Source organism: Lolium rigidum, chromosome 2 (genome assembly GCF_022539505.1).
Source record: "Lolium rigidum isolate FL_2022 chromosome 2, APGP_CSIRO_Lrig_0.1, whole genome shotgun sequence".
Classification (NCBI taxonomy): domain Eukaryota; kingdom Viridiplantae; phylum Streptophyta; class Magnoliopsida; order Poales; family Poaceae; genus Lolium; species Lolium rigidum.
In genome coordinates, this window is record NC_061509.1 from 47,299,251 (window position 1) to 47,369,002 (window position 69,752).

General features: G+C 45.0%; 6 protein-coding genes across 7 annotated transcripts; 4 read left to right on the forward strand and 2 right to left on the reverse strand.

The window, feature by feature from the left end:
• Positions 1-27,972: 27,972 nt before the first annotated feature.
• On the reverse strand, positions 27,973-32,179 carry LOC124686366. The gene is made up of 6 exons (XM_047220326.1): positions 31,845-32,179; positions 31,686-31,736; positions 31,491-31,542; positions 31,326-31,384; positions 30,537-30,582; positions 27,973-28,317 (listed from the first exon to the last, which is right to left on the reverse strand). Exons 1-6 carry the CDS (start codon positions 32,025-32,027, stop codon positions 28,178-28,180), a joined length of 531 nt encoding a protein of 176 aa, XP_047076282.1. The 5' UTR covers positions 32,028-32,179; the 3' UTR covers positions 27,973-28,177.
• A 1,143-nt stretch (positions 32,180-33,322) lies between these two features.
• LOC124691704 (pre-rRNA-processing protein ESF1-like) lies at positions 33,323-38,186 on the forward strand. Its single transcript, XM_047224978.1, has 7 exons — positions 33,323-33,940; positions 34,668-34,784; positions 35,442-35,755; positions 36,069-36,231; positions 36,449-36,577; positions 36,934-37,637; positions 37,746-38,186. The coding sequence occupies exons 1-7, from the start codon at positions 33,323-33,325 to the stop codon at positions 37,978-37,980; spliced, it is 2,280 nt and encodes a 759-aa protein (XP_047080934.1). The 3' UTR covers positions 37,981-38,186.
• Positions 38,187-39,236: 1,050 nt separating this feature from the next.
• Positions 39,237-43,077, forward strand: LOC124691705 (probable LRR receptor-like serine/threonine-protein kinase At3g47570). 2 transcript variants are annotated; one of them, XM_047224980.1, is made up of 3 exons: positions 39,237-39,537; positions 39,682-42,162; positions 42,269-43,077. In XM_047224980.1, exons 1-3 carry the CDS (start codon positions 39,237-39,239, stop codon positions 42,691-42,693), a joined length of 3,207 nt encoding a protein of 1,068 aa, XP_047080936.1. In that variant the 3' UTR covers positions 42,694-43,077. The 2 variants fall into 2 exon arrangements, with proteins under 2 accessions (XP_047080936.1, XP_047080935.1); XM_047224979.1 differs by having other exon boundaries at positions 39,237-42,162.
• A 3,702-nt stretch (positions 43,078-46,779) lies between these two features.
• LOC124689673 (probable LRR receptor-like serine/threonine-protein kinase At3g47570) lies at positions 46,780-50,609 on the forward strand. Its single transcript, XM_047223161.1, has 4 exons — positions 46,780-46,879; positions 46,954-49,716; positions 49,819-50,247; positions 50,465-50,609. Exons 1-3 carry the CDS (start codon positions 46,780-46,782, stop codon positions 50,241-50,243), a joined length of 3,288 nt encoding a protein of 1,095 aa, XP_047079117.1. The 3' UTR covers positions 50,244-50,247; positions 50,465-50,609.
• A 3,199-nt stretch (positions 50,610-53,808) lies between these two features.
• LOC124689674 (BRCT domain-containing protein At4g02110-like) lies at positions 53,809-60,330 on the forward strand. Its single transcript, XM_047223162.1, is given in 11 exon segments — positions 53,809-53,895; positions 53,981-54,070; positions 54,164-54,268; positions 54,439-54,540; positions 55,022-55,106; positions 56,076-56,142; positions 56,236-56,280; positions 56,417-59,170; positions 59,382-59,598; positions 59,762-59,975; positions 59,978-60,330. Coding segments are annotated over 11 exon segments (4,119 nt in total).
• A 5,048-nt stretch (positions 60,331-65,378) lies between these two features.
• On the reverse strand, positions 65,379-66,336 carry LOC124686367 (probable methyltransferase At1g27930). The gene has a single exon (XM_047220327.1). The coding sequence runs from the start codon at positions 66,268-66,270 to the stop codon at positions 65,410-65,412; it is 861 nt and encodes a 286-aa protein (XP_047076283.1). The 5' UTR covers positions 66,271-66,336; the 3' UTR covers positions 65,379-65,409.
• Positions 66,337-69,752: the final 3,416 nt, after the last annotated feature.

The following is a 69,752-nucleotide window of genomic DNA, read 5'->3' on the forward strand; positions in this document are numbered from 1 at the left end:
GAAAGCAAGTGTTGGTTTTATGTTTTCCGGCTTGCCCACTTGACCTTCCACGAGCCGGAGGACCATTAGCCGGAAACGCTCGCCAGCGGCGACGAAGCCCAATGGCGTCCGTCAATAACCGCGGAAACAAGCCCCCAGCGTAGGTGCCGGAAATCGCTACCAGGAATCCGTGAGTTTGCAACGGAAAGATTTCCACCAGAAAACTTAAGCTTACGTCCAGAAAAGGATGATTTTGAAAATCACAACTTTCATACACGCCTAGGCGGAAATATCCAGCTCTGCGGTTTTAGTTGGAAAACATACACGATCTAAAAATGAACACGTAAAGGAGGTAAAAGACTCAAAGAGTGAACCAAATTCTTTATTTCATTGATCATGTATAACTATTACAGAGTATGTAACTCGGAAAATTTGTACTAAGTGTGGAAAGGACGTAGCTGTGCAATGTTCCAGGGGCGATCTGTTTCGTCGTATATGTCATCCGGATCCTCTCTCTTGCGTTTCCGGTGCCAGTTAGCAGGTCTGTCTTTTAACTCCCGGAAATCAACAAGGTAGTATGATCCATTGTGAAGTGCTTTCCTAACGACAAAGGGTCCTTCCCATGGAGATTGCAGCTTATGGTCTTTCACCTGACGAAGGCGGAGGACCAAGTCTCCAGCCATGAATGAGCGATTCCGGACTCGACGGCTATGATAGCGTCAGAGCTTCTGCTGGTATATGGTGGAGCGTTGGTCAGCTAAATTCCGAGCTTCTTCTATCAGGTCCACAGATAGCTGTCTGGCCTCGTCAGCAGTTTCTTCATTATAGGCGGAAACTCGTGGGGAGTTGTGGATGATGTCGGAGGGGAGGACGACTTCGGATCCGTATACCAGGAAGAACGGAGTGAATCAGGTTGACCTGTTAGGGGTAGTTCGTAAACTCCACAAGATAGAATCTAACTCATCAGCCAAAGCTCCAGCTGCGCGTCGCAGCGGTTCTTCAAGGCGTGGTTTAATTCCTGATAATATGAGGCCGTTAGCCCTTTCGACCTGACCATTGGATTGTGGACGGGCCACAGAGGCAAGGTCAAGCCTAATCCCTACGTCATCGCAATAATCCTTCAATTCTCCCTGTGCGAAATTTGTGCCGTTATCAGTGATTATGCCGTGTGGGATGCCGTATCTCACAACGAGGCTGCAGACGAATTTTAGTGCCGTAGCACCGTCGGCTTTTCTCACTGGCTTTGCCTCGATCCATTCTATCGAACTTGTCAACGGCGACCGAGAGGTACTCAAAACCGCCAGGAGATGATTTCTTTAGTTTACCAACAATATCGAGCCCCCAGACCGCAAAAGGCCAGGTGATAGGGATGGTCTTCAGCTCTTGGGCTGGAGCGTTTGGTTGAGTAGCGTAGTACTGACAACCTCGACAGGTCTTCACTAGCTTGTCAGCATCTTCTTTAGTTGTGAGCCAGTAAAATCCAAGCCGAAAAGCTTTTGCAACGAGTGACCTGGGGGCGGCATGATACCCGCAATCCCCTGTGTGGATCTCTCTGAGGATTTCAATGCCATCTTGATTGGAGACACACTTGAGAAATACTCTTGTTGCGCTTCGTTTGTAGAGCTATCCATTAACAATTGTGTAGGATCTTGCTCGTCTGATGATCTGTCGTGCGAGGACCTCGTCCTCTGGCAACTTCTGATCAATGAGGTAGTCCAGGAAAGGCTGTGTCCAGGCCGGAGTGATGACCATCACTTCCCTAGCCGGAGATACTGCCACCTCTGGGTTTTCTGGGTTAGCGCCCTTTATCGAGGGTATCCGTAAATGCTCCAAGAAAATACCAGGCGGAATTGGTTTCCTGCCGGATCCGACCTTGGACAGCATATCTGCCGCTGCGTTGTCGTCTCTCCTGACGTACTTGACTTCGTATCCGAGGAAGCATTTTGCGATCTCGTCAACTTCGTCTCTGTAAGCCGCCATGACGGAATTTCTGGCATTCCAGGTTCCGGCTACTTGCTGTGCCACCAGGTCGGAATCTCCGCAGCAAATAATGTGCTTGATCCCTATCTCCTTGATGTCTACGGGTGCTTCTATTCTTGTAGACAGTGTTGGGCCTCCAAGAGCAGAGGTTTGTAGAACAGCAGCAAGTTTCCCTTAAGTGGATCACCCAAGGTTTATCGAACTCGGGGAGGAAGAGGTCAAAGATATCCCTCTCAAGCAACCCCGCAATCATGATACAAGAAGTCTCTTGTGTCCCCAACACACCTAATACACTTGTCGGATGTATAGGTGCACTAGTTCGGCGAAGAGATAGTGAGATGCAAATGATATGGATGAATATGAGTGGCAATAGCAATCTGAATAAATTATGGCAGCGAGTAAACATGCAACGGAACAGTAAACAAATGGAGATTCGATGTTTGGAAACAAGGCCTAGGGATCCTACTTTCACTAGTGGACACTCTCAACATTGATCACATAATAAAACCACTCTACACTCTTTTGTTGGATGATGAACACCACTAATTGTGTAGGGCTACAAGAGCACATCAATGCCGGAGTTAACAAGCTCCACAACATTCAATGTTCATATTTAAATAACCTTAGAGTGCATGATAGATCATTGCAATTACACCAAGTACTAACATAGCATGCACACTATCACCATCACACTATGAAGGAGGAATAGATCACATCAATACTATCATAGCAATAATTAACTTCATAATCTACAAGAGATTACAATCATAACCTACGCCAAGTACTACACGATGCACACACTTGTCACCATTACACCGTGGAGGAGGAATAGAGTACTTTAATAACATCACTAGAGTAACACATAGATGAATAGTGATACAAAACTCATATGAATCTCAATCATGTAAGGCAGCTCATGAGATCATTGTATTGAAGTACATAGGAGAGAGATTAACCACATAGCTACCGGTACAGCCCTTAGCCTCAATGGAGAACTACTCCCTCCTCATGGGAGACAGCAGCGTTGATGGAGATGGCGGTGGTGTCGATGGAGATGCCTTCCGGGGGCACTTCCACGTCCCGGCGGCGTGCCGGAACAGAGACTCCTGTCCCCCAGATCTTGGCTTCGCGATGGCGGCGGCTCGCGGAAGGTTTCTCGTACCGTGGCTTTTCCGTATCGAGGTTTTAGGTCGGGGACCTTTAAATAGGCGAAGAGGTGGAGTCGGAGGGCCGACGAGGCGACGACACGGTAGGGGGCGCGGCCCACCCCTCGGCCGCGCCAGCCTATCATCCGGGGCCCACGGGGCCCTCCTCCGGTGGCTCTCGGGTGTTCCGGAAGCTTCGTGTGATTCTAAGATGCTGGACGTTGATTTCGTCCAATTCCGAGAATAGTTCCTTACTAGGATTTCTGAAACCAAAACAGCAGAAAACAGGAACTGGCCCTTCGGCATCTCGTCAATAGGTTAGTTCCGGAAAACGCATAAATATGACATATAATGTGTATAAAACATGTGAGTATCATCATAAAAGTAGCATGGAACATAAGAAATTATAGATACGTTTGAGACGTATCAAGCATCCCCAAGCTTAGTTCCTACTCGCCCTCGAGTAGGTAAACGATAACAAAGATAATTTCTGAAGTGACATGCTATCATAATCTTGATCATACTATTGTAAAGCATATGAGATGAATGCAGCGATTGAAAGCAATGGTAAAGACAATGAGTAAACAACTGAATCATATAGCAAAGACTTTTCATGAATAGTACTTTCAAGACAAGCATCAATAAGACTTGCATAAGAGTTAACTCATAAAGCAATAGATTCTTAATAAAAAGCTTTGAAACAACACAAAGGAAGATATAAGTTTCAGCGGTTGCTTTCAACTTCAACATGTTTATTTCATGGATAATTGTCAACACAAAGTAATATAACAAGTGCAATAGGTAAACATGTAAGAATCAATGCACACAGTTGTTACAAGTGTTTGCTTCTGGGATAGAAAGAATAGGTAAACTGACTCAACAATAAAGTAGAAGATAGGCCCTTCGCGAGAGGAAGCATGGATTACTGTTTTTGTGCTAGAGCTTTTCATTTTGAAAACAAGAAACAATTTTGTCAACGGTAGTAATAAAGCATATGTGTTATGTATAAGATGTCCTATAAGTTGCAAGCCTCATGCATAGTGTACCAATAGTGCTAGCACCTTGTCCTAATTAGCTTGGATTAACATGGATTATCATTGCATAGCATATGTTTCAACCAAGTGTCACAAAGGGGTACCTCTATGCCGCCTGTACAAAGGTCTAAGGAGAAAGCTCGCATTGGATTTCTCGCTTTTGATTATTCTCAACTTAGACATCCATACCGAGACAACATAGACAACAGATAATGGACTCCTCTTTAATGCATAAGCATTCAACAACAGTTAATATTCTCATGAGAGATTGAGGATTATTGTCCAAACTGAAACTTCCACCATGAATCATGGCTTTAGTTAGCGGCCCAATGTTCTTCTCTAACATTATGCATACTCAAACCATATGATCATGAAAATCGCCCTTACTTCAGACAAGACGAACATGCATAGCAACTCACATGATATTCAACAAAGGTAAAAGAGTTGGTGGCGTCCCCAGAAACATGGTTACCGCTCAACAAGCAACTTATTAAGAAATAAGACACATAAGTACATATTCTTCACCACAATAGTTTTTAAGCTATTTTTCCCATGAGCTATATATTGCAAAGATAAAGGAATAGAAATTTTAAAGGTAGCACTCAAGTAATGTACTTTGGAATGGTGGAGAAATACCATGTAGTAGGTAGGTATGGTGGACACAAATGACATAGTTTTTGGCTCAAGGATTTGGATGCACGAGAAGAATTCCTCTCAATACAAGGCTAGGCTAGCAAGGTTGTTTGAAGCAAACTCAAGTATAAAAGGTGCAGCAAAGCTCACATATGAACATATTGTAACTATTATAAGACTTTACATTGTCTCCTTGTTGTTCAAACACCTCAACCAGAAAATATCTAGACTCTAGAGAAACTAATCATGCAAACCAGATTTTAACAAGCTCTATGTAGTTCTTCATTAATAGGTGCAAAGTACATGATGCAAGAGCTTAAACATGATCTATTTGAGCACAATAATTGCCAAGTATCAAATTATTCAAGACATTATACCATTTACCACATGCAGCATTTTCTGTTTCCAACCATATAACAATTAACGAAGCGGTTTCAACCTTCGCCATGAACATTAAGAGTAAAGCTAAGAACACATGTGTTCATACAAAACAGCGGAGCGTGTCTCTCTCCCACACAAACATTTATTCAGAGAATGAGAATAACAAAACGAAAATAAAAGCACACAGACGCTCCAAGTAAAGTACATAAGATGTGACGGAATAAAAATATAGTTTCACTAGAGGTGACCTGATAAGTTGTCGATGAAGAAGGGGATGCCTTGGGCATCCCCAAGCTTAGATGCTTGAGTATTCTTGAAATATGCAGGGATGAACTACGGGGGCATCCCCAAGCTTAGACTTTTCACTCTTCTTGATCATATTGTATCATCCTCCTCTCTTGACCCTTGAAAACTTCCTCCACACCAAACTCAAAACAAACTCATTAGAGGGTTAGTGCATAATCAAAAATTCACATGTTCAGAGGTGACACAATCATTCTTAACACTTCTGGACATTGCTCAAAGCTATTGGAAGTTAATGGAACAAAGAAATCCATCCAACACAGCAAAAGAGGCAATGCGAAATAAAAGGCAGAATCTGTCAAAACGAACAGATCCAGTAAAGACGAATTTTAAAGAGGAACCGGACTTGCTCGGATGAAAATGCCCAAATTGAATGAAAGTTGTGTACATATCCGAGGATCATGCACGTAAATTGGCAGATTTTTCCGAGTTACCTACGAGAGAATCATACCCAAATTCGTGACAGACAAGAAATCATGTTTCTGCGCCAGTAATCCAAATCTAGTATCAACCTTACTATCAAAGACTTTACTTGGCACAACAAATGCAATAAAATAAGATAAGGAGAGGTTGCTACAGTAGTAACAACTTCCAAGACTCAAATATAAAACAAAAGTACTGTATTAAAATAAATACATGGGTTATCTCCCAAGAAGTGCTTTCTTTATAGCCATTAAGATGAGCTCAGCAGTTTTAATGATGCGCTCGCAAGAAATAAGAGTTGAAGCAAAAGGGAGCATCAAGAGGCAAATTCAAAACAAATTTAAGCCTAACATGCTTCCTATGCATAGGAATCTTGTAAATAAACAAATTCATGAAGCATGATGCAACAAGCATAGAAAGATAAAACAAGTGTAACTTCAAAAATTTCAGCATATAGAGAGGTGTTTTAGTAACATGAAAATTTCTACAACCATATTTTCCTCTCTCATAATAACTTTCAGTAGCATCATGAGCAAACTCAACAATATAACTATCACATAAAGCATTCTTATCATGAGTCTCATGCATAAAATTATTACTACTCCCAACATAAGCATAATCAGTTTTATTAGTTATAGTGGGAGCAAATTCAACAAAGTAACTATCATTATTATTCTCATCAAGTGTAGGAGGCATAGTATAATCATAATAAAATTTACTCTCCATAGTAGGCGGCACCAAAAGACCACTATCATTATAATCATCATAAATAGGAGGCAAAGTATCATCAAAGAAAATTTTCTCCTCAATGCTTGGGGGACTAAAAAGATCATGAAAACCAGCTTCCCCAAGCTTAGAACTTTCTATATTATTATCAACAATGGTGTTCAAAGCGTTCATACTAATATTACTACCAGCATGCAAATAAGGTTCCATAGGTTTTTTAATTTTCGCATCAAACAATCCATGTTTTAACTCGGGAAATAGAATAAGAAGCTCATTGTTGTCCATTATGCCTTACAAGTGTAAACAAGAAACAAAAAGATGCAATTGCAGGATCTAAAGGAAATAGCTTCGAACACTCACACAATGGAAACAGAAAAGTACTTAGTTACCTGGGACCGGAGTATGAGTGCCTTTTACCTTTCCTCCCCGGCAACGGCGCCAGAAAAGTGCTTGATGTCTACGGGTGCTTCTATTCTTGTAGACAGGTGTTGGGCCTCCAAGAGCGGAGGTTTGTAGAACAGCAGCAAGTTTCCCTTAAGTGGATCACCCAAGGTTTATCGAACTCGGGGAGGAAGAGGTCAAAGATATCCCTCTCAAGCAACCCTGCAATCACGATACAAGAAGTCTCTTGTGTCCCCAACACACCTAATACACTTGTCAGATGTATAGGTGCACTAGTTCGGCGAATAGATAGTGAGATGCAAATGATATGGATGAATATGAGTGGCAATAGCAATCTGAATAAATTATGGCAGCGAGTAAACATGCAACGGAACAGTAAACAAACGCAGATTCGATGTTTGGAAACAAGGCCTAGGGATCCTACTTTCACTAGTGGACACTCTCAACATTGATCACATAATAAAACCACTCTACACTCTTTTGTTGGATGATGAACACCACTAATTGTGTAGGGCTACAAGAGCACCTCAATGCCGGAGTTAACAAGCTCCACAACGTTCAATGTTCATATTTAAATAACCTTAGAGTGCATGATAGATCATTGCAATTACACCAAGTACTAACATAGCATGCACACTTTGTCACCATCACACTATGAAGGAGGAATAGATCACATCAATACTATCATAGCAATAATTAACTTCATAATCTACAAGAGATTACAATCATAACCTACGCCAAGTACTACACGATGCACACACTTGTCACCATTACACCGTGGAGGAGGAATAGAGTACTTTAATAACATCACTAGAGTAACACATAGATGAATAGTGATACAAAACTCATATGAATCTCAATCATGTAAGGCAGCTCATGAGATCATTGTATTGAAGTACATAGGAGAGAGATTAACCACATAGCTACCGGTACAGCCCTTAGCCTCGATGGAGAACTACTCCCTCCTCATGGGAGACGAGCAGCGTTGATGGAGATGGCGGTGGTGTCGATGGAGATGCCTTCCGGGGCACTTCCCCATCCCGGCGGCGTGCGGGAACAGAGACTCCTGTCCCCCGGATCTTGGCTTCGCGATGGCGGCGGCTCTGGAAGGTTTCTCGTACCGTGGCTTTTCCGTATCGAGGTTTTAGGTCAGGGACCTTTAAATAGGCGAAGAGGCGGAGTCGGAGGGCTGACGAGGCAACGACACAGTAGGGGGGCACGGCCCACCCCCTGGCCGCGCCAGCCTATCATCTGGGGCCCACAGGGCCCTCCTTTGGTGGCTCTCGGGTGTTCTGGAAGCTTCGTGTGATTCTAAGATGTTGGGCGTTGATTTCGTCCAATTCCGAGAATATTTCCTTACTAGGATTTACGAAACCAAAAACGGCGGAAAACGAGAACTGGCCCTTCGGCATCTCGTCAATAGGTTAGTTCAGGAAAACGCATAAATATGACATATAATGTGTATAAAACATGTGAGTATCATCATAAAAGTAGCATGGAACATAAGAAATTATAGATACGTTTGAGACGTATCACTCCTTAGCGATGCGCAGTCCGTGTAGTAGAGCCTCGTATTCCGCCATGTTGTTTGTAGCTTCGAAGTGGATCTGCAGAACGTACTGCAGTTCTTCTCCGGTAGGGGACTTCAGGGTGACTCCGGCTCCCGAGCCTTGATGCTGCTTGGATCCATCGAAGTGCATAACCCATGTCTCTGGTTCCGGCTCCAGATTTGTGTCCAGAGCTTCTGTCCAATCTACGACAAAATCTGCCAAGATCTGGGACTTGATCGCAGTCCTGGCTTTGTAGTTGATGTCGAAGGCGGATAATTCAATGCCCCATTTTGTTGTGTGTCCTGTTGCGTCAGCGTTATTGAGAATTGTTGACAGCGGAGCTTTGCTCACGACTGTTACTGGATGCTCCTGGAAGTAGTGTCTCAGCTTCCTGCTACCTAGGAACACTCCATAGGCTAGCTTTTGAAAGTGAGGATATCTTTGTTTGGATTCCGTAAGCACTTCGCTAATGTAGTAGACTGGCCTTTGGACTCCATACTCGTATCCTTCTTCCTGTCGCTCTACCACAATGACGAGGCTGATGACTCTGTTAGTAGCTGCCAGGTAAAGGAGCATAGGCTCTGACTCTTCTGGCGCTGCTAGGATAGGTGGGGAGGTGAGTATTTCCTTCAACCCTTGAAGTGCTGCATCCGCTGCGTCGTCCCAGAAAAATTTGTCTGTCTTCTTCAATAGCTTGTACAAGGGTAGCGCCTTCTCGCCAAGATGGCTAACAAACCTGCTGATTGCTGCAACACAACCAGTTAGTCGTTGCACATCTTTGAGACAAGTTGGCCTTTTGATGCACAGGATTTCCTTGATTTTCTCCGGGTTAACTTCAATGCCCCTGTTAGAGATAATGAAGCCAAGGAGTTTTCCAGCTGGAACGCCAAAGACGCATTTCAGCGGATTCAACATCATCTTGTACCGACGGAGATTCTCAAAGGTTTCTGTGAGGTCGCTGATCAGGTCGGATCCTTTCCGGGTCATGACCGCGATGTCGTCGACGTAGGCGTGTACGTTCCGGCCAATTTGGTCCGTCAGGCACCGCTGCATCGTACGTTGGTAGGTGGCACCTGCGTTTTTCAAACCAAAAGGCATGGTAACATAGCAGTATGTGCCAAACGGGGTGATGAACGAGGTCGCATTTTGGTCGGACTTCTTCATCCGGATCTGGTGATACCCGGAATATGCGTCAAGAAAACACAGAAGCTCCGCCCCCTGCCATCGAATCAATGACTTGGTCAATGCGCGGCAGGGGAAACGGATCCTTCGGACAATGCTTATTCAAGCCGGAGTAATCGATGCACATTCTTAGTATTTCAGAATTCTTTTTGGGTACAAGGACGGGATTTGCGACCCAATCAGTATGGATAACTTCTACTACAAAACCTGCCTCTAGTAACTTTGCTAATTCCATTCCTATGGTGCGGCGCTTCTTATCTCCAAAGCGTCGCATAGCTTGCTTCACCGGTTTAGCCCCCAGATTTATGTTGAGGTAGTGCTCGGCGAGTTCCCTTGGTACTCCGGACATGTCAGAAGGCTGCCATGCGAAGATGGCCGTGTTAGCGCGGAGGAACTCGACGAGCGCGTCTTCCTATTTTGGGTCCATGTTGGCTCCGACCGAGACCTGCTTGGTGGCATCGCCTTCCTTGAAGTTGATCTTCTTGGTCTCTATCGCGACCTTGAAGGAATTTTCTGTTCGGAGATCTGTTTCTTGGTGGTTTGCATCTCTGTCGGATCCACCGCGGCTCTGTAGCCTTTCAGCTCCTCTCCAGATATCACAGACTCTGCGAAGGCGGCTTCGCCCAACTCGCACTCATGAGCCTTCTTGTAGTCTCCGGATACGGTAATCATACCATTGGGACCCGGAATCTTGAGCTTGTTGTAGATGTAGCACGCTCTAGCGTGAAACTTGTGGTAGGTGGGCCTGCCGAAGATGACATGATAGGAGCTCTTGAAAGGCACGACCTCAAACGTGATCATTTCTTCGCGGAAATTATTAATATCGCCGAAGGCCACGGGAAGTCTGATGCTGCCGAGGGAATTTTCCTTTTTACCCGGAACCACGCCATGAAACTCAGTGTTGCTGTGTTTAAGCTGCTCCTTGGTAAGGTTCATCCGCTCCAGAGTCTCCAGGTACATGATGTTCAAGCTGGCTCCGCCATCCATGAGGCACTTGGAGAAGTCATAGCCGTCGATGCGGGGACTTACAACCAAGGCGTAGCACTCTTTCGGCACAATGGTAGGATGATCTTGCCTATCAAACGTGCACGGGACTTCCGACCACCTGACATACTGCGGCACAGCTGGAACTGTGGCGTTCAGGATCCGGAAAGCTGACTTGCTTGCGCGGACTGTTGGGGTTCCGAGGAAGGTGTGGTACGCGCCTACACTCTTTTTGCCAAAGGGGTTGGTTTTAGTTGTGGATCCGTCTTTGAGGTACGGCGGAGCATCATCCTCATCCATTGCCTCGGAACTGTCTTCCTCTTTGTCCTTGCCTCCTTTTCCGCGTGGGTGGTGCTTCCGGGCTCGCTTGTATCCTGCTTCCGGGTCAGCTTTGAGATCGTTGACCCACTTGCAGTTGCGGTTAGTGTGAGTGGACTTCCCCGTAACCGGATCCAGGTGGGCCAGGCAGGGCATGTCTCTGTACTCCTCGTATGTTTGGGGGGCGCGGGCTCCGGAAGCGGTGACCTCGTCACCACGCTGCTGGCCCCTGCCGGCTCCGCCTCTGCGGCCGCGACCTCTTCCGCCTCCCTGACCTCCGCGCTGGAAAGCCACGACGACCATCTCGGATCCGCCACTCTTCTGGTCATCAGGTGGATTCTTCCGCTTAGTGCCGCTGGTGTTACCGTTATCACGGTTCTTCTTTTGCTGATCCAGGGTAATTGCTGTGGCTGCGAGATCTCCGCCTGCGTCGTCATCGGCGGCAGTGTGATCGCTGGCAATGGAGATCATGTCATCCAAAGTCAGTTTGTTTGTGTTAGCCAAGCAAGTGAGCTTGTGCCGCAGCAGTCCTCCTCTTTGCAGTCCACCTATAAAGGCATGCATAGCCGTGGTGTGATCAATATTTTCACACTCGTTCCTGGTTGCTAGCCATTGGGTGAGGAAGTTCCTTGATGTTTCACCCTTCTTCTGGATACATGCCTATAAGTCGCTTGTCGTGGCAGGTCTCTTGTAGGTGCCCCTGAAGTGCTTTTCAAAGGCGGTCTTCAGGTCAAACCAACAAAAGATGGAATTCTTCTCGAGGTCGCTAAGCCAGATCCGGGCTGGACCCACAAGGTACAGCTGAAGCATGCGGCAGGCAATGTTAGGGGTTCCTCCGGCAAAGGTTACTGCATTATAGTAATCCTCAATCCAGGTATCCGGCCTTTCCGTGCCATCATAAGTCTTCAGGTTTCCGGGTAGCTTGAGGTTCATCCTTGGCGTTGGTTCCTCTCGAATCATCCTGCCAAAGCACTTTGGGCCGATGTAGCCAGTTTTGTATTCATTGAGACGTTCCTGCGCGTCATGCGAGCCGTGGCGGGGGGATTTTGAGCGAGAGCGAGATCTCCGGCCGCCACCTCCGCCTCCACCTCCGCCTCCACCGCTAGGTGGTGGTGAGGGAGATCTGCGAGGGGGCCGATGTGACCTCTTGCTTCCGCCATCCGACTCTCCTCATCCTTCGTGGGATGCTGACTCCGGCTTCGGTGGCTGCCTTCACCATGGTGCTGGCTGCCTTCGTCGTTCCGGCATCGGCGCGGCTCCGGCTCGCGGTCCTCGTTCCGACTCCTCCTGGGCTCGGGTTCTCGATCATCGTTCCGGCTTCGGCGGGGTTTCGGCGTACGCTCTCTGTTCCTCGGAGGCGGCACGTTGATGGCGTGTAACTCACACGTTCGTTGGGAACCCCAAGAGGAAGGTATGATGCGCACAGCAGCAAGTTTTCCCTCAGAAAGAAACCAAGGTTTATCGAACCAGGAGGAGCCAAGAAGCACGTTGAAGGTTGATGGCGGCGGGATGTAGTGCGGCGCAACACCGGAGATCCCGGCGCCAACGTGGAACCTGCACAACACAACCAAAGTACTTTGCCCCAACGAAACGGTGAGGTTGTCAATCTCACCGGCTTGCTGTAACAAAGGATTAACCGTATTGTGTGGAAGATGATTGTTTGCAGAGAAAACAGTAAAAACAAGTATTGCAGCAGATTTGTATTTCAGTATAAAAGAATGGACCGGGGTCCACGAGTTCACTAGAGGTGTCTCTCCCATAAGATAAAAGCATGTTGGGTGAACAAATTACAGTCGGGCAATTGACAAATAGAGAGGGCATAACAATGCACATACATGTCATGATAAGTATAGTGAGATTTAATTGGGCATTACGACAAAGTACATAGACCACCATCCAACTGCATCTATGCCTAAAAAGTCCACCTTCGAGGTTATCATCCGAACCCCTTCCGGTATTAAGTTGCAAAGCAAACGGACAATTGCATTAAGTATGGTGCGTAATGTAATCAACAACTACATCCTTAGACATAGCGCCAATGTTTTATCCCTAGTGGCAACAACACAACACAACCTTAGAACTTTCCATCACTCGTCCCAGGTGTCAATGCGGGCATGAACCCACTATCGAGCATAAATACTCCCTCTTGGAGTTAAGAGCAAAAACTTGGCCGAGCCTCTACTAATAACGGAGAGCATGCAAGATCATAAACAACACATATGTAATAACTTGATAATTAACATAACATGGTATTCTCTATCCATCGGATCCCGACAAACACAACATAGAGTATTACGGATAGATGATCTTGATCATGTTAGGCAGCTCACAAGATCCAACAATGAAGCACAATGAGGAGAAGACAACCATCTAGCTACCGCTATGGACCCATAGTCCAGGGGTGAACTACTCACTCATCACTCCGGAGGCGACCATGGCGGTGTAGAGTCCTCCGGGAGATGAATCCCCTCTCCGGCGGGGTGCCGGAGGAGATCTCCGTGAATCCCCGAGATGGGATTGGCGGCGGCGTCTCCGGAAGGTTTTCCGTATCGTGGTTTTTCGCATCGGGGGTTTCGCGACGGAGGCTTTAAGTAGGCGGAAGGGCGGAGTCGGAGGGCCGACGAGGGGCCCACACCATAGGGCGGCGCGGGCCCCCTGGGCCGCGCGGCCCTATGGTGGCGGCGCCTCGTCGCCCCACTTCGTATCCCTTTCGGTCTTACGGAAGGTTCGTGGCAAAATAGGCCCCTGGGTCTTGATTTCGTCCAATTCCGAGAATATTTCGTTACTAGGATTTCGAAACCAAAAACAGCAGAAAACGACGAAGCGGCACTTCGGCATCTTGTTAATAGGTTAGTTCCGGAAAATGCACGAATATGACATAAAGTGTGCATAAAACATGTAGGTATCATCAATAATATGGCATAGAACATAAGAAATTATCGATATGTCGGAGACGTATCAAGCATCCCCAAGCTTAGTTACTGCTCGTCCCGAGCGGGTAAAACGATAACAAAGATAATTTCTGAAGTGACATGCCATCATAACCTTGATCATACTATTTGTAAACATATGTAATGAATGCAGCGATCAAAACAATGGTAATGACATGAGTAAACAAGTGAATCATAAAGCAAAGACTTTTCATGAATAGTACTTCAAGACAAGCATCAATAAGTCTTGCATAAGAGTTAACTCATAAAGCAATAAATCAAAGTAAAGGTATTGAAGCAACACAAAGGAAGATTAAGTTTCAGCGGTTGCTTTCAACTTGTAACATGTATATCTCATGGATAATTGTCAACATAGAGTAATATAACAAGTGCAATATGCAAGTATGTAGGAATCAATGCACAGTTCACACAAGTGTTTGCTTCTTGAGGTGGAGAGAGATAGGTGAACTGACTCAACATAAAAGTAAAAAGAATGGTCCTTCAAAGAGGAAAGCATCGATTGCTATATTTGTGATAGAGCTTTTATTTTGAAAACATGAAACAATTTTGTCAACGGTAGTAATAAAGCATATGAGTTATGTAAATTATATCTTACAAGTTGCAAGCCTCATGCATAGTATACTAATAGTGCCCGCACCTTGTCCTAATTAGCTTGGACTACCGGATCTTTGCAATGCACATGTTTTAACCAAGTGTCACAATGGGGTACCTCCATGCCGCTGTACAAAGGTCTAAGGAGAAAGCTCGCATTTTGGATTTCTCGCTTTTGATTATTCTCAACTTAGACATCCATACCGGGACAACATGGACAACGAGATAATGGACTCCTCTTTAATGCATAAGCATGTGGCAACAATTATTATTCTCATATGAGATTGAGGATATGTGTCCAAAACCGAAACTTCCACCATGATTCATGGCTTTAGTTAGCGGCCCAATGTTCTTCTCTAACAATATGCATGCTCCAACCATAAAGGTGGTAGATCTCTCTTACTTCGGACAAGACGGACATGCATAGCAACTCACATGATATTCAACAAAGAATAGTTGATGGCGTCCCCGAAACATGGTTATCGCACAACAAGCAACTTAATAAGAGATAAAGTGCATAAGTACATATTCAATACCACAATAGTTTTTAAGCTATTTGTCCCATGAGCTATATATTGCAAAGGTGAATGATGGAATTTTAAAGGTAGCACTCAAGCAATTTACTTTGGAATGGCGGATAAATACCATGTAGTAGGTAGGTATGGTGGACACAAATGGCATAGTGATTGGCTCAAGTATTTTGGATGCATGAGAAGTATTCCCTCTCGATACAAGGTTTAGGCTAGCAAGGTTATTTGAAACAAACACAAGGATGAACGGTACAGCAAAACTCACATAAAATACATATTGTAAACATTATAAGACTCTACACCGTCTTCCTTGTTGTTCAAAACTCAATACTAGACATTATCTAGACTCTAGAGAAACCAAATATGCAAACCAAATTAGCAAGCTCTAAGTGTTTCTTCATTAATGGGTGCAAAGTATATGATGCAAGAGCTTAAACATGAGCACAACAATTGCCAAGTATCAAATTATCCAAGACATTTTAGAATTACTACATGTAGTATTTTCCAATTCCAACCATATAACAATTTAACGAAGAAGAAACTTCGCCATGAATACTATGAGTAGAGCCTAAGGACATACTTGTCCATATGCTACAGAGGAGCGTGTCTCTCTCCCACAAAGTGAATGCTAGGATCCATTTTATTCAAACAAAACAAAAACAAAAACAAACCGACGCTCCAAGCAAAGTGCATAAGATGTGACGGAATAAAAATATAGTTTCGGGGGAGGAACTCGATAATGTTGTCGATGAAGAAGGGGATGCCTTGGGCATCCCCAAGCTTAGACGCTTGAGTCTTCTTAGAATATGCAGGGGTGAACCACCGGGGCATCCCCAAGCTTAGAGCTTTCACTCTCCTTGATCATATTGCATCATACTCCTCTCTTGATCCTTGAAAACTTCCTCCACACCAAACTCGAAACAACTCATTAGAGGGTTAGTGAACAAAAAAAATTAACATGTTCAGAGGTGACACAATCATTCTTAACACTTCTGGACATTGCATAAAGCTACTGGACATTAATGGATCAAAGAAATTCATCCAACATAGCAAAAGAGGCAATGCAAAATAAAAGGCAGAATCTGTCAAAACAGAACAGTCCGTAAAGATGGATTTTATTAGGCCACCAGACTTGCTCAAATGAAAATGCTCAAATTGAATGAAAGTTGCGTACATATCTGAGGATCATGCACGTAAATTGGCTTAATTTTCTGAGCTACCTACAGGGAGGTAGACCCAGATTCGTGACAGCAAAGAAATCTGGAACTGCGCAGTAATCCAAATCTAGTACTTACTTTACTATCAAAGACTTTACTTGGCACAACAAAACTCAAAACTAAGATAAGGAGAGGTTGCTACAGTAGTAAACAACTTCCAAGACTCAAATATAAAACAAAAATACTGTAGTAAAAACATGGGTTGTCTCCCATAAGCGCTTTTCTTTAACGCCTTTCAGCTAGGCGCAGAAAGTGTAACTCAAGTATTATCGGAGAGTGGTGCATCATCCTTACCTTGGGCTTTACCCTTACCTTTCTTGTTGTTTTTCTTTCTCTTTGATTTAGGAAATGTATGATTCCCCCCGGTATAGAGGTGAAATCCAGGATGCCTTCTCCCACATCTATGACTGCTCCCAATAGTTTTAGCAGGGATCTTCCGAGTGTGATTTTTCTTGTCCCTACACATTCAATAACAAGATAATCAATGGATATTGTTCTTCCAAGAATGGTTGTATGCACACCTGCGGCTATTCCCTTAGGAATTATAACAGAGTTATCAATGAGAGTTATTTCTTCTCCTCCTTCATCAACTCCCCAAAGGTTCAAAGATTTATAAATGCTCTCCGGTATAAGGCAAAATTCAGACATAATATCATAGTTGGCACGAAGAGTTTGATCACCGATAACAATTTTAATAGTAGGATCCCATAATGAAGGTTTAGAGTTCACTAAAACTTGTTCAAGACGATTACGAACATGGTGATAGTTGTCATCCAGGCGAGATGTACTTATCTCGAGATTGTTTAATCTATTATAAATACTAATAAGGGCTGAATCAAAGTTATTAGCTGAATCATGTGATGCAACCAACTTCTTTATGGCATTAAAAGCTTGATCCCCATTGCAATGAAGGAAATCTCCTCCCACTAAAGTATCCAAAGCATATCTATAGCGAATCATAAGACCAAAATAAAAATTACTAAGGAGCAAACTTAGAGTCATTTGAGGTTCAGTTTTACGATAAGAAGTAAAAAATTCTAGACCAAGCATCCTTAAAACTCTCCTCATCCCCTTGTTTAAAAGTGAAGACTAATTCTTCAGGCGAAGAAGTAACAGGTTCAGAGCTAGACATGGTAACAAAAGTAACTAATTTTTTTGTATTTTTAATATAGAGTGCAAGATAGTAAATAAAGCAAACTAGATAAAGTAAATGCAAGTAAACTAATTTTTTTGTGTTTTTGATATAGCAAACAAGACAGTAAATAAAGTAAAGCTAGCAACTAATTTTTTTGTGTTTTGATATAAGTGCAGCAAACAAAGTAGTAAATAAAATAAAGCAAGACAAAAACAAAGTAAAGAGATTGAGAAGTGGAGACTCCCCTTGCGACGTGTCTTGATCTCCCCGGCAACGGCGCCAGAAAAAGAGCTTGATGGCGTGTAACTCACACGTTCGTTGGGAACCCCAAGAGGAAGGTATGATGCGCATAGTAGCAAGTTTTCCCTCAGAAAGAAACCAAGGTTTATCGAACCAGGAGGAGCCAAGAAGCACGTTGAAGGTTGATGGCGGCGGGATGTAGTGCGGCGCAACACCAGAGATCCTGGCGCCAACGTGGAACCTGCACAACACAACCAAAGTACTTTGCCCCAACGAAACAGATGAGGTTGTCAATCTCACCGGCTTGCTGTAACAAAGGATTAACCGTATTGTGTGGAAGATGATTGTTTGCAGAGAAAACAGTAAAAACAAGTATTGCAACGAGATTTGTATTTCGAGTATAAAAGAATGGACCGGGGTCCACAGTTCACTAGAGGTGTCTCTCCCATAAGATAAAAGCATGTTGGGTGAACAAATTACAGTCGGGCAATTGACAAATAGAGAGGGCATAACAATGCACATACATGTCATGATAAGTATAGTGAGATTTAATTGGGCATTACGACAAAGTACATAGACCGCCATCCAACCGCATCTATGCCTAAAAAGTCCACCTTCAGGTTATCATCCGAACCCCTTCCAGTATTAAGTTGCAAAGCAACAGACAATTGCATTAAGTATGGTGCGTAATGTAATCAACAACTACATCCTTAGACATAACGCCAATGTTTTATCCCTAGTGGCAACAACACAACACAACCTTAGAACTTTCACGTCACTGTCCCGGTGTCAATGCGGGCATGAACCCACTATCGAGCATAAATACTCCCTCTTGGAGTTAAGAGCAAAAACTTGGCCAGAGCCTCTACTAATAACGGAGAGCATGCAAGATCATAAACAACACATATGTAATAACTTGATAATTAACATAACATGGTATTCTCTATCCATCGGATCCCGACAAATACAACATAGAGTATTACAGATAGATGATCTTGATCATGTTAGGCAGCTCACAAGATCCAACAATGAAGCACAATGAGGAGAAGACAACCATCTAGCTACTCGCTATGGACCCATAGTCCAGGGGTGAACTACTCACTCATCACTCCGGAGGCGACCATGGCGGTGTAGAGTCCTCCGGAGATGAATCCCCTCTCCGGCAGGGTGCCGGAGGAGATCTCCGAATCCCCCGAGATGGGATTGGCGGCGGCATCTCCGGAAGGTTTTCCGTATCGTGGTTTTTCGCATCAGGGGTTTCGCGACGGAGGCTTTAAGTAGGCGGAAGGGCGGAGTCGGAGGGCTGACGAGGGGCCCACACCATAGGGCGGCGCTGGCCCCCCCTAGGCTGCGCGGCCCTATGGTGGCGGCGCCTCGTCGCCCCACTTCGTATCCCTTTCGGTCTTCTGGAAGGTTCGTGGCAAAATAGGCCCCTGGGTCTTGATTTCGTCCAATTCCGAGAATATTTCGTTACTAGGATTTCTGAAACCAAAAACAGCGAGAAACAAGAACGGCACTTCGGCATCTTGTTAATAGGTTAGTTCCAGAAAATGCACGAATATGACATAAAGTGTGCATAAAACATGTAGGTATCATCAATAATATGGCATAGAACATAAGAAATTATCGATATGTCGGAGACGTATCACACGTTGTCGCGGATGTTGATTCCACCTGGACCATGAGGCCTGGTGTTTCCGACTGGACTACGGCGGCAAGGAAGTGGAGGTCGCGGGTATCCGTTGGGTGGAGGTGAGGGATTCCGGTATTGTTCCTACCAGTGTACATCGCATCCTTTCCCATCTTCGGATCTGACGGAGGTGTCTTTGATGGTACAGGGATTGGATTTGGGTGCTCTCTGGTTTTCCTTCTGCGTTCCGAGGATCCGGTTTGCGATTCGTCATCGCGATGGCGATTGTCGTAGGCGTCCTTCTGCGCGGTAGAGATGCAATGATCCGGGTTGGATTCCAACTTGCGCGAAGTATCTGCCTTGCTCTGCTGCTTCATTGCTGAGGCAACGAGCGTACGGACGTAGTCGATGTCGATCTCCTCGTCCTTTTTCTTCAAGATCTCCGCAGCCTTCTTCATGTTATCCTTCGGAGTTGCGAGTGGCTGTTGCTCAGTCGGAGTTGCGAAAGTGATCTTACGAGGAGCTATAGTTTCTTGCCGGATCTTATCGACCTCCTGTTGAGCCTCCGTGATCTTGTCCTCCCAATGCTTCCGGAATTGCTGGACTTTTACTAAAGACTCGTCCACCTCACGTTCTCGCTTGAGAAAATTGTCCACGAAGTGCGCGGCTTCCTTCCTCTCGTCAAGCATTGCTGCTGCGGTGGAGGCAAACTTTTTCGCCGTGGCCAGCATCTCCTGCCTTTTGGCTTCTAGAGCTTCCGCATCTGCTGCGTCTTCAGGAGTTATGGGTTTGTTGAGGATATCTGAGTGTGCGATTGCATCCATGCCTGCCTGTTCAACCAGTTCTTCTGGGGACAGGACTTCCTTATGCGGACGTTCCCGCGAGAGCGGAGATCCTGCACGGGATGGCTGTGTGTCGGAGTGGGTGTTTTCATCCTCTGATTCCCGTTGCTCCAGCGCCGCCAAAGTTGCGAGAACCTGTTTAGGCTGGGCGGATTCAACTTCGGGCTGATCACCGTATCCGAATTCCTTCACTTTGCGATCGAACTCATCAGTATCCATGGAGGGGGTATCCCCGGAAATTGGGCTTAGGTTACCCAGGATCGACTCTTCACCCGGAGCATTGCTTTCTCCGACAGTCTCCTGCTGATCCGGAGCAACGTTGTTTTCCGGTTCCTCAACCTGCATGGGGCCTGCTCCGACTTCTTGAGGGGCGGCTCCTGCGGTATGGGCTAAGAAGTGCACGAAGTGACACCTTTGCTTCTCTAACACCTGGGAGACCCAGGCGGATCTGCATTGGTCTTCCGCCGTTATTTCCTGCTCAGGGGCGGATTGGGTGGGTTTTGATTTTTCCAGATCTAAGGCGGAATCTTCCTTGGGAAGTTCCTGCGTCTCAGATTGGATCTTCGCGACTGCGTCCTGCTCAGCGGCGGTTGCGTCAGCGCTACTTACCAGAGCGTTTCCGTCGGAATCGACGGTTTCGCCGATGAAGATGTGTATGCCGCCAACTGGGACGATGGAGAGCTTGACGGGGTCAGTCTTAGCCGGAATCCAGCACTCGTCCGGAGGGACGATCGGTAGGTTTCCGGCGTAAAGGACGCGCCCCACAGCGATGGTGTCGTTGTAGCTTCCCATGGTGGAACCCTCCCGGTTCCGGCCTCCAGACGCCGCTGGCCCCACGGTGGGCGCCAACTGTCGTTGCCTATTCGACGGTGCCTCGGAGGAGGGATCCTCACGAGGGGGAGAAGAAGTAGGGGCCATAGGGCGGAGTGCACACGGGACGGTGGTACGCGATTTACCCAGCTTCGGAACACCGCACGACGACGGGGCCTACTGCTGCTTGTGCCGGAATTATCCGGGCGCTTTCGCGTTGTTACAATGAGTTGTGGTTGTGCCTCTAGGGCTCCCGGGATCCGGCTTATAAAGGCGCACGGATCTAGGGTTTACATGGAGAGTCCTAGCTGGAATACAAGTTGCCTAACTACGGTACAATATCTTGCCGTGTACGTCAAGGATCCGCCTTCCTCTAAGTACGTGCTGGATCCGGATACTTCATGGGCCTTCACGGATCCGGCCTCCTCCGTAGGTCGGTTGGGATCCGGCTTCCTGCTCCTGGGCTGGACTTCATCCTTCAGGATCTACAGCAACTGGGCCGCCCGATGGGCCACATGACACATCACCACCTGTGGGCCACCCGGGCTTGCCGGATCTAGGCCATGCCGTTGATATACCCATAAAGTATACCCACAACAAGGCCTGAATGACAACGATGAGTGTTGCTAGCTGCCTGATGAAGAAGCTCGGTCTGGCTGCCCCAGTCAAAGTGATCTAACATGAGCAACGACAAAATTGGCCCTACATAGTTCGACCTAAATCGATCTATAGTAGGGTAGATAGTGGAGTAGGAGATTGTGGTTTACCTCCACCATGACACGCAATGGAGACGAGCCCGAGTCAAAGAAGAAGGGGAACAACCCTTGCCTTCGCTTCACATGGAGGCGTGGATCTAGTGTTGGAGACCAAGAAGACGAGATCCTCCAGAGGACAGAGAGGGTATGGTGCGGGAGTAAAAGGAATCTGATGGAGGGGTAGAGATCTACGTCATTGCTGCCGCAAGTGTCGAAAGAGGGAAATGGGGATATTTGGTGGGGGCTAATGGAGAAGGTGACCAAAAAGAGGGAGGTGACCCCAGCTTTGCCAATCACCGCTGCCGGGATTTCGCGGTAACCCGGCATGTTGTGCCAAGCTCCCTCGCGCACGTAGTTGTTTATTTTCACACCATTGCGGCTTGGTCCTGAAAAAACTGCCGACCCAAGCGTTCCTACCGGGCATGCCCCGACAGTGTTTTAAGACCCCGTGCATGCCACAACGCATACCCTGACTGAGAATCCAATCACTTGTTTTTCATTTCCACCGGGCCTGGCTAAGGAACATGCAATCTACCAAATAAGTCCATGGTCTACTAGCGGATGGCATACAGAACATGACATTGTTGATTGCCGTAGGCAACAAACATGGTTATTATTATTTTCTTCATTTCACAGTGGTGGTGTTGAGGCAATTCACAATCAGAAGGGTGTAGGGAAGAAATACCCGGTCTTCAAAATTTACATTTTTAAAAGTTATCCAACCAAACATGCATTGGAGTCGTTTGCTAATCTTGGATTCCAAGTGCCAATACATTGTAGACTCAACCAACCAAATTACCATTGAAGCCCATTTCTGTATCTTATCTGATTTGGTATTTGAGCCCATTCAATTCCTCGAGCTGAATCTCTACATCCAAGTAGAGCCTTAATTCCTTCATGGCCTTGATAAAATGATTGGGAGAGCATGTAAATAGAATAGTAACATGTTTATTATAGCCTCTAGGGCGTATTTTCAATAGGTTTTGTGATATTAGCATCAAACTACATCCTTATAAGTTTGAACCAACTTATGTGTCATATCAGTATGTTTTTGACTTTTGTGTCCTTTACATCAAGTTTGTTCCTGTCCCATTCTGGATTGTCCCATTCTGGATCCCTTCCCCTATTCGGCTCTTGCTTAGGTTTATATGAAGAATGGTAATATAATAGATAATATAGCAAGAACACGTTTCACTACTTCCATGTAATACATGAGAGGATTTCAAGTTTTCCTCTAGGCTCTAGCATAGCTCAACAAGGTTTTATGTAGTCCTATTTTCTTATGTCAATAGTATGTTCTTTTTTTCTCCCTATGGACTTGGTATAGTTCACCTAATACTCTAGATAAATTTGTATTGTTTATGTCACCCGTTTCATCATCTTATTGGCAACACAAGGTTCAAGCACCAATGTTGACAACATGGTTCAGTAAACATGGCGGGAATGACAGGTTTTCGGTGGAAAAGGGACGAAAGAGATTGGTCGATATTGTGTTTTTTTTCATAACTAAATTTATGAAAGAATGATTTATTTTACCAATTAAATCTAAGAAAAAATACACACCGAAACATGATCCTTATCGGCTGCGGTGCGGAAAGGATAACCATGTATATTGATTGCTTCCAAACTATCGCCGGAACAGATAAGTATCACTTTTAATTGCTATAAATGTGTGTGCACTAGAGACAAGAAACGCGTTAATTGCCACCAAAGTATTATACGATTTAGATACTATCGGCTCCTATATAAAGATCGACACCGCACTCTCTCGACACTCAAGCCACAACTTAGAAACTCACACTCGAAGATGCCGAAGAGTCGAGCCACTAAACCTATTGATAGCGATGTTGAGCGCGCCGCAACCTTCAACATCTTGCACAGAAAGCTTTTCAAGAAGGCGGCCGAATTCTCTACTCTCACTGGAGCAAGAATCGCCATCGTGCTAGAATCAGAAAACGGGCAGATGTTCACATTTGGCTCCCCATCTGCTGAATCAGTCGTCGACGATTTCCTCTCAGGTAATCCATGTACGGATTTTGATGGTGAGCAGAATGCCGGCATCATGCAGCTGCAGAGCAAAGTAGTAGAGTTGGAGAGGGATCTCCCGGGGGTGAAAGAGATGGGAAAGGCATCAGAGAAGGTGGACAATGAGTTGGCACATGTCCAGGTGGCTCCACAGATGCCACCATCACACACTTCCCTGATGCGTTTAGGGTCCTCTACTCAAGGGGGAAGAGCCGGTGCTGACGGAGGATATGGACATGATGTTGGATCCCCTGGGTACTAACTTTGAATTGGAAGCCTGCCATCTAGTGTGTCTTTGTTGGTTGAATAATCTTAGTGAATCATGTATTTCTGCATTTGGTCTTCGATCATGAACCTTATCTCATGGGTGATGGGTTATCCTTGCCTCTGTGTCGATGTGTCCTCCTTATGGAATGAATAAATGAATAATTTTTTTGTCTGAATAAGGAAAGCAAAATTAGTTGGATACATATGAGCGGGTTCAACCACATGGCCAGCGCAGTTTTATCCTCCTTTATTGTAACATTTGAATGGTAAAAAATCGACCATGCAAAAAAATGAAGTAAATAACCAACTAGTTTTGACTTAATTCTGAAGAAACAACACTACCAAAATATTATGTTGTTTAACCCCTGCAATTTAGAGCCTGCTAATTGAACTCGAACGCAATCATCAGTACTTGGAACCGTGCTATCTAGTGTTGCCAAGATGAAAGAAGATGGATAAATAGTACAGATTTACCCTGAATTGGAAGAGATTGTACACGTCAGGGAAGAAGAGAGCATCATAAGTCTCGCTGACAGGACCTCTTATGTTTTTCCCTTGTATGGCAGAGGGGTTTCGGGCACAGGTAGACAGTTAAGTTACCAGGATCAACAGGAACAAGGGCATCCCGGCTCCGACTGGTCTCTATACAAGGTGGAACTGCAGCCTAAGAAGCTGCGGCGTCACATCCATAGCTTGGCTTCAGATATACTTTTGGTTTACTAAGTTCTCTTTTTGGTAATGCAGCCACGCTTCTTTGCATCCATCAGGTCCTCAAGAGAACTGGCAGAGCCAGGAAAGAAACACCAGAAGTATCAGGTGACAACAAATATGTCTATAGAATAGCAATCAGATGGTACTCAAATATTGCAGTTGCTGCTCTGTGAGAGAACCATACACTATAACAAACCAGGTTATCTTTATTCAACCACCTCAAATCACTAAGCTATTACACAACCATGGATTTTGAGTCGCGACTCAAAAGTGAGTCGCCTGAGGCTGCGACTCATGTATAGTCGACGATAAACGATGTATAGTCGCCATAAGTCGCTGTATAGTCGTGAGTCGCCGTGATTTTCGGAAAACAACTCGGCGACTATACAACGACTATTCAGCGACTATACAGCGACTCAAAAACCATGTACACAACATACAGAACAAAGTGTGAATGAACATAAGAATGGCAGTATGGCACACACTCGGAACACAGTTTCAAGTGGTTGTTCTACAGTTATGTAACTGGTGTTAAAAGTGAATCATAGAATCTAGTTACAGCTTTTGCACAAGTTGCACAAGAACACCATTCTGCAATTACATATTTACATTACAAGGTTTTGTACAGGGGTGAGCCAAAGTAACCCGAATCTTGTTACGGCCACATATTTACACTACAAGATTGGTAGAGCATTTATGATTCTATTGGGATATTTGAGATTCTAGAGCAACAGATAAGCTAAAGAATATTGAACTCAGAATGAAGGTATTTCCGGAATAGACTAATATGTTTCCCGGTTAGCCAGATTTTAGCGGCTTTGACATCTTACAGGAGCTCGCAAACTAGGGGTCAGTACTAGATTAGCACTGGCAGCTACAACCTGGGAGAAGTAAACAAAACCAACATTATTTCCAGAACTGAATAGATCATTTAAGCTACAAATAAAAAGAATACCCTCGATCATTCCTCGAGGCTCGAGCAAGGATGACAGAACTGGTTGTTCAGTCACAAACGAAATCTTTTTTCTTACCAGCACCATGCATAACCAGTTTAGATCCATTAGCTGATAGCCAGTCATGAGTATATCAGGGTCACATTTTAAGCAGATAATCATACATCCAAGTGCAACATTCCATCTTTTGGATAGGCAAGCCATTCTGACAGAAATATCATGACAAAATTGGCATCCCAAACAAAAATGATGCAGGCATATAGATAGCATGCACATTTACTGTATAGTGTCAGGAACTCCAATATTTTTTCTTAAAAAAACACTTCATGCGTTCAATCAACGGTGCTCGTGACAACAACCGGACAGAACAAATCGAAACCAAAAAAAAAAAAAAATCTATGGAGGAGCTATCAAGTTGAATATTACAGTACTAACGTTTCAATAAAAAGAAAACAAGTGCCCATTTGGATATAACAGAATAACCCAGAGGTATCATGTAGTTCAGCAACAATATATATAGTCTAGTAAAAGAAAAAGATGCCGAAATGAGAGCGAAAACCAGAAAGAAGTATAGACAGTAGTATCTCATCCTGCTGGCTGGGTATTGAAGCCTCCCCTGATCCCCAGCCCGATAGTAAGAGTAATTCCTGGAGTTCCTGCAGAAGGAGAAAATGTAGAGATAAGAATTAACCTACAATAAATAAAAACAGAAAATAAATTTTTTTAACTACGTGAAAATAAGAATTATGTGAAGCACGGTCCCGCACCTGATCCAGTGATGGCAAGCAGCAGTGCCGCATTGATTGGCTTAACGCCTGCTTGTCTTTCCGTTTCCTCATTTTCCAGAGAAGAGATGCTTCGGTTTCAAGGTGGGGATGACACGGTCCGCCTTGTCAAACTTCATGCACTAGCCAACCCAACCAAAAGTCCGAACTGATGGAAAGGGCTAGTACAATCCACTTATACGCTTCACAACACGGCTCTCCATGGCGTTCTTCACCAAGTCTCTTGATTTCTTGATGGCCTTCTTCTTTTGAGCAGAGTAACCTGGTATGACCTCCTTGACCGGTCGTGATTGGAACCTTGACCTAAACCTTGTTCACAGTTTCTTTTGAGCAGAGTGCTGGCCATCTACCTCCATACCACCACCTCTCACGCTTAAAGCCTCTTCACTGGCTGCGAAGTCGGTTCACAGCCACAGGATCAACGCCCAGGGATGAAAGTTGCCTGCCCATTCTCTTGGTTGTGCATTTCCTATCTTTGTGATGCTTCCTTGGAATGATAGGATGGCTCTCTGCAGTTCTCTTCATCCTATGCTTTTGCTTGAGCATTGCCTTCTTCCTACTCTTGCCCACTATTTCAAGCTGCTCTTCAGTTAATTCATCATGGCCACCGATCATGAAAGCATCTTTGGCAGCTTCCTCTTCAAGACGGAGCCCCTCCTCCCTTTCCAGTTCTCACAACTTTTCAAGATATCTGGTTCCAGGAAATCAGCAACATTTTGTTCATGCAATATCTCAGGGAGAATGCCTTCCTTCCATTCATAATTGGCCAATATATAATGCTTCTTGAGACTGGCAGAATAGACACCAGCACCTCGATTTTCATTCTCAGGGTCCCTCTCAAAGTTTCTTCTTTTCCTTTGCAACAGCAACTGCTTGAGCCTCCAGGACAGCCTGAGGGATGAAAGTAGGCCTCCCTGTGATCTTCTTTGATTTCATCTTGATCTCCAGTTCTCCACCCTCTGCTCCACAAGCCTCTCACATGCAGCATTTTTAACAGCCATCACACCCCCATCTGTTAAAACGCTCATTGCCAACAGAACACCCTCGGCTTCTATGTCCGTTCAAAAAACAAAGCTCAGCTTCTATGTAAGCGTTGCTGCTGTTCAGGTACGCCACGGACTCACCGACTTGCCCGACAATTTTCTTCTCTTCCAACAAATTGATGTCGGCAGGTTTGTAACAACAATCTGCAAGTTCCAAACTCCCTATAATACCAAAAAAGAAACGTGGGGAAAAATACCATGGTGCCTTTATATATTATTAGGCCCCGGTTACAGTGTTCGACTCAAACACCTAACCCTCCACTAATTACAAGTCCAATGTTAACCTGTTCGACACATATTACAACGTGTTGCTTAAAATTTACTAAGTGGTTTCATGGTGGATCCATACTCAGCCCTTTCACCATGCATATCATACATGTGTGGTACAAAATTATTAAGGATCACAATTTCAGATGGAATTTTATCCAAACAGGAGAAAGAGCCAAGGAAAAGAATATATATGTTCTTAAACGTGACATGAATAACAATTAACAAAATTCTATTATATAACAATTAATTATACGCATGGTATAACAGGTTTGAGAGCCTGGAACTCAGCAAAACTATCAGCCTATTGCAACATGCAGAAGCAGGGAGTCCATATGTACCATGTACATGGCATCTGCACCAACTCAAACTGATTGAGAGCAGCTCATGAAGATTTCTCATTAGTGCCCGATAGATGGAACTTCTCGATCTGGCGCGTGATCTGTGAAATTGCATAGTGTGAGGCACTTGATGCAGCATAATACGATGTCACAGTGAGTTGAGCAAAAGTCGGGAGGGCATATGCTGCAAAAAAGAAGTAGTAGATCATCAGAAATTAGCAAATAAAGATAATCCAAGTCCACAAAGCCAATCACTTGCATGAGATGGTGCCAATTTTCAGCACACCTCAAATGTTACATACGGAAATTATTTTACTGTGGCACGGCATAATGTCTGAAAAACTAAGTTCCACAATTAACCTACTTTGCAACCTAGCTAACATTTTCAGCACACCTCAAATCTTGAAGACTGGACAAGTAATTTAGTATAAAAAAAGACAAACATCTAATTCCAACAATTCGTAGTGGCTAAGGGTATGTTTGGTTTGAGCCCAAGCAAGCCCCACCAAAATTTTGGCATGACCAAAGCTAGGGCATGACCAAAATTTTGGCAAGTCGTTTGTGTTTGGATTGTAGCCATTTTATATTAGCCAAAATTTTGTCAAAGTAGATATATGTTTGGTTTGTGACCAACTATAACTATATTATCATACTGACATTATTTAAAACACTGAATAGAACAAAATGATACTAATACATACTCCTAGAAAAAAATACTGCTGTGGCTTCCTAGAAAAATACAGATGTACCGATCAAGGAAAATAAGATAGCTAAAAAAAATATCGCCTGATTGTTACCAGCCGGAAGCATCTAATCAAGCGGCACTGGCTAATCAGCTGAGGACCCGATTGATTACAAAAGAAACGCATGCACCACATGGGACCCACCCAGAAAGAGAAGGGAAGTTAGGATGCCAATATTTTGGCGCAGGTTTTGAGCGCCCACAGTTTGCCCGCGCGCTGGCGCGAATTACACGGGCGGGCGCAGGCGCGCATGGGCGAGCCAACTTTTCGGCACCGATCCAAACAGCCACCAAATCTCATGGGCTGACCAATTTTTTGGTATGGTTGGTTTTGGTTGTGATCCAAACAGACCCTAAGAATAGAAACATCTTTGGAGAAGCTTGGAATAAGACAAGATTTATAATAAACTCTAAGAGAAAGTTGTGAAAGAGCTGGCTCATCGACATGATTTCTTAGTACTGTAATCGTAAAAAAAACTCACAGAAAAAAAGTGCAGTACAGCATGATACAAAATCACGCGAGAAAGAATTAAAAGAAAAATAGTTAGTATGTGGCTCATAGAAAAAAGGAACAATTGGTAACTAATATATATGAATATAATACTACATTGAATTTTCTCCTTTTTTTCCCGCAAGCAGGAGAACATATGAAAGTGAAGCTTTACAGGTCAAGATAACTTTACGGAAATTCAATTCAGCTCTTGGGTGCATATGCTCCCTCCATCCAAAAACCATATCTCTAAGTGTCAAAAATTTCTAAAAAAAATTTCGCACGTACATCTCGACAAACTATGTGCATTCGTAAATTTTCGCGGAAAACCGATTTTTTGTGTGGTTGACATAGAAAAGACAAAACATATCTCTCAGAAAAAATCTTACTTTTAGCACCGAATTTTGTCTTTTTTACACAGTCCAAACAACAAGTCGATTTTTCATGGAAAGACATTGTGCGCACGTAGCATGTGAACATGTACACGTGAATTTTTCGTTTGGAATTTTTTAAATTTCAAAATGTATCAAAGATGAATTTTAAAATAAAGGGAGCATATGCACCCAAGAGCCAAAATATCACCCCCATAACTTTAGTACTACGATGTGTAGATTTTCAGTTTTTTTGTACACATAAAACATCTAAAATGAATGTGAGTGTAGGTACACCCAGGAGCATATGCACCCAAGAGCCAAAATATCACCCCCATAACTTTAGTACTACAATGTGTAGATTTTTCAGTTTTTTTTTTGTACACAGAAAACATCTAAAATGAATGGGAGTGTAGGTACACCCACTCCTAAACTCTAATCCGCCAAAGTGCGGATGACCCCGCTTTTTTGCTTGACATCAGGTCTATTTAACTTAAGAAATTTTAAGCTGGTAAAACTGGGGAGAACAGGATACAGGTCATCTATAACTCTGCTCATTGCTAACTGTACATAATTAGGATGGCAGTAGAATTGGTAAGGTGCATATTATGCTTCAAGAACACTAAAATGGACCATTGCCGATTTCCACTGTAGTACAGTCCCATCCTGATCAAATAATTCATTTCTGTTACACCTAAAATCTCTATTTCTGCACCCTCTTATATTCCTTTGCTGATAGTGGATACACGGATATATAGGTATCTTTTATAAGAAACCTTAGAAGTATTGCAAAGACCTACCACCAAATAAAGAACTTGCACCAGAGAGTAGGATCAAAGGAGGGACCTGCACACACAGAAAAACAATCTCCAATTTAATTGAACACAAGTAACAACAATTTAAACTTAACAGTTGCAGAAACTGCCAACAGTGCCAAACATTAAGCAGATCGATAAAAGTCTATTTTGAACTACTTGAAAACACATGACAGAAAACGTCCAACGCAAGTACTAGACATCGCATATCACTATCCCAATAGTCTAAAAAATGGGAGCAAACCTGAACTTATGTTAAGTGCAGAAATCACATGTTTATGCGCCTAAACTCAACCTATTCCTTCGAAGGCCTTTTGAGATGGCTTTTCTTTGCTTTTTTGGCAAATAACATTTTTCTAGGATGCTATTACACTCAGAATATACTCTGCTCTTAATCTTAAGTGTTACACACAGCTATGTTCAATACTTAATCATGCTTGAAGGAACTGGTTTAGCCATTTTTTTCCTTCAGTTTTCCTGATTTGTAGAAGCTTCCCCACTACTACTATTTATCATTATTGCAGCAGATTCCAAACAGAACTTAATTGAATAGAGTTTGTTGTGTATTTTTATTTCTAAGAGAACTGGGGTCAATTTGCATCAAACTTTCACTCATTCACCTGATAAACTAGCGACATGTAACCTTATCACTATATACATCTTCCAGCTTTAAAATTACAAAACTGTAAACCTAACAATCAATATGAGTAAATTGAATAGCAAGAATACTTGCATACGGTACTAGGATTACATGAAGCAAAAAACAAGACTTACCCCAACAAGTAAATGCAGCCACTTTGGCCCCTTCACATGCTTCTGGACAAACGGGATCCCTGTCCCAAAGCCACAAGGCTCAGTTTCTTATTATCCAGACCGCCTCGCTAACAACAAAACATAGGTAGAAAACCTATAATTGACAAAACTCAGAACACAACGAACCTGTATTAAACCCGTGGACGGCACTGAGCATCGCGCCGGCACCCGCACCAGTCTACAGCAATAGGACAGGCAGCAAAAAAAAATAAAAAATAAGCACACAAATTATCGACAAAATATTTCCCATCATACTGAAGGCAGCACAGATCTCGGGAAGGCAGCCGGAAAACTAAGCAGCATGGGGGAAAATAGCGTTACCACAGAGGTGGCATCGTGCAGGACAGAGGTGACAGCCCAGTCGCCCTCTCCCTGCATAGCCGAACAAGAAAAGAGCACAAACACCCGGTCAGAGCAAACATCGTGATAGACGAAGGATGAAGAACTGGGAGAGGCTGAAGGGGATTGAAGAGTACGTACAGAGTTGGTGGTAGGGTTGAGAAGGGAGAGACACCGAGGGCAGCGGGCAGAGCCAAGGCCAGGGTTGATCGTGGGGTCACGGTGGAGGTGGGCGCCGCTTCGGAGCTTCTCTTCATACACCTCCCGTGTCCCCATGATCTCCGGCGGCTGCGTTGGGGGAAGACGTGGACTGTGACAAAACATCAGGAAGTGTGTATCTCCAATTACGTTGTGTTTATCTGTTTAAAGTCTTACCTCCCAGCTTGGATAGATCATGCGTCCATTCAAAACATCTATGTGTCTAGTCTGTGCACTTAAACATAAGTTCAGGTTCGTTCCCATCTGCTATACTATTGGGATGGTGATCATGCGTCCATCAGGAAGGGTGTATCATGGAGATGTTTTTTCTGTGTGTTCAGGTCCCTCTTTTGATCTTATCCAGTGGTCTAGTGCAGTACAAATCAACTTATATGCTTAATAATATTAAGCAGTACTAATGGACATGGCGTGTCATCAATGTACAAATGAAGTTGTTCAATCTATTAGAAAACAATTTCTGAATTAATAGGATGCAGAGCACCTCATCTCCTCTTCCTGGCACAACGCTGACATAATAAACAGACAAGGCGACCTCTTCATTTTCTAAACCTTTCAAATAATGGCCATATAGTGATTGAGACACGGGGTGGGTGCAAAATTGCTGATCAAATATTCTAGAATACGGCTAATCAAATATTCCTTTAAATATTTCTGAATCATTGTATAACTATGAGATTTCTATCATGTTCGGTGCACTACACTTGAGTGTGACGATTAACAATACTATACACATGGCAAAGTAATTTGCAACAAAGGGTGTCTAGAAAAGCAAACACGGTAATCCTTCTCTGTCAGTAAAAATCTCAGCCGTGTAGAGAAATACTAATGGGTGATGAGCATCAACTGAAAAAGATGCCGACAAACATGGCACCTGGAGGTGACTTTCAGTTAAAGATTCAACAGTGTACATGGGTGCGGGCGTACGTTGCTGGGCAGCGGAAGAAAGGAAGGATGTTTGCTCTCACCCGCGGCTGCCGAAGCGCGAAATCTAGACGCAGGGGATCTTTTCTTGCCGCCGCTGCAGGTTCTTCGCTGATGCAGCCAATAATGTGGTTCATCAGGATATCAAGATCAATCGAGCAGGAACGCGGAGTTGAAGAACGGAAGAGGCCACCGTACCTGCATACCCTAGCTCGTAGAGGATCCGGGGAGAGGAAGGAGGAATTCCTCCGGTGGCTTTGCGTTGGCGACGGACGACTGATGGGCCCTATTGCCTGCCGTATTGGGCCTCTTGTGGTAGCTGGGCCTTGCCCGCCCAGGTACGGTCTGGTTATAGCTGGGCTTTATGTTGCTTAAAAAACAAAAGAGAGCAGCCGTCTCTCTCCCCATTCCCGCCGCCGCAGCCTCGCTAGGGTTTCCCCGCCGCCGCCGCCGCTGCACCCCTAGCAGCAGCAGCCGCCATGGCGCCGCCGGGCAGCCCCGTCGACCCCAAGTCGTCAAAGAAGGGCAAGCAACCAAACTCCAAGGACGAGAGGAAGCGCAGGAAGGATAAGCACGTTCCTCCTACCGCCGCCGCCGACGAAGCGGCTCCCCGCAACGAGGCCAAGCGCAAGCACAAGGGCGGGCAGGAGCACGGCAAGAAGCCCAAGAAGGAGAAGAAGGCCGAGGCCGAGGGCGATGGCGAGGCGAAGCGCGGGCACGACAGGATGAAGCGGGCGATGGAGGACGAGCGGTTCGCGGGGGCGCGCACCGACCCGAGGTTCCGGCCGATGCGGCGGAAGGAGGCCAAGGTGGCCCTCGACTCGAGGTTCGACGGCATGCTCACGGACCCGATGTTCGCCTCGTCCGAGGCGCCCGTGGACAAGCGGGGCAGGCGCCGGAAGAAGAGCGCCAGGGAGAACCCCATGCTGCACTACTATCTCAACCAAGACGAGGGGGGTGAGAAGGAGAAGGAGAAAGAGAAGCTGGTTCGTGAAGAGGAGGAGGAGGATGAGCCGGATGAAGCAGACGAGCAAGATGATGAAGAGAGTTCTAGTAGCGATGATGATGAGGAGGAGGATGCGGAGGACGATGACCAGGTGAATGCCTCCCTTTCAATTCCGTGTTACTGTGTGGAATTTCAATTGATTACATTTCCCTGACATAAAGACTGCAGCCTTATCCATTTTCCTCAACCATAATTGATAATGCATATGCTAGTGATCAGTCTATTTTCTCTGTTTGTGAATAGGGGGTATTTTCCCCTCCAAGCCTCAGTTTTCCTAATAAGAAGCTTTTCAGTTCTTGGCAGAGAATAAAAGCACTTCTGTATGTTAATAGCTTAATATACATGGTCTGGTTTTTCTTTGTAAGTATTGACTATGTGCTGTTTAATCTCATCTTTCATGTGGATAGAACAGATGCCGCTTTTCCCCATTTATTTGTGCAGGTTAAGTTATGGCGAGTTCTCAGCTTCTGGTGTATGTTTGTGCTTGCTGTAGTGTTGGTGTTATTTTTCCTTGTAGAGCTAGAGCATGAACCTTACTGAGTGATGCCTGTTAAGGATAGAGATATGCATGTTTCTGTAGCCATGCAATTCTATATGTGAACTATAAGAACGACTTTTAACTAGTACTCGTGATCTTATATTCTGAATCTTCGGCAACTTGCCGCTTAGTTAGTTTTATTGCTTATATGTTGGATCTCCACATGGTTGCTAAATTATCTTCATGATACACTTTGCTAGTTGTATTTTCCATGTCTTCAAGAGGGACATTTTTCTTGCTTTATTTCCAATTCCTTGACTTTTTTCTTTATATTTTGCAGTACTCTGTCGGCAGTGACATTGCTCATTACTTGATGGCTAGGCATGATGATACGCCTATGACTGATAAGGAAACTCACAGGCTTGCTGTTGTTAATATGGACTGGGATCATATCAAGGTGTGTACCAATTCATTACTTTCTATTATCTTGAGAAGCATTCCTTTTTCTTGCTGAACAGTTTCAGCCATGTTCAAAAGGCAATTTTATTATTTCAGTTGCTTGAGAATCTCTTGAAAGAATGTGTTTGAAAGAAAAAAAACTATGTTGTCTCAATATTCATGCGATCCATGGATTCATGTTGTTTAGCTTAAAGATGATTTCATTAATGTTCCTTTTATTTTGTCGACAACAGGTGGAATATCTAGCAGTTAAGTTCTCATGTTGTAGTTGAGAGATAAATGCACAAATATAGATATCGAGGATTAATTTTAAGAATAAAATCTGAAGTGGTGTCAAATTTCTGGATTCTTTTGTCCAGATATCCCCACATAATGATGACATGTATGTATATATAGTTAAATTGGGAACATATCTATCTATATTCAAAACACCGCAACTAAGCTGTAAGCTGTAACAGTAGTGGAACAGAACTGCTGCAGGGCATCTGGCATCTGCAAACTGTGATTTTATAGCAACCCATCAAAATGTTTGTGATACTTAATAGTCCAAGTTCAACTTAATGATACCCCTGTTTTTGCCAAAACTGAAGATCCAAACAACCCCTTGGCATGTTTCTGCTCAATGATATTTTCATTTCTTTGTCTCCCTTAACAGGCGGTGGACTTGTATATGGTGATGACATCCTGCGTCCCGAAAGGTGGGCGAGTTCTGTCAGTCTCGATATATCCATCAGAATTTGGACTGGAGTGCATGAATATTGAGACAACTCAAGGCCCGTCTGCTCTTATTGGTGCCGATGAGGATGAGGATGATGATAAGGATGACGATGATGGTGATGATGGTGGGGAAGATGATAACGATGGCGATGAAGACTATGACAGTGATGATGTTGATGGCGAAGAAGATAGTGAACATGACTCTGAGACCGAGAACAGCAGGCTGCGTTCTTATGAGCTAAACAAACTGAGGTTAGCAACAAGGCATAAAGATGTTTTTGTTGATTGTCATCTCGTTTATTTATCTGTTTTTCTGGGACTTACTGAATAGACTTTGCATGAATTTTTTAACCATAGTCCATAATCTTCACGTTGTTAACTTAAATATTAATATGTTCAAATCCTATATGTAACTACGGTAGCTTCAGCTTCAGATGTTTGTGATTGCTTGCATATGTCCAAATAGCCTTGCCTATCCATCTTTCATGTGAACCATATGAAAATGTTACTGCTTGCCAAGGGTTTCCCATTAAGCTCTCTGCTGATTATGTTGATCTTGCTGCAGGTACTACTATGCAGTTGTGGTGTGTGATTCCAGTGCAACTGCAAATCACCTATACACCACTCTTGATGGTACTGAGTTCTTGAAAACGGCAAATGTGTTTGATTTACAGTTCATTCCTGATTCTAGGGAGTTCAAGCATGCTGCTCGCGATGTAGCCACAGAGGTACCTCACTTGAATAGATTGTATATGCATCCATATTTGTTTGGTGGAAATATTGAACTGTTGGCACTTGCCAGCATCAAAGTTTTTTCGGCAGCAGATGATTATATTCTGTTTCTTTCCATACTGCTTTTGAAAGTTATGCTATGTAGGCACAAGTTGCCTTTCACTTGTGTTAAAAGAGGTCTGTTCAGTTCGGTACTTTTTTGACTTCATGCAGGCACCTCCTAGTTACAAGGAGCCTGATTTTGAAACTCGTGCTTTGCAACATAGCAAAGTTAATCCCACCTGGGATGATGATGAACCAGATCGTAAGAAGATCTTGAGGCGGAAGTTCAAAGAGGATCAGGTCAGCTTATTTTGTTATCTTATTTTGTTTGCTGATGTGGAATTGAAAATCAGTTTCTCATGGACTTTGTAAATGTCAAGGGAGGAAACCCCAGTGTCAACTGTCAAGATAGGCTCAGCACTAGTAAATAATAAAGGAGGAAATACAGTATCATCATAGACTCTTGTATTTTTTAGATCTTCTTTGAACAGCTGTGAATTGTACCATTGTTTTTTTCTTACAAAATCACATAACTTGATAATGATGCCATGCGTTTTTTGTACCACTGTCTCGTGATATTTTTCAATCTGTTGGTTATCGTTTCTTGTCCTTCTCTGTTTGTCCATATTTGATGTCTTCTATTTTTCCTGTTGCAGTTAGATGACCTTGAAATATTTTTGGCAAGTGATGACAGTTCAGATGATGATGTAGACGATTCCGGTGATGAGTCTAGACCAAATGGTGTAGCAAAAAGAAAGTTAACAAATAAGGAAAGGTTGGCTCTTTTACTGGAAGGAGATAAATCTGACGAGGAAGAGAATGATGACCAGGACATGGAGATAACATTCAACACGGAGCTTGAGGACCTCAGCAAACGTATTCTTGAGAGAAAGAGCACCGAGACGAAGAAGACTGTCTGGGAGATGCACCAAGAAAAAATGAAGGAGAAGCGGAAAGCTAGGAAGAGGTCGTCAAAGGATGATGATGGATCTAGCGACGAAGATAGCGCTGATGAAAAGGATGATTTCTTTGAGGACGATAAGTCTGATGAAGAAGTTAAGCCAGTCAAGAAACAGAAGGTGAAGGCCAAAGGGAAAGGAAAGGACAAGCTTCCAGAGGATGAACATTTCGAGCCAGAAGCAACCAAAGAAGAGTTGGAGCTCTTGGTTGCTGCTGACCAGGATGCAGCCAATGGTGCAAAGGGTTATAACATAAAACGCAAGAGCAAGAAGGGCAAAAAGGGCAAGGATTCGGTCGAGGACAAACTTCCTGAAATCGATCTTAGCGAAGACCCGAGGTTCGCGCCCATGTTCACGTCTCATCTGTATGCATTGGATCCTACCGATCCCCAGTACAAGAGGTACCACCAGCTTCCATGCTCATCATTTACATATCGTTCTTCTGTATAAATCTGCTTGCCCTCTGTAGTGTCCATTTATTTATGCTGACTGTGAATGGTTTTCTGCAGGAGTGCCACCTTCGTGCGAAAACAAGGTGGGAAGAAGGGTGCGCGTGCACGCACATTGGATAGTGAACCACCTGTGGAGGAATCACCTCTTGGAAATCCAGATGATGCATCTTCTAAGAACACGAATCAGAAACGCGGTGGGTCATCCACGGAGAAACTGCAGATGCTGTCTGCTGTCAATTCTCTCAAAAGGAATCTTTCTGCGTTTAAAAAAGCAAGGAAGAGTGACCCATAGAGAAGAATGTCGTTCGTTTTGCTCCTTATACATGTTCTTTGGTGAAAATGCATCAGAAGTCAGCCGATGGATTTGCTTTTGAATAGCTTGAAGGTTTTGTGTTTATGTGCGAGTATGCCTGGCTGTTGGGTTCTTGCTGATAGGCAAAATTTTGTGTTATGACAGTACAATGATCTGGGTAGATAATTATCTTTGACGTTTTCTCATACAACAGGTAGGTTACCCCGGCGTTACTACAAGGGTTTTGATTTCTTGCAAAATGCTTTTTTTTTGCTGAACCTGTTGATTTAGTTGTTGTCAAATTAGTATGAAGCAGCTCATTGAACTGGTTGTGGATGCTAGGTAACACTGAGCAACACAATGAAACCATGAAGATAGCCAAAAGTTGAGTTTTCATAAGATAATTTCATAGATCATTTGCTAATATTATTGTAGATTCAAACTTGATGGGAAAAAAGCATGTCAAATCACAAGACCTGGTAAAAGCAGTTCAGATGTTTCTCCTACCGAATGCAGGAAAATGTCGCCGAACCCATCTCTCCTTCTCTTGGGCCAAACAGATACCCCTCGTCTCCTCTCAAACGAGCAGGGAGGGGAGAGGCACGCTGAGCGCCTGAGCATCGCATCCGCGTCGGAGCCCGTCGTCTCATCGGCGGTCTCGATGACCTTGGTCGTGACTTACTCGGTCGTGGCATCCGCGTCGGAGCCCGTCGTCTCATCGGCGGTCTCGATGACCTTGGTCGTGACTTACTCGGTCGTGGCAGACGTAGCCCTCAGCGGCGCGGACGGATCTGGCCGGTGACGGCGTCTAGCGCGTGCGCCTAGGCGTTCGCGAGGAGGCGGCGCCTGACGCGGGTTGATGCAGCGGTCAGGCTTGAACTCCACTAGCACGTTGATGGATGCTGCCCATCGCTTCCATCTAGCGGTCATCTTCCTTACACTTCAGTCTTCAGTTACTTCAAGAAAATAAAAGATTTACTTCCATTTTTACCCGCGAGCTTGCTGTTCGTGATAGCAATTACCGCAAATTCACAAGTCAAAGTTTTCGTCTCCTCCCACTTCGGACGAACGATGGCACTGTCAAACGCCGGACCAGACACTCTCAGTCAATCCTTGGTATCCAGAAAATAAGTGATTTTCCAAGTGTGTGAGGTGCAATGGCAGTGAGCACCTAGTGTTGTCCCCAGCTCCTAGCGCTTGCAGAGTACAAATAGACCGGCTGTGCTTGTTCTGGACCAACACACACACACACACAGATGCCAGTGTCGAGTGACATGGCCCCTTCATACATTCCGGTCATACTAATGGCCACCAGCTTGCTGCTGATCCCGTTGATGGCTGTTTCATCTCCTCCAAGCAACGACACCGACCTCGCTGCGCTGCTGGCTTTCCGATCCCAGCTATCCGATCCTTTGTCCATCCTGAGGAATAACTGGACAAGTGATGTGTCATTTTGCCGCTGGATCGGCGTGACATGCGGACGCCGTCACCACCGCCGCGTCACTGCTTTGGAGCTGCCAAACATTTCCCTCCAAGGAGAGCTCAGCCCTCACCTCGGTAACCTTTCTTTCCTCCATGCCCTCAACCTCACCAACACAGCCCTTGCCGGCTCCATCCCAGCTGATCTTGGAAGATTAGCTCGTCTTAGATATCTTGATCTTGGCCACAATAATCTAACAAACACAATCCCTTCTACTGTAGGAAACCTCACAATGCTCCAATCTTTGGTCCTTAATTATAACCAGCTCTCTGGGAAGATCCCCAATGAGGTGCGGAACATGCGTAGCCTTAGGTACCTCTCTCTGGAAAGAAACTCCATAAGCGGCCTGATACCCAATTTTTCATTCGACAGCATGCCTTCACTAAGCCAAATATATATTCACAACAACAGTCTGTCTGGGTCAGTACCATCTGGTATTGGCTCCTTGCCCATGCTCCAGGTTCTACACTTGATATATAACCAGCTTTCCGGTCAGGTACCTGCTACCATCTTCAACAAGTCTAGGATTCTTGACATGCGTTTCGCGAACAACGACGGTCTAACAGGTCATATACCTACTAATACGAGCTTTAGTCTCCCGATGTTGCAAATACTAGATATATATAACAACAAATTCGAGGGTCAAATTCCATTGGGTCTTGCAGCGTGCCAGCGTCTTCGGGTACTTAGCATCGCGAATAATCTATTTGTGGATGTGGTCCCGACATGGCTGGCTAAACTACCACAACTCACATGGATTTCTATAGGTGACAATGACCTCGTTGGCCCGATCCCGGCTGTGCTCAGCAATCTTACCATGCTCAGTACGCTTGATATTTCATTTTCCAACCTAAGCGGAGAGATTCCGGTGGAATTGGGAAAAATGATGCAACTCACATATCTGCACCTTGCGGAAAATCAACTAACAGGTCCCTTTCCTGGTTTTCTTGGAAATTTATCAAAAATGTATTTCTTAAGTTTAAGTTCGAATCAGCTGACTGGACCAGTACCATCGACACTTGGAAACAACAGACTTCTTATGATTCTTGATATTGGAGATAATCATCTCCATGGAGATCTTAGTTTCTTGGCCAGCCTTTGTAATTGTCGGCAACTCCAAGCCATTGCCATATCAAATAATTCTTTCTATGGGCATGTCCCCAGCTATTTTGGCAACCTCTCGACTAGCCTGTTAGACTTTTTAGCATATAGCAACCATTTGGTTGGTGGGCTTCCAGAAACACTATCAAATCTTAGTGGTCTTGTTCAGCTAAGCTTTGCCAACAACCATCTAGCCAAACAAATACCAGAATTCATCAATAAGTTGGAGAATCTCCAGGCACTTGATCTCTCTGGAAATAGTATCGTTGGCCCAATCCCTGAACAATTTGGTATGCTAAATAGTATTGTGAAGTTATATCTCCGGGATAATAGATTATCTGGCTCCATACCAGATAGCATGAGCAACCTCAGCATGTTAGAGTATATTTCATTATCTTATAACCATCTATCTTCGACCATACCACCAAGCTTGTTTAATCGTAGTAAACTCATAGAATTACATCTGTCCCATAACTCCCTTACCGGTACATTACCTTCTGATCTTGGTCATATGCAAAGTATGGACTACATAGATCTTTCTAGCAACCTCCTGTCTGGTAGCCTCCCAAATTCATTTGGACAGGTTGCGATACCATTAACTTACCTAAATCTTTCGCACAACTCATTCAAGAATTTAGTCCCAGATTCTTTTGGCCGCTTAACCAGCTTGGAAGCATTGGACCTATCGTCGAACAATCTATCTGGAGTAATACCAAACTACCTCGCCAACTTCACCTACCTTTCTTATCTGAACCTATCGTATAATAGGTTAGAAGGGCAAATACCAAATGGAGGTGTTTTCTTGAACATCACCTTGCAATCTTTGGTTGGAAATGTTGGACTATGTGGTGCTCCGCGTCTAGGACTGTCACTGTGTATAGACAAATCTCAACCGACTTCTGGTCGGCACATCCTCAAATTTATACTCTCAGCTGCCATCACTGGAGTTGGTGCATTAGTAGCTTGCTTGTACATATTGATCAAAAATAAAAATAAGCAGCATGCATATGTGGCTTCTACTGGCATGACTGATCTGATCGGCCAGAGGTTAGTATCATACCACGAAGTTGCTCGTGCCACTGAAAATTTCAGCGAGGATAACCTACTTGGAGCTGGAAGTTTTGGAAAAGTTTTTAAGGGACGGCTAGACGATGGTTTGGTGGTGGCGATAAAGGTGCTCAATATGCAAGTCGAGCAGGCCGTGAGGAGCTTCGACGCTGAATGTCAAGTGTTGCGGATGGCTCGGCATCGCAACCTGATACAGATATTAAATACCTGTTCCAATCTGGACTTTAGGGCATTGCTGCTTCCGTACATGCCCAATGGAAGCTTGGAGGCATACTTGCACACTGAAAACACGGAACCACTAGGATTCATCGAGAGACTGGACATTATGCTCGGCGTGTCAGAGGCAATGGATTATCTGCACCATCATCATTGTCAAGTTGTCCTACATTGCGATCTGAAGCCTAGCAATGTGCTGTTCGATGAGAACATGACGGCGCATGTTGCTGACTTTGGCATTGCAAAGTTACTTCTAGGTGATGAAAACTCCATGGTTTCAGCAAGTATGCCCGGGACAGTAGGTTACATGGCCCCAGGTTTGTTTTTGCCATGATCACACTTGAGCATTTTATTTGTGAAACCATCAAATATTTGAGTATTGTTCGATTAGTTAACTCTCTTGACATTTTTTTTCTTGATCAGAGCTTGCACTCATGGGAAGGGCGTCGCGAAACAGCGACGTGTTCAGCTTTGGGATCATGCTGCTTGAAGTCTTTACAGGGAAGAGGCCCACAGATCCTATGTTTGTCGGGGATTCCAGCCTTAGGAAGTGCGTTTTACAAGCATTTCCAGCAAAGCTCCTTGATGTTTTAGATGAGAAGCTACATCAGGGTGAACAAATGAGCCAAGTCTTTCATCACCAAACAATTACTACTTCGCCGTCATCATCCTCCATTGCCCACAATGGCAACTTTCTGGTGTCGACATTTGAGATGGGTTTGGAGTGTTCCAGCGGTTCTCCAGACCAGAGGCCGAGCATGGGCGACGTGGTGAGGAGGCTGAAGAACATCAAGAAGGATTACTCTGCTTTCATGGTTGCAACTCTAAGCGTGCAGCAAAAACATTGATATGGAGCTCTAAAAAAAAAAGAAAAAAAAATGGTTGTCTGTAGTGCCATGTATTGCTGCTTCTTCCACTTCGACTCCTGTTGCATGAATCCTGCTGATCACGGAGGACTGAATATGTTGTTCCTTCAATTCTTCTAGTTTGGAGTTTATGGTGATTCCTAAACTTGTGTTGTGGCTTGTAATATGAACTGTTAGTAGGTTAGAGGGAAGTAGCGTTAGCAGGTGTTCCAGATCGAGCACTCTACAGTGGGTTGGTGTTATGTCCCCGGCGTGCTATCTCCTTTTGCTTTGTAAGAGCTCATTATTTCTGGCAAGCAATTAATTGGAAAGGTGTTAGCCCGCTTGGCAAAAAAATGTATGTAGTGCGCAATAGAATAAAATGTATTTGGGTCCTAAATATATTCTACATGTATCAACTGGATCCTATAAGTTGTAAAATGTATATCTGGATCTTAGAAAATAATAAGTGGTTCATTGCAGATCCTACCCTAGTCTAATCAGACCTTGTGGTCTGTTAACTGATGGTCCACTGTGCTTACGAAAGTACTCGTGGTGTACAGGAAAATCCGATAGAAGGGGCTGGGAGCATGGTACCAGTTCTGGCTGTTGTATATTACTGTAGACAATACACACTTTTGCGTGGCAGCATCATGTAGATTAGACAAACGTTTACAATGCCCACCTAATCTAATACGAAAGTTGGATTTTTAAAATCTATGCAATTTTCAACTTTTCGAAATTCTGAACTTTAACATTTTGAAGTTTAAAATATTTACTGAGATATGAATGAAAAGTTTGAAATATTAAAGAAGTTCAAAATTTCGAAATTGAAGTTTTCGAAAGTTAAAATTCTTAACGGTTTACGGCGGCGCTTATGGCGCCACTACCTTCTTGAAGGCGTCGTTGAGGCTGTTGCATGCTCCTCCACTTGAGAAGAGCTCCGGGGGAAACCTCAGATCCCGCCGGGGATCGGACGAGGGTGGCGTCTCGCGTCACTCACCTCTTGAGGCCTCGTTCTTGGAGTTGGCGCTGACCGGAGGGCTTGCGGAAGACGGAGGTGGTCGGGTGTTCCGGGTTGGAGGCTTGCGAGGCAACGACAATGGTGATGACCAAGGGTTGGTAGCGTCAGGACTGTGTTAGTCGGCTCCGTTCCGGCGTGTTCGAATGTCTTCATGTTGGTCTCATCTCGCTGTGAAGTCGAAGCCGCCTTCGGGCGGTGTACGATGACCTTTGAGGGGTGGTCTGCTGAAGGTCCTATTCGGCGAGCGGGTCTTGCGCATCTCCTCTCCGAGGCTCGTCTTCAGAATCGGAGCTGCCAGCCTCTACTCGAGGAGCCATCTGTTTGGCATAGGCCGACTTGAGCTTCGCGGTTGTGTAGCTTTTGTGGGTAGCCAGGGTGGCTGGGTGTGCCCTTGGGGGTAGTCGTGTTTTGGGTGTGGCCCTGTTGTTTGTAGGTTTTTGCCCGGTTTTCTCCTAAAAACCGTGCACCTTCTGCTTAATTAATGGATGAGGCAAAGCTTTTGCCTCCGTTTCAAAAAAAAAACAAAAAAAAACAAAAAAAAAATTCTTAACGGTTTTCAAGTAAAGAAATGGAAGGGGAAGTTTCCAAATTCATATGCTTCAAATGAACAGGAAAAGGAAAGAGACGGCAGAAAATGTAGTGGAGCACGCCGGAGAAAGTGGCGGGAGAAAGCTTTGCTGAGTGTCCATTGGCCTGCAGCTTTGCCGATACTTTTCCGGTTTACCAACTTTTTTTTGTTTTGCTAGTATTTTCAAGGCCTACCTAATCTAATGCGAAAGTTGGATTTTCTTTTTTGCCAATTCTCCAGGTTCACCGAGTGTTGACACTCGGTAAAGCGGTACTTCGCCGTATGCCGCAGCTTCGTTGAGCATGTCTGGTGCGGTATATGGTGGTTTTGCCAAGTTTCGGAAGGAGGACACTCGGCAAAGGTAGACTTATAGTTGTCGCGCCACATCTTCCATGTGGCCACCGGAGCCATGTACCTCCTGCCCTTTTGCATTTGGTTTGCACATGCACCTACTCGCGGCCAACGACTTTGTCGGTGAGCACCGACCAGAAGGATGCGCACCTCCACTTCTCCGTGACAATCCCATAGGCGTAGGAGTCGCACAACGAAGCTAGGCGTCTCAATCGAAGCTTAAAAAAACGTCGATCAAAGGGGAACGGATCCCTCCCTTTGCTGTCTATTGTTAGGTAGAAGATGAAACCTCTCCATCAACAGATTTATAAGTCGCAGGATAGCACCACGTTATAATTCGGCCGTCCTTGAAACTCGAATCCCGGTGAGCTGGTTGTGCACTCGCTAACCTTGCCACTTAGTTGTCGTCTCACTCGAAGCTGAAGATGCCGAGCTGATATTTTGGATTGTGAGGAGGGAATTTCTTTTGCTAAAATAATAATGCTATGTGTCAGCCCTAGGACGATTCGGACATGTTTTGCAACTTCGTCACAAGATTTTGTACCTTGAGACCCCAAATTTTAAGTTGTTGTAGTAAGTTGCACATGGTGGACAAGTATTTGTATTATACCTAGTCAAATATATAGAGTTCAGATTTCTTTTCTTTTTTTGTTGAGAAATGTCAAATAGAGTTCAGATGTTTCTGCTGCCAAACACAGGCATGGTGGACAAGTATTTGCGCTTGGGCCGAACGCCGGCCTCGAGCGGTACAGTTTGTGAAAACTCCGAAACCTGCGTATTATTTCTAAAATTCGAGAAAGATCTCTATATTTTTTTCCCAGCGACCTCGATTCCCCACTGTGCGACGTCGCCGCTCTCGTCCGTGCGAGATCGGGGAGATTTTACTATTTGCCATGCTTTACTTCAGACTTCTATAATTTGCCACGCTTTACCTAGCCTTTGATAATTTGCCACATATTAGATTGATTCCTTTCTAATTTGCCCTCTTTCTCTCTTTACAGCTCTATTATTATTTTTATCACCAAAATACGTTACGACATACAGTACTTGTACCGTTTGGCAAATAAGCTAGTTGTCGATCGATCCATGAACCAAAAATCGCCTGTTCCTTTCCCTGCAGCGGACCAGAATAGAGAGCTCAGACAGGAGCGCCGCCGCCGCCCGCCGGCCACGACGGACGGTGGAGCAGGGGCAGAGATACCGAGACCAAGGGTGGAAGTCCTCCTCGAGGCGGCGGCTGCATTGTCAGAGGTCAGCGCCTCCTGCTGGACATGGTGCCGCCGGAGAGATCCTACGTGCCTGGCCGACGGAGAAGGTGCAACGGTCGTCGTCGGTGTAAGTGCAGAGCTATGGCACGTTGAAGCATAGCAGCAGCACTTGTCCCTGGATGCTCATCCCATCTCTTAGTGCCAAGAGCTTGCCTCTTGCAAGAAGTTATCTAAAGAACACACAGGCAGGAAAGGATCAGCCTGACAAGAAACAGAGCTCATGCGTGCAGAGATCAGGAGGCCCAATGATCAGAATTCAGAGGATTGTAATATTTGTATCTTTGTACAGATAATTATTAAGAGTGGCCAGGATGTTCTAGGTCTGGAGATTGATCATGTCTCATTCCGCGATCTGCAACTGCAGACTTCAGTTGTTAGTCACTAACCTTCTCTAAGGGAAAGAGAGTAAAGATTGACCGGATTGAGGGAAATGAGACGAATGGATTACATGGATGCTGCCTGCCGTTCATGGTCGGTAATCATGTCTGCGCCACCCGTGGTCCAGCCTCTGCTGCCGGCGATCCCGCCCCAACTCTTCTTTCCGAGTCCCCTGTTTCTCCTCCGCTGAACAAGGGGAGCGGGGAACAACTCGCTTTGTTGTTGTTGATCGATTGACAGATCACGTTTGGTTCAGCCAGCTTATTTGCCAAACGGTACAAGTATAGTATTTCCCGATGTATTTGGATGTTAAAAAAAATAATGGAGCTGTAAAGAGATAAAAAGGGCAAATTAGAAAGGAGTCAATCTAATATGTGGCAAATTATCAAAGACTAGGTAATGTGTGGCAAATTATAGAACTCTGAAGTAAAACGTGGCAAATAGTAAATTCTCCCGCGAGATCGTCCGCTTCGGAGCCCGGGATCTCCGCGGCGGTCTCGATGGCCTTGTCGCGGATCGAGGCACTGCCAGGCGTAGCCCTCGGAGGCGCGGAGCTCAGGGAGCGGGTCGGGCCACTTGCCCCGCACTCGTCAACCGGAGGTGGGTGCGGATGTCGCCGGTGGGCGGTGACGGCGTCTGCGAGGAGGCGGCATCTGCCGCGGGTTGATGCGGAGGCGCGGATAACTGGACAAGTGATGTGTCGTTCTGCCACTGGATCGGCGTGACATGCAGCCGCCGTCGCAAAGGGCGTGTCGCCGCTTTGGTGCTGCCCGACATTCCCCTCCAAGGAGAGCTCAGCCCTCACCTCGGTAACCTTTCTTTCCTTCATGAAATTAACCTCACCAACACAGCCCTCGCTGGCTCCATCCCAGCTGATATTGGAAGATTATCCCGTCTAAGATATCTTGATCTTGGCCACAATAATCTAACGGATACAATCCCGTCTACTATAGGAAACCTCACAGCACTCCAATTTCTTGTCCTAAATTTCAACCAGCTCTCTGGAGAGATCCCCAGTGAGTTGCGAAACATGCATAGCCTTAGGTACCTCTGTCTAGATAGAAACTACATGACCGGCCTGATACCTAATTTCTCATTCGACAGCATGCCTACAATAAGCCATATATACATTCAGAGCAACAGCCTGTCCGGGACAGTACCATCTGGTATTGGCTCCCTGCTGATGCTACAGGTTCTACGCTTGAACTATAACCAGCTCTCCGGCCCAGTACCTCCTAACATTTTCAACATGTCTAGGATTGTTGACATGCGTCTAGCAGACAACGAAAATCTTACGGGCCATATACCTGGCAATACAAGTTTCAGTCTCCCCAAGTTGCAAATACTTGATCTATATAAGAACAAATTCAGGGGTCAAATTCCATTGGGCCTTGCAGCGTGCAAGCATCTTCAGATACTTAGCATCCCAGGAAATCTATTTGTGGATGTGGTGCCGGCATGGCTGGCTAAGCTGTCGCAGCTCACAGTGATTTCTATCGGTGGCAATGAGCTCGTTGGCCAGATCCCGGCAGTGCTCAGCAATCTTACCATGCTCCGTGTGCTTGACATTGCAGTCTCCAACCTAAGTGGAGAGATTCCTGTGGAATTGGGGAAATTGATGCAACTCTCATATCTGCACCTTTCGTTCAATCAACTAACAGGCCCCTTACCAGATTTTCTTGGAAATTTTTCACAAATGTCTTACTTAAGTTTAATGTCGAATCAGCTGACTGGAACAGTACCATCAACACTTGGAAACAACAGACTTCTTAGGCTTCTTGATATTCGAGATAATCATCTCCATGGGGATCTTAGTTTCTTGGCCAGCCTTTGTAATTGTCGGCAACTCCAACACCTTGACATATCTAATAATCCTTTCTCTGGGAGTATCCCCAGCTATTTTGGTAACCTTTCGACTAACCTGTTAGTGTTTGAAGCAGATAAAAACAATTTGGTTGGTGGGCTTCCAGCAACACTATCAAATCTTAGTGGTCTTCTTGCGATAAGCTTTTTTGACAACTATCTAACCAAAGAATTACCAGAATCCATCTCTAAGTTGGAGAATCTCCAGGCACTTGGTCTCTCTGGAAATAGCATCGTTGGCCCAATCCCTAAACAATTTGGTATGCTAAGGAGTATTATAAGGTTAGAACTCCAGGATAATATATTATCTGGCTCCATACCAGATGGAGTGAGTAACCTCACCATGTTAGAGTATTTGTATTTATCTTATAACCATCTATTTTCGACCATACCATCAAGCTTGTTTTATCATAGTAACCTTATTGCATTAGATATGTCCCATAACTCCCTAACTGGTATATTGCCTTCTGATCTCAGTCATATGCAAAATATGGACAAGTTAGATCTTTCTAGCAACCTCTTGTCTGGTAGCCTCCCAAATTCATTTGGACAGGTTGCGATCCCATTAACTTACCTAAATTTTTCGCACAACTCATTCAAGGATTTAGTCCCCGACTCGTTCGCCCGCTTAACCAGCTTGGCAACATTGGACCTATCATCGAACAATCTATCTGGAACGATACCAAACTACCTCGCCAACTTCACCTACCTTTCTTATCTGGACCTCTCCTCTAATAGGTTCGAAGGGCAGATACCAAATGGAGGTGTTTTCTCAAACATCACCTTGCAATCTTTGATTGGGAATGTTGGGCTATGTGGTGCTCCTCGTCTAGGACTGTCACCATGTGTAGACAATTCTCGACTGACTTCTGGTAGACAAATCCTCAAGTTTATACTCCCAGTTGCCATCATTGGAGCTGGTGTATTTGTAGCTTGCTTGTACCTAATGATCAAAAAGAAAAATAAGAAGCAGCCGCATGTTATGGCTTCTAATGGCATGGCTGATCTGATCAGCCATAGGTTAGTATCATACCACGAGATTGCTCGTGCCACCAAAAATTTCAGCGAGGATAACCTACTTGGAGCTGGAAGTTCTGGAAAAGTTTTCAAGGGGCAGCTAGATGATGGTTTGGTGGTTGCTATAAAGGTGCTCAATATGCATGTCGAGCAGGCCGTGAGGAGCTTTGATGCTGAATGTCAAGTGTTGCGGATGGCTCGGCATCGCAACCTGATACAGATATTGAATACCTGTTCCAACCTGGATTTCAGGGCATTGCTGCTTCAGTACATGCCCAACGGTAGCTTGGAGGCACACTTGCACGAGGAAAATAGGGAACCACTGGGCTTCACCGAGAGATTGGACATTATGCTTGGTGTGTCAGAGGCAATGGATTATCTGCACAATCACCACTGTCAAGTTATCCTACACTGCGACCTGAAGCCTAGCAATGTGCTTTTCGATGAGGACATGACGGCACATGTTGCCGACTTTGGCATTGCAAAGTTACTTCTAGTTGATGAAAACTCCTTGGTTTCAGCAAGTATGCCCGGCACAATCGGGTACATGGCCCCAGGTGTGTTTTTGTCATGATCATGCTTGAGCAATTTATTTGCCAAACCCTTAAATATTGTGGTATTGATTTGATGAACTCTCTTGGCTTTCTTATCTTGATCAGAGCTTGCATTCATGGGAAGGGCGTCGAGAAGCACCGACGTGTTCAGCTTTGGGATCATGCTGCTTGAAGTCTTCACAGGGAAGAGGCCCACAGATCCTTCGTTTGTTGGGGAATCCAGTCTTAGGCAGTGGGTTTTGCAAGCATTTCCAGCAAAGCTCATTGATGTTTTGGATGTGAAGCTACATCAGGGTGAACAGATGCACCAAGCGTTTCATCACCAAAAAAATACTATTTCGCCCTCGTCATCCTCCATTGGCTACAATGACAACTTTCTCATGTCGACATTCGAGATTGGTCTAGAGTGTTCCAGTGATCCTGTCGACCAGAGGCCAAGCATTAGCGAAGTGGTCATGAGGCTGAAGAACATCAAGAAGGATAGCTCTGCTTTCATGGTAGCAACTCGAATCGTGCAGCAACGGCATTGATATGGTAATATGTAGTGCCATGTATGTATATTACATAGTTGATTGAAATGTATCGAAGGTCCTAAAAATATTCGAGATGTGTCAACCTGCTCATATAAGTTGTAAGATGCACATCTGGTTTGAAATGGATGTGGTCTATTGCAGATCCTATGATCTAACCAGCCGATACGGCATATTGACTGATGGTCCACTGAACTTACGAAATTACTCGGGGTGTACAGGAAAATCCAAAAAAAGAGGCTGGGAGCATGGAGTCTAGGTCTGACTGCCTAAAACACAAATTTGGAGGAGTAGCAACATGTAGATTAGACCCGAGGTTCTCACCCATGTTCATGTCTCATCTGTACGCGTTGGATCATACTGATACCCAGTGCAAGAGGTACCACCTACTTCCATAATTATCATTTCCCTATCCTAATAGCGCTGTGCTGACTGTGAATTGTTTTGTGCAGGAGCGTCACCTTCCTGCAAAAACAAGCTGGGAAGAAAGGTGCGCGTGCCGCGTGCAGGCACATTTGATAGTGAACCACCTGTGGAGGAATCGTCTCGGGGAAATACATTGCCACCAGATGCTGCATCTTCTAAGAACGCCAACCGGAAATGCGATGGGGCTTCCACGGAGAAACTGCAGATGCTGCCTGCTGTGAATTCTCTCAAGAGGAACCTTACGGCCTGTAGCGGACCCAGAAGTTTGTAGAATCCTGGGCAAACATGCCTACAATGCTATATTTTTTGGTGACAAATCTATAAAAAATCTTGTGGTACAATGCCGGCAATCCTGGGCGCCCCTGCTTATGGCGTACAAGGAAGCAAGATATAGAGAAGATGTTTGTTTTGCTCTGATAGGTTGGCAAAAATTCATCTAAAGTCACCCGATAAATTTGCTTCAGAATAGTTTGAAGATTTTTTTTTTTTTGAAACGGAGGCAAAAGCTTTGCCTCATCCATTCATTTTTTGAAACGGGCACACCTAGCCACCCTGGCTACCCACAAAAGCTACACAAAAAGTTCTAGTCGGTCTATGCCAAACAGATGGCTCTTCGAGGAGAGACCGGCAGCTCCGATTCTGAAGACGAGCCTCGGAGAGGAGATGCGCAAGACAAGCGCCAAATAGTTTGAAGCTTTTGATGTTTATGTCCGAGTACCTCTGTTAGATTCTTGCTAACAGGCCATTTTCCTTGTTATGATATCACAGTCATCCTCAACTTTACTGATTCGTTCTCGGCTAGTGCATCAATCATATACTCGGCACTAATGGGAAGTTATATAGCAGGTGACCGGGGTAATACATCGACATCGTTCAAGAGAGGGACAACACGATGCTTGCGAGGTGGAAGGAGGCCCAGCAGCTCGAGAGTTCTTCGAAAATAATTCGCTTTCACATGGCCTAGATCCAAGGAGCGCTCAATTTATCTTAACTCAACAAATCGCTCCCATTTCACATGTCTGCAAGCACATCACGGTTGTTGTGGCATTTTCTCGAGCTTGGCGAGTTGGAGCTCGTCGTCTTCCTCTCCGGTAAACTCTACGGCGCCGTCGCTTGTTTGAGGAGACGTCGAACCTCCACCATTGCCATATTTGAAGAAGGATCATCGCCAACGAAGCTTTGTGAGTCGATAAATATGCCCGCTGCAACCAGCAAGGCACGTGTCGTTGTGGCACATCGACTCGGGACGTTCCCGTGCTTCCTTGAACCCGTCGACGAAGTCGGGAAACAACGACAGATCCACCACCTCTGGACCAACATCCTCGCTCCTGAGCATCCACCTCGTCTCGATCCCCAGTGCCATCGTGGACAACCGACGAACGCTAACGACACATCGACAAACAGATCCCGCCAGATCTAAAGAATGTTGAGAGGACTAAGCTGCCGATTTGAAGAATCAACAAGCACACATTGTCATCAACTCCGAGACGTCGCCATGAAAGTCGGCGCTGATGTGAAAGTAGAGTTGAGGCAGATTTATTCGCTCGAACGCCGCTCCACCACCATAACGATGCACCACAATACACAAAGTCTAATGCTAACTTATAATGGAGAAACGAGGTCCCACCTTCCTTCTGCCGCTGGAGCGGCAAGAAAGAAGAGGTAACCAACGTTTAGCTGGCGAAGATATGAAGGAGATGAGGGCATCTCCAACACGGTGATCCATCCTGCGCCCGCGTGCCCGGATGGGTCGAAACGGACAAAAACCTGGTCCAGCACGTGAACACATCCCTAAAACGGATGGTCGCGGCGCCCGGGACGACCCAAACCCGGCCCAAATCTGGGTCGCGTTTGCGTGGCCGCGGACTCCTATCGCTGGCCGCTCGCGTCCTCCCCTTGTCCTCCTCCGGTCCGCCTGTCTGCCTCCCAAATTAACACAACCCCCTCACACACATCTCCCACCGCTCCGCCGCCACCCCATGACCGGCGATTTGGGAGCATTGTCGACGCCGACAAGCGGTGCGGAAGCATAGGACGCGGCCTCGTGCTTTGGCGCTGTGCTTTCGCGGCCTCGTAGCAGAGTCGGAGGACGCCGTCGCCGACGCTGTTGTCCTCTTGCCGTCGCGAGGCCTCCCGCCGTCAGCAGCTTCGCCGTTGCCGCCAGAGGTGAGCTCTCATGCATCGTGTTTCCAGGCCGCAAGTCGGCCGAGACGGCCATTGCCTGCAGGTCCCTACGGACGCATTGGATGGTCTCCGCCTACGAGGTGTTCGATGAAATGGGCGATCTAAAATTTGTTCCATTTCATATGTAGATAATGGAGAGAGAGCCATTTGTATCATTTTATATTTTTATTTAAATAATACCGTGTCATTGAATACGTGGACATTAATCAGCATTTAAACTTATTTTTTTTATGATTTCTTATGTTTTTATAGTGAATTTAGACGCAAATAGCAACTTCTATGGCCGCGACCCAATTCTAACCGCGTTGAACGCAGCGCACGACCCAATCGAACACGTGATGCTTTCGCACCGCTTGTCGGTGTCGACAACGCTCCCAAATCCCGGTCCTGAAATGACGGCTGAACGGTGGAAGATGTGTGCGAGGAGATTGTGTTAATTTGGGAGACAGACCATGGGAGAACAAGAAGAGAACTCGAGCGGCCAGCGATAGAAATCCGGGTGGGCTATCGAAACGAACCAAAACGAACGATCCAACGCATCGGGTTGGCGTAGTGGAGATGCCCTAGCAGCCGCCGCCTAGGGAAGAGGATGAGCGGACGCACGTTTGGGTCGATGCTCGATGGGACTGTTCAAGACTTCAGAGGGAAGCCACGTGTGGTGAGGTGTTGGTCACGTGAACGGACGTGGCGTTGCTCCCTGAAAAAAGCGGGTGAGACTGCCGACCCCTATTTTCCGTTTTGAACTTTGGGCTTTTGCCCCCCTATATTCGTTTCATTTCCCTCCAAAAGGCCAAAACCGAAACCCCCCATTTCCCTCTCTCGCCTCCAAACCTTCCTTCCTTCCTTCCCCGGCAAGATCCCCATTCACGACCGCCAACACGCACAAAATTCCCCAAACCCAAACCCAAACCCTAGCCCCTCCTCCTATCCAGATCCCTCCCTCGGCCCACCCGCCATGTCTTCGCCGGACGACGACGACCGCAACCTCTTCGCCGGCGTCCGCTTCCTCCTCCTCGGCTTCGACAGCGTCTCCGAGTCCCAGGTGCCCCCCCCCCCCCCCCCCCCTCGCCAACCCAGGCCCGCCCGCCCTTCCTGGACACGCCCTAACCCCTCTTCGTTCCCTGCAGTACCGGGCGGAGATGGTCCGGCGCGGCGGCGCCGACGCCGGGCGGCTCGGCGGCGGCTGCACCCACGTCGTCGCCTGCGGCCGCGTCTACGTGAGTCCCGCCCTACGCCTCGCCCTGCCCACGTTTCGCTCGCCTCCCTTCTCGCGGGATCTGGAACCGATCTGGCTCTCTGTGTGTGTGCAGGATGACCCCGTGTGCGTGGCGGCGCGGGCGCAGGGCCACAAGGTCGTCAGCGAGCTCTGGGTCGACGACAGCTTGGACCGGGCCGTTCTCGCCGATGCCGACAGGGTCCGTTCCTTCCCGCTGCTAACTGCTTCTGCACTCCCCCAATTCTTTTCGTGTACCATATTGCCTCAGATTCGCTCACATGTTGCTGCTCTTGTGATGTGTAATATGCGTCTATGGCCGCAGTTCTGTCACTCGTTTGGTTTACTCTAGCGGCATTTTTTTGTTGACAGGTTATTTATTGGCCAACGAGAGATTTGAAGGGAATACCGGGCAGTGACGAACTCCGGGTCTGTTTGACGGGGTACCAAAGGAATGACCGTGAAGATATAATGGTAACTCCTTCTTATCCTCATATCTCTTAGACAAAACTCTGAAACATGAGCTTTAGCAGCCTTTAGTCCATCTCCTTAAACATAACGTACCAAAGCTAAGTTTTGGTCGCATTCTGCACATGGTATCATTCTGATTTCATTGTAGCATTCAAGGAGTTGATTGACTGCTTTAGATGGTAACTTTTTTTGCTACTAAATTGTAGTATTTATTTGACCATAATATACCAACCTATGACTTTACTTCTTCTCTGTAGTACAGTCCCTATTTGTTTTGTACCTATCGCATAGGTTCATATATGTAGTCTTGAAGATAATTTGTTCGCTTGTCATTATGATGATGCCAGAGCACCATATTTTTTTGTGGAATTTGTTGCCAGTACTTGAGATGTGGAACTGTAGTTGTATCCTCCGCTTTTTGTGGTTCACTAGTTATATATATCGACTTACAGTGCACTGTGTCCCCTTCTCATTTTTAATGCAGAAAATGGTCGCTTTGATGGGCGCACACTTCTCCAAGCCTTTGGTAGGAGGCGTTGTCACTCATCTCGTTTGCTATAAATTTGAAGGTCTGTTGCTTTTAGCAGCTGTTCGCTGCCATAAATATGTACATATAGTTTATACTATTTGTTTTCCTGCAACGGGTCTTCATTGCTGTTGCTCTGTAGTTGTGACCATGCATTTGCGAAATCTGGCATGAGTTTTTTTGTTTCCTATGGTTGTTGGTGGCCCTTTTATTTACATCTGATGTATATAGTTTCATTGGTAAGGGTTAACTCAATGGACCAGTAAGAATCTTATACCCAAATTCGTAACTTGGTGTCAATCAGGATGACAGTTGTTCCTCAAGTTGTCATCACATTAGGATTTTAAGTGTACTATTTGGTGCATACAACTTGATATGATATACATCCAAGAGGTCTTGAGCTGATGACCCTTGGTAGCCAATTTAGTAAAATAATTCCAGCCCACTTTGGTCCACCTTATAGGCTAGAGGGTGGGTAGATGTAATTTTGAAGTAAGAAACTTTGATGTCAACAAAATGTTCAGTGCACTGTCATTTGGTAGTTGAAAGCAGAGGTGGCATCACATTGCAAATCTTTGCTCTTCTTGTCTTTATGTCAGCCGTATAAAAAGTTATCTCATGATCATACATAGCCTTTGGAATGTGTGGTGTACAAAATAGGATACCTGCACGCTCCTGATATATTTCCAATTTTCCAGTTTGGTTTCCTTTTTTGGTCCTTTTAGTTGAATATAAGACGAGGGGATGAAATTGTAGAAAAAATGTGCGGTGTACAATGATGAACATGATACGTTAGGAGATTTGGTCCAACATACGCTGTGTATCTTGGGGATAAACATTAAACTTTGTATCGTTTAGGAAGCCTCTGAAAAAAGGCTCCTCAGTAACTTGATAAATCACAACATGCTTATAGATTGTTTGTTTTGGACCTTCTCTTTGTGCATCTATATCATGCTGCTAGAAAGTTTATATGCTCCATGAATGCAATATCTCAGTTTTTCAAATGAACCAGGTGAGAAGTACGACCTTGCTAAAAAAGTGAAGATCAAGCTTACTAATCACCGGTGGTTGGAAGATTGGTATTACACTGCAGCTTTTCCTTATATTCTTAACTGTATGGCTCATGTGTTAAATATTATAATACTATTGTTGTCCTTTATTTTATTTTGCAGTTTAAAGTCATGGGAAATTCTTCCAGTAGATGATTATAGCAAGAGGCAAGTAAAAGTACAGTTGCATGCTTTTTTCGACTTCTCCTTTTAACTCGTGTTGTATACATGTTCTGATTTAATTGGTTAGGCTATCTATTACTGAATATCACAAAAACAAATTCTTGTTATTTATTTCATGCAGTAGTTGGGAACTAGAGATGATGGAGGCGCAAGTCAAGGATTCGGACGACGAAGTAGAAGATGTAGACAGAAAGCCATTCAACAGCAGATCTAGTGTTAAGCGCACTCCCAACCCCAAAAATAGCATGAGAACTTCTGGCAATCCTGGCGTCAATGCACAGATCTGTCCACCTATTCCCAATGATGATAAAAATATGGCCGTGGATAGGCATCTGAACACTCCAAGTCAGATCAAGAAGGAAGGAAATATGATCAAGAAGACACATGATATCGGAGCTCAACTTCAAGGCACTCCTAACTTTAGTAGGTTAGCAAGTTCCGCTAACACTGATAGTGCGGCTCCCATTCAAACTGCATTTGTTAAGAGTGGCAATAGAGTGGAAGCTGCAGTAAGAAATCTGAACAGTCCAAATCAGGTCCATGCAGCCGAATACGAATATGTTAACACTTCAGGTCAGATCAGAAAGGAAGAAAATATGGTCAAGAAGACACATGATATCACAGCTCAACTTCAAGCCAGTCCTAACTTCAGTAGGTTAGCAAGTTCCGCTAACACTGATGGTGCTGCTCCCATTCAAATTCCATTTGGTAACAGTGACAACAGAGAGGAAGCTGCAGTAAGAAATCTGAACAGTCCAAATCAGTTACAGGCAGCTGAATATGAATATGTTAACACTTCAGGTCAGACCAGAAAGGAAGAAAATATGATCAAGAAGACACATGATATCACAGCTCAACTTCAAGCCACTCCTAACTTCAGTAGGTTCGCAAGTTCTGTGGATACTGATAGTGGGGCTCCCATTCAACCTCCATTTGTTAACAGTGGCAATAGAGAGGAAGCTGCAGTAAGAAATCTGAACAATCCAAATCAGGTCCAGGTAGCCGAATACAAAGATGTTGGAACAGACATTGCAACTGGTGCACCAGGCGCTCCAAGCTCAAGCGATATTGCAACTGGTGCACCAGGCACTCCAAGCTCAAGCACAATGGCAGTTCCTGCTAACCATCATTTTCATTCCTCAAATGACACCCTCATGGCACCAAAGAACACAGCAACTCCTAGAGCTAGGAAAACAGGTGCCAGGAGACCCTGCAGTGCTAGCATGGAGGTTGATGGGTCAGTGGTTAATAATGGCAAGGCAGTTGTTTCTGAATCAGAGACTGACAAAATGATTCCTTGTCAGCAGGCTGGTACAATCCCTAAAGATGGCTCCAGCATTGCAAGTGCAACGGAAAGAGAAATAACTTCTCTAAAGAAATTTCCAGTTGGCACTCCTAGCTCAAGCAGGATGTCAGTTCCTGCTAACCATCATTTCATCTCCTCAAATGAGACCCTCACGGTACCAAAGACCAAGGCAACTCCTAGAGCAAGGAACACTGGTGCTAAGAGACCCCACAGTGATAGCATGGAGGTTGATGGATCAGTGGTTAACAATGGTAAGGCAGTAGTTTCTGAATCAGGGACTGAAAAAATGCTTCCTTGCCAGCTTGCTAGTGCAACATCTAAAAAGGGCTCCAGTAGTGCAAGTGTAACAGAACGAAAAACAACTTCTTCAAAGAAAGTTCCATTTGGTGGAGTCAGGAGTGCCCATGCGAAGAGGCAGGAGAGTGTACACATTGAAGTAAATGATGCACAGGTCGGATCTGAGTTGGAGTTAAATAAAGTGATTTCTCAGGAAAACATTGAGACAGGTCCTAAGAGGTTTTGTAGCAGTGCACTTGATGCTGAACATGAAAGAAAGTCACCCAAGAAATTGCCTAATACGAGGGTGAAAAGTACAGTTGCCAAGAAGTCTCGAAAATCTGACAACAACATGACCACTGAATCACCAGCTGATGAAGCTGAAAAAGTACCTGCAGAGTCACTGTTTGATGATTTGTTTCCTTCAGAAAATGTAGAAGATTGCCCTAAAAAGCTTTCAAGTACTGCAAGTGTGGATGGTTGTGATGCAATTTCTCTTGAGAACATGTCGAAAAGTAGAGCTAGGAAAGTGGTTGCCAAGAGGAAAATAAAAGCCGTGGAAGACAAATCAGGCAGCAAGCATAACAAAATTGGTAGTGCACTTGTATCTGCAGCTAAAGCATTCTCATCAAAGAGAATGGAGAGCACAAGCAATATCGATGAAGTAACTGCCGACCAGGACTCCCAGAAGGACAATAATGATGCTATGAGAGATGTATCTGTATCTTCTTGCAAAGACACTCTCACCGTAGAAAAATTAGAAGGAATGCACAAGTCTAAGTTGAGATGTAGTGAAAGAAATAAAGCTCTTGCTTCAGACCATGACAAAGAGAACCAACAAGACAATGGCAATCTCAGTTCTAAATCGGATTGTGGAAAAGGTGGTTTGAACTCCAAATTTGCTTTGAGAAGTGCAAGAAATAAAGCTCCTGCTTCAGACCATGACAAAGAGAACCGGCACGACCCTGGTAATCTCAGTTCTAAATCCGATTGTGAAAATCGTGGTTTGAATTCCAAGTTCGATTTGGAATCAGCGAAGAAAAACACAGATATGCTGGACAAGCATGGAGGGAGAGAAGGAAATGGAGCTGGAACCTTCATCACATTGGACCCTACATGCTTTATTTTAAGTGGACATCGTTGGCAGAGAAGAGATTATAGGTCAATACTTAGACGCCTGAAGGGAAGAGTTTGCAGGGATTCACATCATTGGTCATATCAAGCAACACATTTTATTGCTCCGGACCCTCTTAGGAGAACTGAAAAGTTCTTCGCAGCAGCTGCTGCAGGCAGGTACAAACGCTGATCTAGATCCTTAGAAACTTAAATTTCACTAACTTGTTACTGATTATTTTATAGACCTACTTCAGCGAGATAAGAAGGCAAATTACTGCTTATCACATGTTTTCTACATATGTGACTTACAATTATGTCTGACCTACTTAACTTGCCAAAGTCTGCCATATCACAATTCTGAATGTTAGCTCTTTTTCTCCCAAAATAGGTGGATACTCAAGCCTGATTACTTGACCTCTTGCAATGAGGCTGGCAAGTTGTTAGATGAAGGGCCGTTTGAATGGTCTGGCACTGGCCTCAATGAGGGTGAAACAATTAGCTTTGAAGCTCCCAGGAAATGGCGTGCTATAAAGCAACAGATGGGTCATGGTGCCTTCTACGGAATGCAGATAATTGTGTATGGACAGCTCATTGCTCCTTCACTGGTAAGTCTTGTTTGCCAATCAACTTACCTGCCAAAATCATTAGTTCTTAAGTATTTCTTATAAAGCAATGCTGCACTGTAAGCACGTCTAGACCTTATATTTGGAAGCTCCATTGCTCTTTATCCTCTAGCGCATCCTAAAAACTATGCTCTTTTCTTACCAGGATACTGTGAAGCGTGCGGTGCGTGCAGGCGATGGCAACATCTTGGCAACCTCTCCACCATATACCCGGTTCTTGAACTCTGGCGTTGACTTCGCTGTTATCTCAGCGAGCATGCCCAGTGCAGATGCATGGGTTCAGGAATTCATCAGTCACAACATCCCATGTGTCAGCGCTGACTACCTGGTCGAGTACGTGTGCAAGCCTGGGTACCCCTTGACAGACACGTTCTCTTCAAGACGAACCGTCTGGCCAACAAGTCCCTTGCCAAACTGCTGAAAAACCAACAAGAGGTGGCCACGGATGATCTGGAAGAACTCGAGGATGATGATCCTGCTGATGACCTGAGCTGCTCAGTTTGCGGGAGCACGGACCGGGGAGAGGTGATGCTGATCTGTGGCAGCGAGGACGGCTCGGTTGGCTGCGGCGCTGGCATGCACATTGATTGCTGCGACCCTCCTCTGGAGTGTGTCCCAGATGACGACTGGCTGTGCCCCAAGTGCGATGTGTCCAAAGCCAAGAAGAAACCTTCGGCCCCAAGCAAATCGAGAGGATCAAAGCGGCGGAGGTGATTTAGTTCGCCTGTGTACACTCCCTGTTTTATTGTAACATAATGATGTAATAATTGCACCATTGTAAAGCTTTGATATTTTCTGAAATGCCGCCTCAGCATTTCTTCTGTAATATTTGCTCTTATTCATCCCCATCTGTTTCAGTTGCCTTCCATGTGTAGTGATACATTATTGTAAAAGACTTCTGAACAGAGCGACGTCACACCGTTTTTCTGCAAATTCATTTCGTTCATTTTGGAGTGTATATATGCAGAATGTCTTGGATTGGCATCATTTAGCTTGAAGTCCGACCGATATGCTTTGAGCTCCTGCTTGAGTTATGTAGATGGATCAATCAATGGATGTGTGTAAATGTGCTGCTGCTGTTAGCGAGTAATTTATAGGCCGGGAGGCTCACCTGCCTGTTTGCTACATTCTCTCGAAGTTCGTGCAATTCTCTGCAGAAAGGGTGTTTTTGGCTCCTGAGCTCCAGACTCTTCATACTGAAAAAATTGAAAAATATATTTAGAAATCTTAAAAGAATCTAAAAATAATTCTGGACCATGTCATGCAAAACCTCAACTGAAATTCTTTTTCTTTAGTATGGGCTAGATAAAAATGACAAAATCTGATATTTTGGAGATTTATAAATGTACATACTTTGATCTACACTTTTGTTATTTTTGTGTAGCTCAGAATCTAAAAGTATTTGAATTCAATATTTTGCACGTTTATGGGATACAACATTTCCTATATCCGGATTTTTATTTTTCTTTGTTCAAACTCGAAAATTTGTTTTTTAAGAAATGAGATCCTCGTGCTCATGTGCACCAAATCTCTATTCAATTCTCAGTCGTTAACTACGACTTGGATTAGCAAATTTGTTGCCTGATTCCATCAGCTAACAAACAAAACAAGACTTTAGACTTGGATCAGCTAATTACAACTTCCGTTTTAATACCAAGGGACAACCTGTTGTAAAGATCAAGGGCGGAAGAAGTGCCAGGAATAGTTTTAAGCGCCGGGAGAGGTCAAGTATCTGCAAGGAAGACATCTTAGTTTTTAGGTGTCCACTTCGTCAGTTAACTGTACCACCTGAACTTGTGTCGTGTGACATGGAATTAGTTAGTCGGGCCTTGGGCCGTGTACCCTACTTGAAGCTGAAGCAAGACGCTGTTGGACGGCCGAATTCTCGTCGATTCAGAAATGCACCGTCGCCATGAGGATGCTTGCATACGAAGCACCTATCGATACACAAGACGATTACATTCGTATGAGTTTTTATAGAGGGTCATAGAATTATCACCAAATACGGCGACGCCTTGATCGATCTAGCCCAACTTATTTGTTTTGTTGTTGATTTGTTGTATTTTAATTTGTAAATAATTGTAGCAAACATATTTGTTTGTGTGTTATATTTAATAAATTGTTCGTGTTTTCAAATACCCTAACCGAAAGGAAAAAAATTAGGGCGCGACTAGGGAGATACGCGTAACGCAGCACCAAGCAACAACGTCCCCACGAACACTCGATTTGACGTGATTCAGTGACCGCTTTAGGAACGCGACTCGAGATGGTCTAAGACCTGGTTCGTTTTAAAATACATGGCATGAAATGAATTGTCTCTTAATGCGCTGCTCTCTTCTTCCTATTGCTTGCTTCTTCCACCTTCGTCAATTTTAAATTATCCTTCAGACTCCCCTTGTCTGCCATTGCGAAGTGATAAGGTATCCAGAGCTTGGCGTTCCTGCTTTTTTTTTCCGCCTCCTCGTTGTTGTGCTCAGTCCTCTCGGCATTGATCCGTAAAACCAGGCGAAAGGTGGAGATTCACTTTGGTGGAACTCCGCAAAATTCCTAGCTCGGTAGGATCTGCTTGGAGTGAGCGGCGACCTCGCCCGCAAAGGGTAATGCACAGACGCATCAAGTTCTCATGACATTGGAGGCGAGCGGTGCAAAGATACACGGCATGCTGGACCAGATCCTGAAGCGGCTCGACAACGGTGCCACCCTTGGCAGCAAGCACGGTGCGCAAGCAGATCGACCTCACGCATGCCGATGTGGATGAGGCGCGGCAAGCGGCGTCCACGGTGATCGTGTCGACGGTGGCGCGTCCTCCAGCGGTGGACCACCGTGCGGTCGCGACGGCATTCATGGCTTATTGATCATCGAAATAGAGCAGAACTTCAATTCGGCAGATAGTAGCATATGCTCCTGCCACCGAAAAAACATTTCGAAATGTCAAAAAAGTCGAACGAAAAATTTTCATGCTTATGTATCGATATTCTATGTGCGCACATCAAGTTTTGTGAAAAACCGACATTTTTTTGTTTCTTGTATGAAATGGACAAAAAAAAGCATCACGCGGACAACTTTTTTTTACACCAAATTTTTTTTTTACACATGACACTAGAAATGTTGTTTTTTCGTGGAACAACTTTGTGAACGTGTAGAATTTCAAGATTACCCATTAAATTTTGTGTCCGAAATTTTCAACATTTTAAAAGTATATTTAAAACAAAATTTTAAAACCGGGGGCATGTGCTCCCGGGTGACAATACACCACTCCGGTCAGCTGAGTTAGCAAGTTAGGGTGTAACTGAGATTCTTAAATTATAAATGACTAGGACATTTGCCCGTGCGTTGCACCGGGTTAATTATTAAACATATCCAACTGCTCTATGTTTAGAATGATATACATACGGAAAATGAATTAGCACAAACTACTTCATTGGCGATAGTATTCATGTAAAAAGATCAGTATAGAATCATGCACATGCATGAACATTCTGAAACCAGTTATCTTAAATTTATGGATATCCATATACAGGGACAAAAGTAAACATAGCCGAAGAAATTTAGGATGTATACCTACTTAATTTGGCGATTATTTGCACGAAACTTCAGGTGTCATTTTCCGAAATTAGTTTCTAGTAATCATACACTGCAGCTACTAATTGAAATAAAACGAAGAACATATTTGATGTGCCTATCACACTTGCCAGTAAACTAAGTAACTAACTACAATAAAAAAATGTCAATTCCTCCAAGTTAGTGGGAAGACAAATAAAAGGTGAGGATATGCACCTCTGGCTGAAATTTTCTCCCTCTCGATTCAACAAACTGTGCGTCACCTTCATGTCAATATCAACAGATTGAGCAGTAGATCGAATCCGCATCGGCCGCAGTCACAATCCGCCCAAGCTGTGATCTGGTGCTGGTATTTCAGTATTTTGTTTGTCCAATTGAGATGATTGTCTGACCATGTTCGCAAGCTCTTGTACAATCATATGAGCAGAATTTAAGCACTGCAACCTTATCATGGAAGAAAAAAACTGCAACATGTAACCCTGAATAACGGAGAGTGGAGGATGAAAACAGAAACTGCTTGAAGGGATCTCTCATCCATCTTTCCGTGCCTTCTTTTATCAATAGTTTCTCTTTTCTTCGCAAATAGTGCAGCCGACGGGAGCAGCAAGGACAAGCGAAAATGCACTGCCGCGTGCCGGCCCTTGCATTGGAGGCTGCGTGGTGTTCGCTGGCCTTCGCCTCGACCGCAGGCGGCCGCAAAACCATTGAAATCTACAGGGGAGCAAGAGCCAAAGACGCACATAGTGTAGTTTGATCGGTCCGTTCCCTCGGATGTATTGAACTCTTGCTAGCTAATTAACTGATGGAATTGTAAATTAGGCTCATGGCCCATGCAGAAGTAGATGCAACGAGTACTTTCTTGCGACTTGCGACGATATACTCCAGATGAATTGTCTGGTTGGGCTGGTTGCCCGTGCCGTCGCTTCCGGCCGACGTGGAGACGTTCCGGAGAGGGGACAAACGACTTTGTACATGATGTCGATTGGTGAGTTTGGCCCATGTACTGCCGGTAGCCTCCTTGCAGGTCGCGTGCGTGATAACGACCACCAGAGGAAGACCTGATGACTCACAAGTCACGTCCGGTGTTCAGCTCCCAGTTCCCCAGCTAGATCAGTTTCAAGATCTCGATTGCTGCCTCCACGGCGGCCTTGACACCGGAAACCTTGAGCGCCGGCGAGTTCTCGGCCTGCGCGTCCACGGCCACCTGCCTCTTGGTCAGCTGGCGAAGCGTGTCCTCCAAGAGTGTGCTGCCCCGGCTATGGAGGAGAGGTGTCGGCAAGTCCTCCGCCTGCGTGTCTAGAGCCACCTAACTCTCGATCAGCGCCTGGCGGAGCGTGTCCTCGGAGAGTGCTGCGCCGGCTATGGAGTTGAGTTGCGGCAGCTTGGAACAGATCATACGTACGGGAGCTAGCAATCGTCGCCTTTACCGATCGAGAGTCCACACACCTGATCTGAGAGTTTGCCTTTTTCTCCCCAAGCCTCGAGGATCGATTAAAAAACCCGGAGGCATAACTCGTACGATGGCACGACTTTGGGGGCGATATACTAAAATTTACGGACGACGGAAACGTTACGAGCTCGTGTATGTATACGTAGCAAGTCCTGACTCCAGCTGGGCTCGTCGAGGCTACACCTGCCGGGCGGTCTTGAGTCCGTAGCGGAGTCCAGCTGCCAGCGAGACAAACCTAACGAAAACTGCATCGATCACGAATAAGAGAAATCATAACTCGTGTGATAGCAGGACTCTAGGGCCACGGACGAAACGATGGACGGACGAACCAACGAACAAGACGGACCAAACCAAGGAAACACTTCTCCTTTTATTATTAGGTATAGATATAGATATAAATATAGATATAGATATAGATATCGATATATACTAAAAAATAGTTCATGCTGTACATAAAAGTATTTGCACGATAATTTTTATTTATTTATATAGTACCACAAATGTGTGGGACGACATCAGCTACGACAACTTACACACAGTCAACTGGTTCACACTAATCGCAGGCTCAATTGCATTTTGATATTCGTCGACGTACCAGAGGCTCACAGCACGTCGCTCATTGTCGCGATAAAAATCAGTAAAAGATCAATCAGCGATTACATTAGTGGCCTCTAGACTCCACGTCTGCGGTGCAGTCCTGATATTTCCACATCGTTTTCTTTGCGAATATAGGTATTTCCATGTACTGAGGCCGACCTCTCACGTCTCACTCTCCGTAGGCGTCAGCAAAACGGCCTCTCGCCACCGCCGGCCGTCGTCCGGTTGTCCCGCCGCGACACCGGCGGGATGCTGAAATGCCAGAGACGGCCGGCCCCTCCCACCCGGAACCGGTCGCAGAGGAACTCCTCGGCGTACATCTTCTCCACCTTCCGGTCCACGTCGTGCAGGAAGACGTCGGTGTCGCCCTCGCCGCGCCTCGCCCGCGCCATCGCCGCCGCCGTCCATATCGCCGCCATCCTCCCCGGCGCCGCCGCGAAGTACCCCTTGGGGGCGTCCAACATGAGCACGTCCCACTCGTGCTCGTACACCTCCGGCGGCAGGTCGTGCAGCGCCAGCGGGCACGCGTCGTTTCCCCGGACGGCGGGCTCGGCATCGGCGCCGTCGCCGGGGACGCAGGAGGGGAACCGCCTGTAGGTGTCGAAGAGGAGGTCGGCCTGGTCGAGCCGCGTGTGGTAGCTGACCAGGTGGGAGCGCAGGAACGGCGACGCCGAGCACACGGCGCGGTGCCACTCCGGGTCCTCCTCCAGGAACACGGTGACGCCGCCGGGGTTGAGCGCGTGCCAGAGCGGCGAGTCGTGGCCGAGCCCGAACACCAGCAGCCGCACAGGCGCGCGGCGGCGGAGCACGGCGAGGGCCAGCGATATCTCGTCGTGCGTCTGCTGCGGAACCGTTGGCGTGGTGGCATAGTACACGGCGGCGTCGGCGAGCGCGGCGAGGCCGGAGGGCTGGTACCCCGTGCCTGAGGGGGCCGTGACGGCGGGCAGGCACGGGAGCAGCGGCAGCGACGATCTGAGTAGGCTAGGGACCAGCAGCGACGTGGCGACGACCAGCGCGGCGATGATGAGGCGGCTCGGGGGCTTCATTGCGGTGGGTCGCCGGCGCGGGAACTGGCCGGATCTTGGTTAACTGAGAATGAGTTCGACGCGCGGAGTGGGATAATGGGATTGGTGGCGCTTAGGCTTACTTGGTTTGCTCTCTTTGTAGGGGACAGGCGCGGAGGTTGTTTCTCCTCTTGAACCTGCGTTTCTGTTCTCTTTGTAGGAGGCGCTGAGGTTGTATGCATGTAGTGTATACTATCTATGATATCTCCATTGTGAATAGTTTCCGAGATCAAACTTTAGATAGTAGTTCTTTAGAAGTGCCAACTACATTCCTCATTGGCGCTCATAGATGGCGTTGGCCCCCTCTTCCTCCATTTTGCCGCTCTGGCGACAGGGGAAGGGAGGACCTCGTTCCTCTGTAGTTAGGGTTAGGGTCTGTCTATAGTCTATTGTGCCGCGTCGTTGGGTTGTTGTGCTACGTCGTTTGGGTAGTGGTAGCAGAGCTCGAGCGAATAAATCTGCCTCAACTTTATTTCCACACCGGCGACGACCTTACGTATATACTATATGCCGTTGTTAACGATTAGTTCCAAATTATATGTTAAGTGGTCATGTTTTGTATCAGACAATCCACACATACTCCAATATTTACCAAAAATTATCACGAAATTGCGTATCCTTTAGTTTTGATCGGAGGGGATGGCTCTATACTATATATTCACATTTACACGCGCGCTCAATAGGAATTTAGCAAGATTCACTATTCCATTATTTATGTCCATCAGTCATGGCGCTTTGTTTGATTGCACATGCTTATGCAGTTGTGTCTTTGTGTGAGTGCGTGATATTTGTGCTTATTCATTTCTAGGTGTGCACCATCTTTATAATCGGAACAAAAGAGAGACATTTTTGTTCTACCTCCTTCATAGAGATGTCACGACCTTCATTTCTTGGCCATGGCCTTCTGCATGCTTCAGTTTGGCGTAGAAGGGGGTTGTGAGTCTTGCAAACTCTTTTTTTTCAAATGACACCTGAAACACTTTTTTCCCCTGTGTATGCAACTCGACAGAACTCTTCACGCAAATGCAACATAGAAACAAAAGTTTGCAGGAAACACATCAAACAGTTGCAGCATGAATGCAACATTTGCACTAGAAATCATAGCATATCGTATGTTTGCTTACAACAAAACAAGCACGAGTTTATAACATGTCAAAATAGCATATGCATCATCGAAAAACCGGATATCACCAACCTTCATTTTTCAGCATCGTCGCCAGATCAGACTACGCTCAGCCATTCCTTGCAGTCATGACGTCTCCTAAAGCTTGGTGGTAAAATCAAGCTCCTCAACCCATAGATCACTACTAGAAAATCGCTTATCACCGGTGCACCAGAAACCCCTACCACCGGCGCCTTCGTATTTGCCGGCAACCACCTCGCCGGTGGTAAGGCCTTATCCCCGGCGCCTTCTAATTCACCGGCGGTAACTGACACTTATCACAGGCGCCTTCTCCAATTCGCCAGCGGTAATCCGTTGCTTTTTTTTCTGTTACCACCAGCGCCAAGCCTATTCGCTGTGGGTAACGCAAGGTATTTTGAAAACAAAATTTTTGAATTTTATTTTTTTGAATTTTATTTTATTCCTCACTTTTTAATTTCTCTATTCTCAGATATTTGAATTGTTTGACAGTTTCCACTCTAATATCTAATCACACCCCTATTCTCAAGTCAAAGTACATACTATGGTCAAACTTCCCGGTCGGTCACCCATCCTCACACTGCTCCACCCTTAGCACACTTAACTTCTTGATTCCTTCCCTACACGCTTTCAAGACTGCGCTCGCAACTCCTTGATAATAGTATGCTATGAATTGTATTAACCCTTAGACTTTGAAAACACATGATTTATTTTTTGAATTTCAAATAATTTTAAATATACGCAACAATGATTAAGTAATATTAAGAAACAATGAATTTGAAATAATCTTTATGCATAATTCAATTATTAACTAAAAATAATTAAAAATTCAATAAACTTAAAAAAATCAGAATTCCAAAATTATGTGAAACATTCAAAATAATTTTTTTGTGAAACATTCAAAATAATTATGTGAAACATTCAAAATAATTAAAAACTGACAACAAAAGAAATTCAAATTTTTTTTTTACAAAATCTAAAATCTTCCTACTTTCATATTTCTATTTGGAATTTAAAAACGTAAAAATTGGCTAACCGGTAAACCCAGGTGAATTCGAATGTAACTTTTTCTCACGATCATTTTGATATATTATACGTTTTTTCCGAGTTCGTACGCAAAAGTTAAAGCCTTTTTAATTTGCAACAATCTTTTTTTGCAACAAATATATAAAATTAAAATTTTCCCTATAAGTTGGATGCGTCAGGTACATGCATGTCAAAGGATTTTAAAATTTGAAGTTTTTATCATTTTTGTTTATTTTTTAGACAAATTTTACCCCCGACAAAAGCTATCAGTGGGCGCTGGCGGTAAATCTGCCTGGGTCGCCCACCCTGCCTCCCATTACCCCCGGCGCTTACGTGTTGAATGCGCCAGCGGTAAGGACGTTTACCACCGGCGCCCACAGGCCACATTCACTAGCGGTAAAGCGAGGCCCAATGGTGGCCTCGCGGCCCAACACATCGCCGGCGTCTACGTGCTCGATTCACCAGCGATAATGTAGGTATCCCCGGCGCCTTCGGTGCAAGCTCGCCGGCGGTAAGGTGAGGCGAGCCTGGAAGGCCTTGCCGCCGGCATCTTTAAATCATACTCGCCGGCGGTAAAAAAGTGCGGCTATAAGCTAATTCCTAGTAGTGAATGGACCATGAACAGCCACAATTCTAGTATGCGATAATGGATATTTCCAACATAGAAGGTGGATGAATGAGGAAGAAGTGCCCAGGAGGACAAATGAGAGGGCCATGTCTTATTTTCCCCACACAAGAACTGATTTTTTAAATTTCACTTTGTGTAATTTTCTATGCCACAACAAACAAAGTCAACACAGTGGAAATATTCCTTGTATAGATGGGGTTAATGGTAAGAAAAATATCATGCTTCCCCATTGTCAAACTTTATTAACTTTGGCTAACTCTATAAAAAAAAAATACTAACACCAATCCAGAATAAGTGTCGGATGTAGTACTCCTGTTTTTGTTAAATAGATGTCTTAGGTTTGTTTAATTTTGGATGTATCTATACATTAAATAGTGTCTACATACATCCAAATTTTCATAAATCTGAGACATCTATTTATGGACAGAGGTAGTACCATTTATGACACTAAATTGGTCTCGCTAGATTCATCTTGACATGTTGTTCAACAATATAATACTATTGTATGTGTTGAAACTATTTTTTGTAAAATTTTGATCAAATTTGAAATGTTTATAACCTCCAAAAATGGAAAACCTAATTTTGTTTTGCTTGACGGGATAGTAGTCGTACGAGTATGTTTCAAAAAATAATAAAATACATGAATAGACCAACGAGGCAGGCGATGAC

Excerpts from the sequence above, each read along its gene's own strand:
- LOC124691705 (XM_047224979.1), top strand. The coding sequence starts at position 39,237 with ATGCCAGTGTCGAGTGACATGGCCCCTTCATACATTCCGGTCATACTA. Across the intron at positions 42,163-42,268 it reads AGTAGGTTACATGGCCCCAG|AGCTTGCACTCATGGGAAGG; the intron begins GTTTGTTTTTGC and ends TTTCTTGATCAG.
- LOC124686366 (XM_047220326.1), bottom strand. The coding sequence starts at position 32,027 with ATGTTTTGTCACAGTCCACGTCTTCCCCCAACGCAGCCGCCGGAGATC. Across the intron at positions 31,385-31,490 it reads CGTCCACGGGTTTAATACAG|GGATCCCGTTTGTCCAGAAG; the intron begins GTTCGTTGTGTT and ends GCTTTGGGACAG. Across the intron at positions 28,318-30,536 it reads TGCAAGTTCTTTATTTGGTG|CATATGCCCTCCCGACTTTT; the intron begins GTAGGTCTTTGC and ends TCTTTTTTGCAG.
- LOC124691704 (XM_047224978.1), top strand. The coding sequence starts at position 33,323 with ATGGCGCCGCCGGGCAGCCCCGTCGACCCCAAGTCGTCAAAGAAGGGC. Across the intron at positions 36,232-36,448 it reads CTCGCGATGTAGCCACAGAG|GCACCTCCTAGTTACAAGGA; the intron begins GTACCTCACTTG and ends GACTTCATGCAG. Across the intron at positions 37,638-37,745 it reads ACCGATCCCCAGTACAAGAG|GAGTGCCACCTTCGTGCGAA; the intron begins GTACCACCAGCT and ends GGTTTTCTGCAG.
- LOC124689673 (XM_047223161.1), top strand. The coding sequence starts at position 46,780 with ATGGCCTTGTCGCGGATCGAGGCACTGCCAGGCGTAGCCCTCGGAGGC. Across the intron at positions 46,880-46,953 it reads CCCGCACTCGTCAACCGGAG|GCGCGGATAACTGGACAAGT; the intron begins GTGGGTGCGGAT and ends GTTGATGCGGAG. Across the intron at positions 49,717-49,818 it reads AATCGGGTACATGGCCCCAG|AGCTTGCATTCATGGGAAGG; the intron begins GTGTGTTTTTGT and ends TATCTTGATCAG.
- LOC124686367 (XM_047220327.1), bottom strand. The coding sequence starts at position 66,270 with ATGAAGCCCCCGAGCCGCCTCATCATCGCCGCGCTGGTCGTCGCCACG.